The sequence below is a fragment of the Helianthus annuus genome, chromosome 16 (genome assembly GCF_002127325.2).
Source record: "Helianthus annuus cultivar XRQ/B chromosome 16, HanXRQr2.0-SUNRISE, whole genome shotgun sequence".
Classification (NCBI taxonomy): Eukaryota; Viridiplantae; Streptophyta; class Magnoliopsida; order Asterales; family Asteraceae; genus Helianthus; species Helianthus annuus.
In genome coordinates, this window is record NC_035448.2 from 123,917,193 (window position 1) to 123,989,281 (window position 72,089).

General features: G+C 37.7%; 1 protein-coding gene and 1 long non-coding RNA gene across 3 annotated transcripts in view; one reads left to right on the forward strand and one right to left on the reverse strand.

The window, feature by feature from the left end:
- Positions 1 to 968, reverse strand: part of LOC110929544 — a 7,305-nt gene extending 6,337 nt beyond the window's left edge. Inside the window, exon 1 of one of the 2 annotated variants that reach the window (XR_002587237.2) lies at positions 824 to 968. This is a non-coding gene — a long non-coding RNA (uncharacterized LOC110929544). The remainder of the gene's footprint in view (positions 1 to 823) is intronic. The other variant, XR_002587234.2, reaches the window with a different exon arrangement.
- A 21,728-nt stretch (positions 969 to 22,696) lies between these two features.
- Positions 22,697 to 30,694, forward strand: LOC110931974. Its single transcript, XM_022175342.2, has 2 exons — positions 22,697 to 23,491; positions 30,569 to 30,694. Exons 1-2 carry the CDS (start codon positions 22,697 to 22,699, stop codon positions 30,692 to 30,694), a joined length of 921 nt encoding a protein of 306 aa, XP_022031034.2.
- Positions 30,695 to 72,089: the final 41,395 nt, after the last annotated feature.

Genomic DNA, 72,089 nt, shown 5'->3' on the forward strand with positions numbered 1-72,089 from the left:
GGGTTCCTTCTCTTTCAACTTATTGACTTATTTGAGGCAAAAAGAACTTTTCAAAGTGTTTGGAATTCCTTTGTGTGTGAGTAAATAAGTCAATAAGTCAGGAAATCCTGACTTATTATTTCTCAAATAAGTTGAAAAGTCATTTTCAAAAGGAAAGCCAAACATGCGCTCATTCGAATACTATATTTTGTATTTTGTTAATTGCATTGTTTATCGAATGCTATATTTTTGTCAACCGTTCATGGTTGTATGAAAAACTAGTTTAAATTATTTATTTCGTTAAGGCCCGAGGGCACGGTTTTTTCGAGCTCGAACAGGGTAAAGGAATTCTCAGGGCCGACCCTGGTAACTGTTACTCGTCAACTCAGGGCATGGATCAAAACCGAATTATGGAAACATATATTTTATACATACGCTATTAGTCACTTGTTTACCACTTAAATAAAGTTATTAGTAAACAGCAGCACTTAACCTTCAAGTTAGAAGTATACTTGTTAACTAAGAGTCTAAAAGGTCAAAAACTAGAAATAAACATAATAAGTCATAAGCAATAAGGATAGCATAGCATACATTTACAGATAAGAAAACCAGAAAATGCCCATACCACAGATCATCAATTAGGGTTCCAAAATTCTAACAACACAATGCAGATACACAAACAAAACCAGAAGATCAATTAGCATACAGTTAATGTCCCAAATTTGGCCAGTTAGGGTTTCAACTAAAACAGCTTGAAACGAGAGATTTAACACGCTGAAATCGATATACATACACATACAAAACTTGATTTAATCTTTAAGAGTGCGCGATTGAAGAGATATACCTTAATTTTCCAATCGATTGGAGTACCAAGAACCAGCCAACGGAGAAACCCTAGCTAACCCACAATCCAAAACCCAAAACATTCAAGTCGGGTAATGTAATGGGTGGGGTATTCGGATTTCGGACCTTACATTTCCTACATATACATTTCTAATTCAGGGAATAGTGCCAGGCAAGCACTACATATACATTTCTAAAACTTAGAGGAATAGTGTATAACTCTTAATTTTATTTCCCGTTTAAAATTATGCTTTCGTCCTTTATTTAAAATTGCGTTTTTGCCCCCAACTTAAAATAAAATTATCATTTCCCCTAGCTCAAAATTACGCTCTTGCCCTCGGTTCAAAAACTCACTTTTAATTTTGTTCCCAGTTTTAAATTACGGTTTCGCCCTTCGTTTAAAATTACATTTTTGCACCCAGTTCAAAATAAAATGTTGTTTTTTCTTCTAGCTCAAAATTACAATTCTGCCCTCAGCTCAAAATTACGTTTTTGCCCACAGTTCAAAATAAAATTATGTTTTTCCCCCTAGATCAAAATTATGATTTTGCTCTGAGTTTAAAATTATGATTTCGCCTCCAGTTCAAAATATAATTTATGATTTTGCCCTCTGTACAGATATACATGTTATGAGAGAGAAATATTCGGCTTATTGTCCCGCAACGTGGGCGGGACAAAAACTAGCTAGTTTACACATGTATACTTTTTTAGTAAAAAAAGTTTACCTGATTTCTGTAAAAAGGATAAAGTTTATGAGGAGCATCAGAATAGAAATATTACGACGACACGACGTTATTTAATTTTAGAGTAAAGTCCTTTTTGAATCCCTGTAGTTTGTGCATTTTAACTATTTGAATCCAAAAATTAAACATGTCTTGATTTGAGTCCCTGTGGTTTGTATTTTTAACCTTTTGAATCCAAAATGCATACCTCATCCAAATCATGGACTAAAAGGGTTGGATTCAAAGGGTTAAAAATACAAACCACAGGGACTCAAATTAAGATAAGTTTGGTTTTTGGATTCAAATAGTTAAAATGCACAAATCACAGGGACTCAAAAAGGACTTTACTCTTAATTTTATAAATTAAGAGTAATAAGATAATTAACTTTAAAAATCAATTTGACTGTAAAATAGAATGATTGTATTGTTATTTAAGTTATGGTGTTTTAACACTATCTGGGAATGATTGTATTGTTATTCCAAATGTTAAAACACCACGGCGTGAATAGCAATACAATCATTCTAGATGTTAAAGCACCATGTGTGAGTGCATTGGTAACGCCCCAAAATCCAAATCTTTATATTCGCTAGAATGTTTTCCATGTTATAGCAGGAAATAAAAATAACTAGGCTATTTAACCTAGTTATTTACTTAATTAAACAAGTAAGGATAGATTTTTAACCTTACAACACAATTTCCATACTAGAGGGACCAAAGTTGTACAAATTGAAAGAGTTTATATAAAAATAAAACAAAACCCCAAACACACACACTGGTGTGGGTGTTGGTGTCGACAGAAACAAGAGAGGGAGAAGGGAAACCCTCTAACATAACAAAATCAGTAAGATTAAAAGGGAATTGAAGCTTGTTTGTATGCATGGATCGAGATTTATGATCATCTAAGTGTTCTTATCACCAAGTAAGTTAAAGTTTATGTTTTGGTGAATGTTGATGAAGTGGGTTATGTGCAATCCGTATATGTTTTATGAAATTGAACATGAATGTTAGATAATATCAATAGTAGAAGTTGTATTGTACTTAGTTTTGAACATATTGATGATTTGTGGTAAACCCACTTGTGATTGTAGAATGGTGAAGATTTTAAATTGTGATTTTGTTGATGCATAAGATGTTACATGGTAGTTTTGATAGTTAGACATGATGTAGAAGTAACGACAATGTGATTTGTTTGAATGTAATGGTTCATGAGATGAAATTGGGAAGAACATGCTTAAATCACTTGTACATTATGCTTAGAAAGTAGTATGCACACCAAGTGTTTGATGAAATGCTTAGGTGAAAATGATAAGTGAAATTGTATGCAAATAGCAAATATAATGGGTGAAAATGTTAATAAGAAATTTGATGATACATGTATATGTATATGTAACTAGGTGATTTTATGGTTATATGTATTCCACTATATGGGTATGAAATGTTTATAGTGCCATTAGTATGATCGGCTACATCAATGCGGACGGTATGTTCCCAAGTCGTAAGTTTTTTATAGTTGACCATTGACCTTATGAAGATGTCAACGAGTAGGAGAATAATATGATTAGAAATCTTAATATGATTGTAAGACTAGGAGGATTGAGTGATGCATGATGGGTCATTATATGTTATACTTGATGGTATGCTAAATTGTGTAAATTGGAATGATGCATTGTTAAATATATGCCTTGAGCTTGTTAGAATTGACTATAAATAGTCAAATACGAGATGTGAGTTAAATATGATTTGATGATATGTAATATCTTGTATGCTAACAAGAATGTGATTGCGATGACATGAGAGTATAGGGATCATGTCAAGATGGATGGAGGCATGAAAGGCTAACGGGTCAAAAGGAGGCAAGGTAATAGATGCAAATATGGACGCTAAGGTAAGTTATTTCCGAAATTACTTCTTATTTTATAAACTATGTTCGATATGTTACACGTAGGAAATCATGTAAGAAATTATGAGTAAGGGTAAGTACCAAAGTAAGTTCTTACACTTACAAATACTAGTAGTTTACAATGTTTAAGTTTGTAAATTTGTATTATGTTAAATGAAAGTACATGGAAGTTCAATTTGTACAAGGTTTGAATTCTTTGTTGATGCCTGCCGTAGCCTACGGCTGGCATACCGACAGGGCGAAACAAATGTCTAGGTTGTGACAATTCATCTGGGTTATGTCTCGGTCACGACTAATAACCCAGATAACCAGGTGACTCGTCTGGGTTATGCCTGATAACCTAGATGACCAGGTAACTTGTCTGGGTAATGCCTCAAAAATTAACTGATAACCCAGACATAGATTTAACAAGTCTGGGTTACAGAACTTGACCATACTAAATGGATTATTATTATCTCGTTCGAGGAAAGTAAATTTTATTATTATACGCATGAATGAGTATGATAATCGAATGTAAATAAGTCAATCAAGAGTGTGTTGTATGTATGAGACTTATTCATATGGATGTTTGTGACCGGATATGTTAGTATAATCATATGGGAATGTAAGTAGTATGTAAGAGCTTGTATGTATGTATGTATGTATGTATGTATGTATGTATGTATGTATGTATGTATGTATGTATGTATGTATGTATGTATGTATGTATGTATGTATGTATGTATGTATGTATGTATGTATGTATGTATGTATGTATGTATGTATGTATGTATGTATGTATGTATGTATGTATGTATGTATGTATGTATGTATGTATGTATGTATGTATGTATGTATGTATGTATGTATGTATGTATGTATGTATGTATGTATGTATGTATGTATGTATGTATGTTATGTATGTATGTATGTATGTGTGTATGTGTGTATGTGTGTATGTTGTAGTGTATGTGTGTAATGTGTGTATGTGTGTATGTGTGTATGTGTGTATGTGTGTATGTGTGTATGTGTGTGTGTGTGTGTGTGTGTGTGGTATGTGTATGTGTGTATGTATGTATGTATGTATGTATGTATGTATGTATGTATGTATGTATGTATGTATGTATGTATGTATGTATGTATGTATGTATGTATGTATGTATGTATGTATGTATGTATGTATGTATGTATGTATGTATGTATGTATGTATGTATGTATGTATGTATGTATGTATGTATGTATGTATGTATGTATGTATGTATGTATGTATGTATGTATGTATGTATGTATGTATGCATGTATGTATGTATTATGTATGCATGCATGCATGCATGCATGCATGTATGTATGTATGTATGTATGTATGTATGTATGTATGTATGTATGTATGTATGTATGTATGTATGTATGTATGTATGTATGTATGTATGTATGTATGTATGTATGTATATTTGTATATGTGTGTGAATATACGTATGAATGTACATATGCACGAAGTAGGATTTATTGTTCATGAAAGAATAGGGCCTGTATATATGTATACATGTATAACAACCATCCTAAATAAATTTTCGACACCCCTAATATGTTCAAACTAACCTTATATGTCTTAAAACATACCCCGTATAAGAAAACCGAGCCCAAATACCGTTTCGTAATTAAAAATAAAATAAAAACAAGATTTTGGGGTCGCTCGCGGGGCGCGAAGACCCTCTTGTGTTCCTACGCGGGCCGCGGCAGCTCGGAGTTAGGGCAAGCCCCCAGGCCGCCACGTGGCAGCCTCTTGTCACACCTAGTGGCCGAATCAGCCAAGCTAGGGCCTACCCCAGCTGGCCTCGCGGGGCGCAAAGGCCCCCTCTTTCTCTTACGAGGGGCGCGACGAAGACAATAATCAGCCCTATAAATTGAGGGCATCGGCAGTTCATTCCGATCGCTCACAATAACTTTCTCTCTCAAATTTCTACATAGCTAAAGTAATTTTCGGGCATATTACCCACTAAATAACGAAGTTCTGCCTCGTTGTAAGTATCATAACCCCGGTTACAGATACGCTGCCCGATTGATCTAGGGTTCCGTAACGGCTGTCGAGGTTCTGCTCGACGTAGTCGTTGGAATGCCGTCTCGGGGAGGGTATTACTAATGTAAATATTGGGTTATTATACTAACGCGTGTGCATTTGTGTAATTATTAGATAATCACCAGGAAATCCTAAAGGAAAACCCTATGACAGCAATGTGAGTAATCTCCTTTTTGTAAACCTTTTTGCAAACTGTTTTTACAAAACGTTTATTTATTTTAAAGTATAATTAGCAGTGATTGAGTCTTTGTAATTCTTCAATTACTGCCGGTATGTTGGGGTTTTGTATACAAAATGTAGAACACATTACCATTGGACAACGAGATAGCCAATGTGTAATATGACCCACCAGTCAGGATTGACAGTACTAAATGAGTAATTGTGTAGATATAAACATTGTAATCGCTCTCAATACTGTTAAATGATAAAAGTCTTCTTGATTAAACTGGGATTCACTCACCAGTATTTCCCACTGACAAAATGTTTTTAAACATGTTTCAGGTAACAAAACGTGAAAGCCAAATTGAAGCCAGCTGGATAACACTGAAGGCTTGGAAAAGTGGCTATAAAAGTTACCTAAATAAAGAGATGTTTTTATTAAATAAAATAGGGTTTATCCCTATGAAAACGTGTGTACTAGAAACTTGGGATTCTCCCATGTGTTTAATATTATAAAAGTGTGGTATTTTACTCTGATAAAATATTTCCTAACTACGGTCCTGATGTAATTTCCACTGCTAAACTGATAATCATTGATACCACTGAAACTGGTCACGGCCGCCCGTTCCTGGGTAATTAGGGGACGGGGGTTGCGACAGAAGGTGGTATCAGAGCTAAGCCACTGATTCAACCACAGAAGTGTTCTGCTGACACCAACATATTATTCAAATTGTTAGGAAATTTTCTACGGAACTACGTTCATATCTATATTTATTATTATGTGTTATTTGACTATTTGTTAGTTACAGTATGAGCGACCAAGGACCTTCAGACGCTTACTGTCAGTTATCCAACTCACCTAGGGACGAAGGCACCTCTTCACAGCCTACCCTCTCAGGGTATGCAGCTGACAGTGAAGATGGGATATTCGTGTTCAAAGCCCAGTCTGAAGAGCCATTCCCTCCTAAGAAGAGAGGATGGTTCAGCAGAGGAGCACATGAACGTAGGAAAAGAATGAAAAAGTTACAACAGCAACGTGTTTTAGCAGCCGCTAAGAGAGAAACAGCTGCTCATGCCCAGGATATGCTCAATAGGAGTCTAGCAAATTTCCATATTTTAGCAACTACAGCTGCAGACCCTAATCTAGAGCAACTCATAGCACCCCAACCATTACCCTTGTTTCCCACACAACCAATGGAGATTGAAGCCAACCCAGAAACCAAATCCAAATGCATGATTTTGACCCAGCAGAGATACCTAGAGTGCCAGCACCCAATCCCTTAGACCCAAACTACGACCCGTGGTTTGACGACCATAGGGATTACCAGCAACGTTACCCAATACCTGAAGAACTTATGCCAAACCTAGCAGCTTACCCAGATCTAGACCCTCTAGACCCCTACTATGATAATGATCAATTCATCAGGGAAATTCTAGAAAATCCTTACCCGTACCAAGAACCCATGCCCCACTTCCCAAACCCAGTACCAGCCCCTGCACCCCCAATGAGTGAAGAAAATGTGCAAGAACTCCGAACCTTTGGTGAGGAGATTTTAGAAGGTAGTGAAAGGATGAGGCAGATAGGGGAATGACTCGTCTGGAAATATGACGAGCGTAATATGGACTTTTGGATGAACCCCTATCATTAGTAATTATAGTAATAATATAATAAATATATATATATATAATATGTGTGTATGTTTGAAAAAAAAATCTAGACAATAGATACGGATGCCTAATAGTATTGTAATTTCAATTCCAGTTGTATTCTAATATATATGGATGCATACTATATAAGAAAGAGTAAGTCGCAATGTTCGACGATTTTGATCAATATGTGTGTTATGTGATTGTTTGCATTGAATATTATTTTGTGATATTAATAATTGGCAAATGTTTAAAATTCAGATGGACAACGAAGTGAACCAGGAAAACCAGAATAACAACGATAACCCGAACAACAATAATAATGGAAACCAAGTGGATAATAGTGCCATCAAACACATAGTGGCACAAGGGATTATAGACGCAATGCCGTATATTATTAAAACAGTTAAGGAAGCTGATAATAAAAGTAACAATGGCAGTAAGCGACCTACTGAATCAGAACACAACGTAAACAATGGACCAATACTTCAAGTGCCCATTCCTAAAAGAAGAAGAACCATGTCTTATGGTTGTTCTTATAAAGAATTCTGGTCATGTAAACCAATAGAATTCTCGGGAATGAAGGACCCATTGCAACTCTACGCTGGATAGAAAAGACTGAGGCAGTCTTAAAAATAAGCAAGTGCGTGGAAGAGGATAAGATAATGTTTGCTTCCAATCTGTTTAAGAACTCAGCCTTAGAATGGTGGAACACTATCCTCCAGTCTAGGGGAAGTGACAGGGTTTACAATATGGAATGGGAAGAATTTAAGAATACGGTGGAAAGGAAATTCTGCCCTCCCAATGAAAAAGAACAAATAGCAAATAAGTTCTTAAACCTTAGAATGACTGGAGTAGATAGTAAGGATTACACTACTACTTTCTTCGAATATGCTAGAATAGTTCCAACCCTTGCATCACCAGAACCAGTATTAATCTCCCGTTACATCTGGGGATTAATCGGGGAGATTAGGCATGTAGTCATGGCAGCTAGACCCCAAACCATAGAGGAAGCTGTAGAACTAGCAAACACCTTGACTGATGAATTAGTTCGTACACGAGAAGAAGACCAGAGGAGAAACCTAGCGCAAAGGCTTACCCAGGAATTCCGTTCTGGAAATTCCAACCGTGGGAAAAATGTAGGTTCTACTTATGCACCTTATTGCAAGTATTGCAAAAGGAAGCATTCTGGAAGATGCTCCATATATTGTAACTTCTGCAAAATATCTGGACACAAGGAAGAAGACTGCAGGAAGAAACCTAACAATAGGATATGCTACAACTGTGGAGAACAAAGTCATATCAAGCCAAACTGTCCTAAACTAGCTCCAGCCACAAACAACAAGACTACTAAAAATACTAGAGCATTTGTTCTAACTGCAGAAGAAGCCAAAATGATTCCGGACGTGATTGCCGGTACGTTTTTAGTTAATGATGTTTTTGCTAAAGTATTATTTAACTTTGGTGCAAACCAAAGTTTTATTAATACTTCATTTTGCAAACTTTTCAACCAACCATTAACTAAACTCCCACAAGAATGTCTAGTAGAGACAACAAATGGGGAAACCATTAAGATTACCGAAATCTTGCGGGGAGCAAGAATTGAATTTTTAAATCAAAAGTTTAATGCAAACCTTTACCCAATGAATCTGGCAGGATTTGATGTTGTATTAGGAATGGATTGGTTAATAGCCAATAAAGCCAGTATTCTATGTGATCAAAAGTCAATCCAAATAAATTCACCAAAGGGTGAAAAGATCACGATTAAAGGAGACAAATCGTCTAGATCCACGAAATTCATTTCTGTAATGAAAACATCTAGTTATATAAGAAAAGGATCATTAGTGTATTTGATATCTATAATCACTAACACTAAAGGGAAAGAACTGAAAGATATTCCAGTAGTATCCCAGTTTCCAGATGTGTTTCCAGACGAATTACCAGGATTACCACCAGACAGAGAAGTTGAATTCAAAATCCATTTGCAACCAGGAACAGCACCAATTGCCAAAGCACCCTATCGTTTGGCACTGGCAGAAATGCAAGAATTAAAGAAACAATTAGGCGAATTGTTGGAGAAAGGATTCATACAGCCAAGCTCATCTCCATGGGGAGCACCGATTTTATTCGTTAAGAAGAAAGACGGGTCAATGCGAATGTGCATTGATTACCGTGAATTGAACAAAGTCACGATTAAGAATTGGTACCCATTACCAAGAATCGATGATTTGTTTGACCAATTGCAAGGAGCTCAATTTTTCTCTAAAATCGATTTACGCTCAGGATATCATCATTTAAAGGTACAGGAAGAGGACATTCCTAAGACCGCTTTCAGAACAAGGTATGGCCATTATGAATTTACTTTCATGCCATTTAGTTTAACCAATGCCCCAGCTGCATTTATGGACATGATGAACCGGATATGTAAGCCATATTTGGATAAATTCATAATTGCCTTTATAGATGATGTTCTCATTTACTCTAAGAGCAAAGAGGAACACGCAGCGCATCTGCATGCACTTCTAAGCCTATTAAGAAAAGAAAAGCTTTATGCAAAATTTTCAAAGTGTGAATTTTGGTTAGAACAGGTACAATTTCTTGGACATTTAGTCCATCATGAAGGAATTCATGTAGATCCTACAAAGATTAAGGCAATTACCAAATGGAAAACCCCTGCATCACCAACCGAGGTTAGAAGTTTCTTGGGATTGGCCAGTTATTATAGAAGGTTTATTCGAGATTTTTCTAGAATAGCCATTCCCTTAACGAAGCTAACCTGTAAATCTGTTAAGCTTGAATGGGGACCAAAACAAGAAGAAGCCTTTAGAATTCTTAAGCAAAGGTTAAGCAACGCACCCATACTAGTGTTACCAGAAGGAACTAAGTTAGGTTATGGATGTGTGTTGATGCAACGCCAAAAGGTTATAGCCTACTGATGTGTACAAAATGCAACATATAAATTACATCAATTGTGGCATAAAACTAACCCTTTTTAGTACTAATGTTGGAAAAAGTGTGTTTTTGTCTTCCTTTTGTATTTTCAGGATTAAATAAGCTCAAATGAACAAAAGAAGCAAAAAGGCAGCTAAATCTAACATAAATACAAGAAAAGGAACAAACGTGGCATGCCCGACCACCCGACAGCATCTTCCCAAGCAAAAACAAGAGAACAGAAGGTTGAACACGCCCCGTGCTTAATGAGCACGGGGGCGTGCCCAAGTGTCAGCAGAAAAGACAAAGTTGTAGAAGCTTCTATCACCCACCACGGGAGCGTGCACAGCGGACACGGGGCCGTGGTCAACTCTAAGATTCGCAGAATCTGAGGAAATCTTGATAGTATAGATACGCTTCTACACACGGGGTCGTGCCCAGCGAACACGGGGATGTGGTCAACTAATGCAGACAAACTGCAATTAATGAAGAAAGAGAAGAGGGATGGACACGGGGCCGTGCCCAATGGACACGGGGCCGTGCCCGAGCTTCTGTTCAGGCTAAAAATAGGGGTGCTTAGATCATTTGCAAACCATCCCTTGGCACACCACCTCTCTCACACTTCACCCACACTCCACCACCACAACACCATCATCCACCACCATCATCCATCATAGAGTGTGTGAGTCGTCTCGGGATCCAAGATTGATCGTAAGAGTTCTTGAAAATCAAAGGCCATGTTTGCCTAAGTCTCTTACATCACTTGGTGAAGACAAGCATTTAGTGTAATACTTTTTATTTTTAATCTTTTCGCACTTTTTATTGGTTATGTATTAATGACTTTAATAACTAGTTTCTTATGTTGAAGGTGAATCTTCCTTATCATTTGTCCGTGGTGTCTTGGCATTATTTTACTGTTTATATAAAATAAAAGATTTTCACCATTCATATCTCCATGGTCTATATGGAGATATGTTGGATACCTGGTCGGGGGTTAAGGGAATGGTTTGGTAAGAGTCTTGCCTTGTTCAGTGTATAGATCCTGCAAGGACTTGGGTCAAATTTAGTAGGACCTCCTTCAATACCCAATGGTATTGGATGACGGGGGTCCAAACTCTTTGATCCCCTCATATGTAAGCTACTATTAAAACTTTAACCCGGCTACTTAGGACTGTATCCCTGCTAACTCAGACTACTTAGCCGAGGGTAACGTCACCTTCAAAAGAGGGGCCTACCACATTACGCATTAATAACCTATTTAATTATCTTTCAATAATCCGACCCTTTAGGATTGTATCCTTGCTGACTCAAACTACTGGGTTGAGGGTAACGTCACCATCAAAAGAGGGGCCTACTACAATAACTAAGATAATCTCTTAAAAAGTGCAAAAGTGCGGAAATAATCAAAGGTTACATTAAAGGCGAGTCGGATCCAAGTGATTCATCTTGTCTATCTGTTTTTATTTTATTTTATTTTTATTTTCAGCATTTTAGTTTTTATTTTCTAGTTTAAAACCTTTTTTCCAAATTTTTGATTTGATTAGACGTTGAGGATAAACCGGTATTAAAGCTCTTGTGTCCTTGGACGACCTCGGTATCTTACCAACACTATACTACGCTCACGATGGGTGCACTTGCCCATATGTGTGTTTGGTGTTAGTAAATATCATGTTTTATAAATTTAAAAGTTGACTAAAGTGGTTAAAAAGGGCTAAAAATATACATAAAAATATAGTACACCACACACGCATCACCTACGCCTCTAGACAACTTAAGAACCATGAAGAAAATTGTTCAACCCATGATTTAGAATTAGGAGCTATAATTTTTGCCCTGAAAATTTGGAGATATTACCTTTATGGAAGTAAGTTTACCATTTTCACCGATCACAAGAGTTTAAGGTATGTCTTCGGGCAAAAGGAGTTGAATATGAGACAAAGGCACTGGATGGAAATTCTTAGTGATTATGATTGTATTATCCAATATCATGCAGGAAAGGCAAATGTAGTAGCTGACGCTTTAAGTCGAAAGTATCATGAAAAGCCAAAAAAAGTGCGTTCTCTTAAACTAAACCTACAAGTAGATTTAAATGACCAGATTAGAGTAGCACAAGAATCAGTAATCAAGGATGATACTGAAAAGTTAAAAGGAATGATCAAGGAATTAGAACAAGGAACAGATGGAATTTGGAGATTCCATAAGAAAAGAATGTGGATACCCAAATTAGGAAACCTACGCCACCGTATATTAGAAGAAGCTCATAAGTCTAAGTATACGATGCATCCTAGAAGTGATAAGATGTATCAAGACTTAAGAAAGAATTTTTGGTGGATAGGAATGAAAAAGGACATAGCAGCTTATGTTTCTAAATGTTTAACCTGTTCACAAGTTAAAGTTGAACATCAGAAACCCTCAGGTTTGTTGCAGCAATTAGAAATGCCAGTTTGGAAATGGGAATTGATAACAATGGATTTTGTTACTAAATTACCCTAAACAAGAAAAGGTAATGATACAATCTGGGTAATTGTAGACAGGCTAACTAAGTCAGCTCATTTCCTACCAATGAAGGAAACTTTCAGTATGGAACAACTAGCTAAGTTGTATGTAAATGAAATAGTTTCATTATATGGAATTCCTTTATCAATTGTTTCTGATAGAGATAGCCGTTTTACCTCTCATTTTTGGACAAGTTTCCAAAAAGCAATGGGAACCAAGTTGAATCTAAGCACAGCTTATCATCCTCAAACGGATGGACAAAGCGAAAGGACAATTCAGACAATGGAAGATATGCTTAGAGCTTGTGTAATTGATTTCGGAGGTAACTGGGATGATCATCTGCTATTAATAGAATTTTCTTATAATAACGGCTATCACACAAGTATCAATGTTGCACCATTCGAAGCACTTTATGGACGAAAGTGCCAAACCCCAGTATGTTGGGCAGAAATTGGAGAAAAGCAGTTATCCGGACCTAAAATAATACAAGAAACAACAAACAAGATTATTCAAGTCAAGGAACGATTAAAAGCAGCACGTGATCGACAAAAGAGCTATGCGGATAACAGGCGAAAGCCGTTAGAATTTCAGGTAGGAGACAAGGTTTTATTGAAAGTCTAAGTGGTAAGATTCATCAAAAGGGGAAAGCTAAGCCCCAGGTATGTTGGACCTTTTGAGATTATTAGAAGAATAGGACTTGTAGCTTATCAGCTACAACTGCCAGAGGAAATGGCAGGAATACATGACGTATTTCATGTATCTAATCTCAAGAAATGTCTAGCTGATGAATCACTGGTAGTACCTCTTAAGGATATAGAGGTAAATGAAAAACTCAAGTTTGTGGAAAGACCGATACAGATCGAAGACAAGAAGGTCAAGAATCTCAAACACAAGAGATTAGTTCTGGTTAAAGTAAGATGGGATTCTAAAAGAGGGCCAGAGTACACTTGGGAGCTTGAATCGGAAATGCAAAGGAAATACCCGCACCTATTCCAGTAGACCTCGAGGACAAGTTCTAAAACAAGGTGGGGAGGATATAACAACCCTCTAAATAAATTTTCGACACCCCTAATATGTTTAAACTAACCGTATATGTCTTAAAACATACCCTGTATATGAAAACCGAGCCCAAATACCATTTCGTAAATAAAAATAAAATAAAAATAAGATTTTGGGATCGCTCGCGGGGCGCGAAGACCCTCTTGTGTTCCTACGCGGACCACGACAGCTTGGAGTCAGGGTGAGCCCCCAGGCCGCCACGTGGCAGCCTCGTGTCACACCTAGTGGCCGAATCAGCCAAGCTAGGGCCTACCCTAGCTGGCCTCGCGGGGCGCGAAGGCCCCCTCCTTCTCGTACACGGGGCGCGACGAAGACAATAATCAGCCCTATAAATTGAGGGCATCGGCAGTTCATTCCGATCGCTCACAACAACTTTCTCTCTCAAATTTCTACATAGCTAAAGTAATTTTCGGGCATATTACCCCCTAAATAACGAAGTTCTGCCTCGTTGTAAGTATCATAATCCCGGTTACGTATTCGATACGCTGCCCGATTAATCTAGGTTTTCGTAACGGCTGTCGAGGTTCTGCCCGACATAGTCGTTGGAATGCCGTCTCGGGGAGGGTATTACTAATGTAAATATTGGGTTATTATACTAACGCGTGTGCATTTGTGTAATTAATAGATAATCACCAGGAAATCCTAAAGGAAAACCATAAGACAACAATGTGAGTAATCTCCTTTTTGTAAAGCTTTTTGAAAATTGTTTTTACAAAACCTTTATTTATTTTAAAGTATAATTAGCAGTGATTGAGTCTTTGTAATTCTTCAATTACTGCTGGTATGTTGGGTTTTTGTATACAACATGTGCAACACGTTACCATTGGACAACGAGATAGCCAATGTGTAATATGACCCACCAGTCAGGATTGACATTACTGAATGAGTAATTGTGTAGATATAAACATTGTAATCATTCTCAATAATGTTAAATGATAAAACTCTTCTTGATTAAACTGGGATTCACTCACCAGTATTTCCTACTGACAAAATGTTTTTAAACACGTTTCAGGTAACAAAATGTGAAAGCCAAATAGAAGCCAGCTGGACAGCACTGAAGGCTTGGAAAAGTGGCTATAAAAGTTACCTAAATAAAGAGATGTTTTTATTAAATAAAATAGGGTTTATCCCTATGAAAATGTGTGTACTAGAAACTTGGGATTCTCCCATGTGTTTAATATTATAAAAGTGTGATATTTTACTCTGATAAAATATTTCCTAACTACGGTCCTGATGTAATTTCCGCTGCCAAACTGATAATCACCGATACCATTGAAACTGGCCGCGGCCGCCCGTTCTTGGGTAATTAGGGGACATGGGTTGTGACAACATGGCTTCAATATGTTTGAGTATTTACGTTACTAATAGTGTGCTTTGAGAGTGAAACAAAAATGCAGGTATACTAACATGTCCTTATGAAGATTTGTTGATTGGGATGTAAGATTGTACTCGGAAAGATAATAAAAAAGATTAACATGAATAGAGGAATGCGGAATGGTTATTTAACTGCGTATGTCTAGATTACGAACGATGTCACCAAATAATAATGATGCCCATGTATGTGGTGATTGAAGGTCGCACGAAATTAACATCACTATGGAGACTAAGAGGTTGAAGATCGAGCCAAAGAGCAAGGATTGTACGGAAAGAGTGGTCTTATAGCTCGTATTTATGTATTACTTTTAACGCGTTAATCAAGGATGAATATTGTAAATCCTTTTAAGAAGTGTCTAACAAATTATAAATGAACCTTCAAAGTATGTTATATAGACATTATAAGAAAGAATTTTTGATTCAGTATTTCCGTTGTGTCTCTTATGGTCAAAACGTTTTAGGGTGTTACAGCATCATGTCTATTGCCTCCGTCAATATATCGAGTCATAGTTGAATGTATAGGAATACGTGTCGAAAGTGTTGGTTTTGTAAAGTCTAGACACATTCGCACGAGAGAGTCAACCGTCCTAAGGTCCTTCGAACGAGATGATGATTAGTATGAATAACAGATGTGTAGTTCTCATATGGAACTTTTGGCATTTGAGGCGAAGCTCTTCCAAAATTGTTTCTCGGTGTTGTAACTCAAATTAATCAATAGAAACAGTTGTTTAACAGTTGTGTTTGTTATAACTTTATATGGATTCTGCACATGATAAAGTGAATATCTGATCGGCCGAAGCATTTCTAGGAGCAAAACAGTCCTCACAAGTGGTATAAAAGCTTGGAGGCCGATTCAGCGACAGGGATCACAATAATCCAGCAGATTTGCATCGATTTCACATCTTTTTCACATCTTTCTTCTACACTTTCATCTTATTCTTCAAATTGACAATGAATTCATGGACAAAATTAGCTAAAATTTGACTATGTTGTGCGAATTCACGTAATAACAAACCCTTGAGCAAATTGGATCATAATTCAATCAAAATCAGTGAAAAATTATGAAAAATGTCAAAAAAAAGTAACTTGATCTTCGAGAGGTTGAACCAGTCGCTCGAAAGAACACACCTTTCACACGAATAGTTCATCCTTTCGCACGAAAGGACTGAATTTTATCTGTTTTTGGAAAGTTGAAGCCTTCGCACGAAAGGTAATCCCTTTCGCACGAGTAGCATACCATTCGCACGAAAGGTTATTATTTCTCATTCACTTTCAAGTTCATTTGACTAAGTGTTTGACTTTTTCAGGTGTTTTTCACATACTTCAAGAGTTTGATCATGGATTCAGATTTCTACAATGCTTTCGCAACAACGCCTAGTTGGGTGGTTCAGAGTTTAAAGTTAGAAAATGAACTTAGAACGCAACAGAAACCACCAAGAATGATGAGAATAGACGAGCTTAAGAGTTGGGAAGAACGGTTTTGTAATTGGATTCAAGCATATTATACAGATTGTTGGTATTCAATCATACGTGAGTATGCTGAACCAGTAACAAATGATGGACAAAAGAAAATACTGTTGCAATTTGATGAAACTGAAAGAGAAAAATTCATAAATGAATGGAAAATAATAAACTTTTTACATGAATCAGTAAAAGACAATATTCTTACCCTCTTAGAGCATAATGGAACGACATTTTCAATCTAGAAAGCATTGAAATCAAAATATCAGAGCAATGAATAAATGATGAAAAATGAAAGAGCATTAATGAAAAAAGAATTTGAAAGGTTTACAAGCTTGAAGGGTGAATCATTGAAACAGTTAATTGAAAAATACTGTTATTTGGTGAAAGAATTGAAAAAGATAAAGAAGAACTAGTTGATAGGTTGGCTGATGCGGTACCTCGGGATGGAGATTGGTCAACATATCTGATGGTTTTGAAAAGTGGGGGAGAATATTGTGATTACACTCTTGAGATGTTTATTGAAAAGCTGGAAGGACACGGATTAGAGTTGAGAAAAACAAGAATGCAGAATTCAAACACACATCAAGATGTGGGTCTGTATTACAAGGATAGTAGTTCATTAAACATTTAGAGCCCGAAGATACAGACCGCATACATTGCAGATAGTTCAACGGGGTTTTCTGGCTTTTCATCAAACAACACGAACAATAGTAGTGGAGTATCGACATTCTCAAGTTTTGATTCAAATTTCTCAACCCCGAGTTCAAAATCATCACAAGGTTTCAATTCATATTCAAATCAAAGAAATTCAAAGGATCATGAACTTCAATGCAATATAGCAGTTAACTTGCAGAATGCTCAGGGTCTAAGTGAATCCACAGTAAAACATCAAATGGTGTTTCTAGCATCAGTTATTGAGTCACATGACAGTCTAATTGTTGGAAAAATTGGAAATGTTAATATGACAAAAGAGGACTATGATCAGATAGACCAGGAGGAATTAGAGATGATGGATATCATGTGGAATATGACAAGTATTTTTAGACGAGCACAGAGGTTTTTTGAAATCACGGGAAGAATTTATAAAGTGAGTCCTGATTCAAAATTGGGGTTTGACAAATCAAAGATTACATGCTTTAAATGTCAGCAACGAGGGCATTTCAAGAGAGAGTGTCAAAGTCTGGAAGTTCAGGGAAATGAGAATCCTTTTTATAGTGATTACTATCAAAAGGCATTCAACCACAAAACATCGTTTCAGCCAAATATGACACAGTTGCAAATAAAAATGAGTCATCAAAAAGAAATAAAGCTTTGATGGTGACTCAAAATGATGAAGGTTTCAACTGGGATAACTACATCATGACGAATAATGGTTGTGCGTTGCTTGCTGAAATTATTAATGAGCCTGAACAAATGAGTGAAGAAACATCTCAATCATTTGAAGAATTGATGCAAGAAAGTTTAATATATATGTTGTCTCCTGAAATGTATGATATGTTTGCAGGTTGTATTGGAAACAACTCAGGATCTAATGAAAGACAAAGAAGAAGAAAAGATAGAAAATGCTGAAGAAATCATCAAAGTAGAGAGAATGATGAATGAAGAGAATGTGGGCAACATAGAAGATAAAGCTATGATGGCTCAGATTGAAGAGGAAAAGAAAAGCATTGCGTTAGAGAAGAGGGATGAGCCAGTTTGAACAGACGAAAAGTGAAAAGATTGTGAAAGAAAAAAAGTAAAAACTTGAGAATGAAAAAGATGATGAGAAAAATGCGTTTGAGTGCAAGAAAAATCTCAACCATTTTTTTTCTACAATTTTTTTTATTAAAAATAGCTATTTTTTATATATAAAAATACTTTTTTTCAAAAAAAAGGGTTCAAGTGAAAACTCCTTTTATCACGAAAAGTCGAAAACTAACTAAAAAAACCTAAAAAATATACCAGTTTTTTTTTTTTTTTTTTACAATTTATAATAAAAATCACTATTTTTTATATATAAAAAAACATCTTTTTCAAAAAAAAAAAAAATTGTAGTGCACATGTGCAATAATACACATGTGTAGTATACATATATTGCACATGTGCAGTACAAGTTTTTTTTAAAGTTTTTTTATATACAAAAACTAGCGAAAATTTATAAAAAAATTGGTACGGTTTTTAGGATTTTTTTAGTTAGTTTTCGGGTTTTCACTTTAACTAGATGTTTTCAATTGAACCCTCCTATATATATATATATATATATATATATATGTGTTAGGTTTCGAGTTTATCCATCAGATTAAGTTTAATAGTTCTAGTAAAGGAAGAGGAACCGATGGAGAGACGGAGGCCGGAGAATGAAGGAAGAGGAAACGTCAAGACTAACTAGGAGGACATCACTAAGTATTTTGTTACAAAACTTCCTGAAAACTGCAACTCGTTCGATCTTTCGAACATGTTTAGGAATTACGGTAATGTAACAGGGGCTTACGTGGCTAGGAAAAGAGACAAGGAAGGAAACATCCTCGGGTTTGTGAGCATGAAGGGGGTGGCAGACAAGAAGGAATTGGAGAGATCCCTAAACACAATACGTATGGAGAACTATAAGATTAAGGTTAACATTGCAAAGTTCACTCGGGAGAACCAAGGTAAGACATCGGAGCATAACAACCCCAAACAGATACAACAACCACAACCGGCATACCCAATACGTCATCCGGCGAATCCGAACCCCTTGCTTCAACCAAGGAACGGGAAGACTTACGCCGACATGGCGAGGACAGAAAAGACCATGGAGATCGCTCCGGATGTGGATGAATTTAATTTGTGGCATGGGCGGGCACTGATTGGAACAACGATTGATTTCACTATTCTCAGGACCTTCAATATTCTTCTCAAAAGGCTGGTATCACCAACACCAGTATCCAGTACTTGGGAGGATGCAACCTAATGCTAGTTTTCGAATCAACGGACGAGGCAACAAAGTTTTTTTAGTAATAAGACGCAATGGGGAGAATGGTTCTGTAGGCTGGACATTTGGGAAGGGCAATCCTTGCCTTATGAACGAATTGCCTGGCTCAAGATCTATGGATTCCCGTTACATCTTATGCAGAATAAGATCTTCAATGACATCGGTACTCAATACGGCAAACTCCTTCACCCCTCTCAATTGGATGGTAATGATGCAAATCTTTCGTACGAATGTATTGGTGTGCTTGTGGACAAGGGAGAGAGGATATCTGACACCATCACCCTAAAATGGAGAGGGAAGGCCTTTAAAATCTGGATTGTGGAAGAATTAGAAGAATGGATACCTGATTGTCTGAAAAACCTTCCCGATTCGGATAAGAACGATATGGAATTCAGTCCGGTAACCAGTGGAGAAGTATTGGGGGACTTTCAAAACTCCGACGAAAACATGGATTCCGACCGATTATCGGCCGAATCAGAAAGTACAGACAACGAAGGGTCAGACGAGGATGGATCGGAAGACGAAGCGGATGACGTTCTCGTGGATGACACGCCAATCCGTATTCACATGGATGTAGGTTTCGAAAAGGCAACTCCAGGCATTATTGTGCATAGGGAAGGTCCCATGGAGAAAGTATCGAATATACTACATACAACTTTTGAGGATTCAAACCCCAAGGTGGGTTTTAATGTAGGTGGAACGACATCAACTGGCTCACATGGGGAGAGGATTTTAGGCCCTAAAAGATTTAAATTAAGAAGGTCAAGGCCCAGGTCAAATTACAATATAGGAAGCCCAAATGTGGGATCTGATGAGCCCAGAGCAAAAAAAAAGGCCCAGGTCTTCTACACCCAATAAAATCGATGGCCAACCAATAGCCACGTTTCAATATCCTTTTCCACCTGTTAGCATCTACAACTTACAGGAGACTGGGGCAGAAGCAGAACAAGAGCAGGTAAGGATTTTGGAAGAAGGGGTAATTGAAGAAGGGGCATAACCAGTGAACCATGATTGACAAGTAGATACCATACACCCAGAGGCTGTGGAGATCGATGACACGATTATTGTCGGCCAAGGCATGGGGATCAATCTCGCCAATCATGCAAAGCTAGTGGAATTGGAAATCAAGGATGAAGGAGTGGACGAGGTTCTACAATGAATTTGCTCAGTATAAATATCAAAGGGGCCGGAAGCTCGGGGAAGGCCGATTGGATCAGGAGGTTAAAAGTAGACCATGGTATTACAATCATATGTATGCAGGAAACAATGTATGCAGAAGGTAACAGAATTTGTTTTGGTAATTTCAGGGGCAAACACAAAACACAATTTTGCAGTTGAATGGGTTAACGCTTCTGGTCGGTCGGGGGGATTGGCCACCCTTTGGGATCCCACTATCTTACACATCACAGATTCAGTCAAGGATCAGAATTTCCTGCTGGTATCAGGGTTGGTTATGGGGGTCGGTGGCATGTTCAATATATTAAACGTCTACGCACCACAGACGTCAAGCGGGAAGCGAGATTTATGGGAGAAAATCGAAAATCTAAAGTGAATCAGGGGAGGGTATTGGGTAATTCTGGGGGATTCAACTCTGTTAGAGTGCCAGAAGATAGAAGAAATTCTAGATTCGATGCGGTTGCAGCAGCTCACTTCAACAGTTTCATTCATAATGCCAATCTTTATGAATACATTTTGGGAGATCGGATGTTTACCTTTAGATCCATGGATGGTGACAAGCTCAGTCGAATAGATAGAATTTTTGTTTGCTCTGACTTTTGGAACAAATGGCCAAAAGCATCTTATCGTGCCTTGGCGAGAGATCTCTCGGATCATAGCCCATTAATTATTCTCTCTGCTCACAACAATTTCGGTAAGATTCCTTTCAAATTCTTTAATTCATGGTTAGAATATCCTGAGTTGTGCAACGTTATTCGTAAAACTGCGAATGAGTTCCACTACGAAGGACATGCCGATGTTAGGTTAGCTAAGAAACTAAGGGCAATTAAGGAAGAGGTAAAGAAATGGATCAAAGACAAGAATGACAAAGAACTAGAGGCCTTGAAAAAGGCAAAGGAAAATGTGAAGACTTAGATGCGACAGTCGAAATAAGAGATCTGACATACGTTGAGCGCAAGCTAAATTTGGATTCGAAAAAAATAATTGCTAAAATAAATGATAAAAAAATGATCGATTTAAGACAAAAGGCGAGGGTTCGGTGGGCCTCGTTGGGTGATGATAATTCGGCTTACTTTCATGGATGCATCAATAGCCGTATCGGGCGTAGCAGGATTAATGGGCTGACTATTAACAATGAGTGGTGTATTAATCCAGCATCTATAAAAACTGAAGCTATGGTTTTTTTCGCAAATCGGTTCAAGGAACCAACTGAAAACAGACCTCAATTCCACTGCTCACATCTTAAAACCTTATCGAGCGCGGATATTGAATTTCTGGTTGAGCCTTTTAACATTGTGGAAGTGAAGGAAGCTGTTTGGGCTTGTGGGGATGACCGGGCCCCAGGGCCTAGACGGTTTCAATTTCAGATTTATCAAATTCTTTTGGGACGTATTGGGCGAAGATTTCTTTAACGTGTTACAACATTTTCATGAAACCGGAGTTATTAGTTATGGATGTTCATCATCTTTCATTACACTAATTCCTAAGTCCAATAATACCTCAAATCTTAATGAGTTTCGGCCAATAAATCTCATCGGATGCATCAGTAAAGTTATATCCAAAGTATTGGCCAACAGACTTAAAGTGGTCATTCACTCGATTATATCCGAAGAGCAATCAGCATTTCTTTCCAACCGTAACATACTCGATGGGCCGATGATCATCAACGAAGTTCTTTCTTGGGTTAAACAGGCAAGGTCCAAGGCTATGCTATTGAAGGTTGATTTTAATAAAGCCTTTGACTCCATATCGTGGTCATTTATTGACTCGGTACTGGAACAAATGCTCTTTCCGACCAAATGGAGAGCTTGGATTAAAGGTGTTCTAAGGTCTTCCCATTCATCAGTGCTTGTAAATGGATCTCCTACAAAAAATTTTTGCTATGAACGTGGCGTTCGTCAGGGAGACCCTCTATCCCCTTTTATTTTTATTCTTGCAATGGAGGCCTTCTCCTCATTTGTGACGAGCGCTTCTGAGATGGGGCTAATCCGTGGGATTCCTATTCCTAATGGAGGTCCGTCGGTAAGCCACCTAATTTTTGCTGATGATGTGCTTATTGCAGGTGAATGGTTGCAATCGAATGCAAGAAATATAAGAAGGATAATGCACTATTTCGCTCTTGTTTCCGGTCTCCGTCTAAACTATCGGAAATCGAGCTTATATGGAGTTGGTGTGGCGATGGAAGAAACTGAAGGTATGGCAGCTGAGATTAGATGCCAAGCTGGCGTCTTTCCTTTTGTGTATCTTGGAATCAAAGTTGGAGCAAACATGAATAAATTTTCAAACTGGTCCCCGGTTATCGACGCATTTGAAGCGCGCCTCTCACAATGGAAAGCTAACACTCTTTCAGTGGGTGGGAGATTAACGCTTATCAAAAGTGTATTGGATAACTTACCAACGTATTACTTTTCACTATTCAAAGCACCGAAATCGGTAATAGATAGACTGGACCAGCTGAGACGCAACTTCTTTTGGAGAGGCACAAGTGAAAAATCCAAAATGGCATGGGTGAAATGGCAAACTGTGATATTGCCTTGGGAACACGGTGGACTTGGATTGGGTTCTCTAATGGACTTTAATAGAAGTCTTCTGTCCAAATGGTGTTGGAGATTCAAATCAGAACCTAACAGGCTATGGAGGAGAGTGGTACAAGGTCTCCATCACTCGAGCAGAAAGTGGGAGTTTTTACCTCTTAAAGCTGGAAGACTGGGTGTATGGTGTAATATAAACAAGGTAGAAAGAGATTTGAGGAACCAAAATATTTCCTTGGGGAAACTCATAATCGGTACACGGGGGGGGGGGGGGTGGGGCCTCAATAAGGTTTTGGACGGATCGCTGGGCGGGAGATTCGTGTTTCAAAGACTTATTTCCGGCACTATTCAGATTAGAGCAAGTTAAACTTTGCTTAGTCTGCGACCGGGTGTTGTTTGATGATACTGTGTCAGTTTTTAATTGGAATTGGAGCAGAGATCCTGAAGGCATGATGGAGATCAAATAGCTAGAAGAATGTTTAAATACTATCAACATGATTCAAAGGAAGGAAGGTGAAGATAAATGGACGTGGACTATCAGCAAAGATGGCAGTTTTTCAGTCAAATCACTCAAAAAAATCCTCGTCGAATCAGGTGTTCCGCTAGAAGAACCGTGGCTATCCTGGAATAATTGGCTTCCAATGAATATCAATGTATTCGGATGGCGTATGGCTAGAAATCGACTCCCAACAAAGGTAGAACTTCTAAAAACGGGTATCCAGGTCAACTCTGCTGCTTGCCCATTTTGTGGCGACTCGGATGAATCTTTGGACCACATTTTACTCTCGTGTTATGTTGCGGCAGTTGTTTGGCAGTCGATCTCGACCTGGTGCAACATCCCCCTCCCCCCCATTTATGCATTCACACTGCAGGACCTTTTCGTCATACATCGAGGCGGCGATACCTCCCTGCTGAAGCAACGGTTGATTAGAACAGTGATACTTCTTGCGTGCTGGTTGATATGGAGAACGAGAAATGAAGTAATTTTCAAGTCTAAAAACCTAGACGTGGGAAATATTATCACAGAAGTGAAAACATTAGGATACCTATGGGTCAAACATCGGTCAAAGATTGAATCGCTTGATTGGGATCAATGGTGTAGTTTCAAGTTCTAATCTATATATGTAATTTGGTTTGAGCCAGCTCTTGACCGTTTGGTTGTATGTATAGTAGGTTTTAATAAAATTAGCCTTTCAAAAAAAATTGACATCTCTATTTTTTACAAACCATGGCATCTTTAGCTACAATCCCAGTTTATTTATAGTTGACATATAATTATAAAGTTTCTAGATGCATGTGTTAGAACAAATGTAATGTTTAAAAATTGATTGTGTGGTTGAATTTCTAACTGCATTTGCAACTGATGACGCCTTTATGACATAAAAAGATCGGACTACAAGTGGTTCGATCCAGACCGTTGATTCCTTTGACCTGCAAGAAAATTTTACTATTCTGACTCATTGTCAAGATATTTAAGGTTACATTTACCCTAAGAGATATTTTATCTTTTTATATTTATTACACGTTTCTCAAAACTATACAAAGTTTTTGTTGATTTATAACTGGTAGGGTGCAAACGAACACAAACAAGACGTTTGTGTTCGTTTGTTAAGAGATATATGTGTTTACGAACCGTTCATGAACACTTATCGAACGAGATTTTATGTTCGTGTTCGTTTGTTAAGGAAATGAACTTGTTCGTGTTCGTTTGTGTTTGTTTGTTAATTTTAGGTAACAAACAAAAACAAACGTTGACAAACACAAATGAGCATAAACTAATGTTCATGGACACAAATGGAAACAAACGAACACAAACAATCGTTTCATGAACAAAATATATAATACACTAACACTTATTAGATATTTAATTTGTCGGAATTTTAAAGTATTTAAATAGATATAAAAACTAAAAACACTAATGAACTATAGAACACAAACAGACACGTTACCGAACGTTCACGAACATAAACGAACGAACACGACCTCTGTTCATGTTTGTTCATTTAAATAAACGAACGAAATTTCTTGTTCATGTTTGTTTGTTTAATAAACGAACAAACACAAACGAACTTCCCGTCGAACGCTTCACGAACTATTCGCCGAACGTTTGGTTCGTTTGCAGCCCTAATAACTGGTAATTTCCATATTATAAATTATCAACTTTTTCTTGCATTTTGGTGTTTTATCTCAAGCTTGGGGAGTTTTTCAAAAAAAAAAAAAAAAAAAAACTGTGATTTTTCACTTTTAAACCAAATATTTTCATATTTTGTATTTTAACTCCAGTTTTTACTTCTAACCCAAAGTTTTTCATCTTTTATAATTTAACACAACACTTTATTATTTACAAATTTGGTCTCCCATACTTTTTATCTTCGCAAGTTTTACGTTTCGTTCTAAATTTTGCGAGTTAACACGTCGTAGCGTGCATGTGAGGTTCAACGTTTTTTGCTCTATTTTTTTATATTTGACAGACCCGTGGCAACGTGTCCCTTTATTCCCTTTTGATAAGTTCGCCGCAACGGGCGAGTCCTAGATCGACTAGGTAGTTATTTTCTACGTTTTTGTTAATTTTTTCCCATTAATACACTCTAACGGGTGTGCGTGGTTCAACGATTTTAAATCTGCTTTTCGTTCAGTATAATTTTTCCCATTTTATCTATTTTATTTTTACGATGTTGAGAGTCGATGCTGTGCCGTTCTGGCATTGGTGCTACTTGGCACAGTTTTACGAACGTTTTTAAACTATTAAATTTTTTACTAATATTTTGTTTCAATTTACCCCTATACTTCCTTTACTTAAAAACTATTTTTTACGTGCATATTTTATGTACGGGTAGGTATAAATATGATTTGTTCTACATTCTGACGTAAACTTTTTTTATAGACGAGTCAGGTCAAATATAATACGTTTTCGTTTAAATAAACCATTTTTACATGCATATTTTTATATACGTTTTGGTATAAATTCAAGTTGTTCTACGTTTCGACGTAAACGTTTTTGGTAAATGGTTTAGGTCAAATATAATATTTTTCGTGTTTATTTTATGTATGTTTCGTAAAGTTTGTTTCGAACCGAGTGGAGTCAAATTATGGTTTCTTTTTCTCCCATTTTTTCGAAAGCTCTAATTAATCCCTTTCGATTACATGTGCAAAATTTTCCTTCATACCCGTTACGTTTTCTATGTATGAGTTGAGTTACATATAATACGTTATGATTGTTTGATATGAATTTGATTTACTTTACCTTTGATCCAATCACAATACTTATACAAGTTACACCTAGTTCAACTGGATACGTCGAAATGTGTGTTTTCATATGGTTAATGCATCATATAACGTTTGGACCAATCCATACAATGTTTACGATGTACCTGCGCCGCAACGCGGGCGGGTCTTAATTCTAGTTATAAATATATACCAAGTTATTACATATATAACATGTGTAAATACATTTATATATTATAAGAATTTAGATATGATAAAACAATTGGACGCCCACATAAGGGCATATAAATAGATAATTTGTCAATTAAAAATGTAGAATTGTTTTGTTACAACTTATTTACTCAATTACGGGAGTAAGGTAAAATTTATTTCTTTCACTCTAGTATCTTACTAGTTTCTCTTTTGTAATATAATCAGCGCCGTTAAAAAACAGGTAATTATTTATAACAATATTATATGTATATATTTTTAGGCAAATCTTTCTCTTTTGTACTTGGTTATAAATATAAATTATAAATACACTCTTTATCAAATTTACATTTTTTATTATTATTTGACTTATTTTTATGTTTATGTTCATTATTGATTCTTACTTTTCTTCATGCAAAAATCAATCCAACCCCACCAATATTTCACCATCATTTTGATCCACAAGTTTATATATACAAAATTAAATAAAATCAACCGATATGACTTGACCATTATATATATAAATATATGCAGGTTGAATCGTGTTATTAAAGGTTTTATTGTATACATCAAAAGCAACATTTGAATTTTCAAACTTGTGTGTGTTGAATTGTGGAAAACTTACGTCGTTTGATGCCATTTATGAGTGCATGAAACTTGACCTCCAAAAAAAGAAAAACGAAGAGATTGCTATCATTTTATGTACGTTTACTTAATGTGCACTCTTTAAGTAGTTGAGACGCTAGTGGTTCATACTTTCGTAGATGTTTGTTGCTAAAAAAATTATGCAATAATTGTTTACCATACATGGTTGGCATTGATATCGAAACTAATGAAATCATTGTATCAATGAGAAAATTAGAACATTTTTTTCGATTGTATGTAATTTTATTATGTTCTAGGCGATGATGTAAAGGTGGTTGGCTTATTAGCTTACGAACCATTGTACTGTTCGAAAGTTTGATGATGAATAAAATGTTGTTGTTTGCCGTTAGAAAAAAAAACATTTCAACTTGGGTTAAAATAAAAAGATATTATATTGATTTTAGTTTTTCTATCGTTGATAATTTGAAGGGTCAGATTATAAAAATGCGAACATACGATATACCCCTGTTAATAGAAAATTCGATCATCCAAACAATCAAGAGCTAACGGACACTTGTTGTGGATGGTGGAGAGAAATAGAATAAAATTAGATAGTGTGTGAGTTTCGTTTTAAAAAACTTATTCCATATGCAATAAACCATGTTGTATAAAGCCACCTTATTCCCATACCCTTTGCCTAACCTTGAGCCAAGTGTGTGTCTAAACTTATTTGACCTCCTGTTTCTAAGATCAATGATGTCCACTTCCAACCATCAAAGGCTTAGCATTTGTTTTGGGGGTCTCTCTCCCAACAACCATCCTTTGTTTTGTCATTTATGTCATAAAATTTTGTATTGTTAAATTTCTAAACTGCCCTTCTTCAATGTTGAATATGTCTATAAATGCACACCTCTCATCCCATCCCGAGACCAAACAAGGAATCAAACATGTCTAAGGCCATTAGAATCACCACCCTTTGCATGCTAGCAATCCTTCTTCTTTCCATGATATCATTCACCGTTGCCCGCCCAATCCCGACGTTCAAAGATGTTACCCCCGTCGAAACTCATCACACCGTAAGTAAACTTATCTTTCTTCAAAATAAATATGATTTGATTTGGGAATTCATGTCTTATAACGTCCAAAACTAATGTTCTACTTAACCCGTAAAACATGCGTAAAACCATCAAAATTTGATATGGGGAAACTGTTGGAAATCAGGCCCCACAAACACACAAGAAACTCACGAACAAGAAGATTGTTTTACTGCTTATAACTTTCTTATTAAATTAGAATTGAGAGTACATCAAATAAACTAATACTATCCCCTATTTATAATAATAAACAACTAGAATATGCTAATTAAATCCCATAAGATCAGCCACCACTAACTTCATATTCACACGTTCAACCCCTTCTTTTGCGGTCAACCAAGACCAATTCTTCAACAACCTTCTGACCCATTCATGCAAAACCCGGTTTCGACCCGTAACCCATCAAGATTATCCAACATTCACCCCCATAATCTTGATGTCGGTTCTTGTTACTTGCTCGCATTCGCTCTTGCTCTTCTCGTTAACCCGCATTTGTTCTTGTTATTCTCATTAACCGCCATTCGTTCTTCATCTTCTTGTACTTGCTAAATGAACCACACGAGTTCGGTTGCTTGCTCACTCGCCTTTTGCAGCCCCATTCCACTGCAATTCGGTACTGTTTCATTACTGATTCAGCCGCGAAACTAGGCCCAGTAACTACCCGAACATGCTGCTACTTGCAATTTGCTTCTATTATTGGTCAATAATTATCACACCTGGATGCTTGCTTGCTTTCAAACTTTTTTCCTTCAATCCACCATAGCAGCCTCCGTTTATTTTGACTTGATAATCCTCACAAGTTAAAAGTTGCACCGACCCATTATAGAACCACCATCTTCAGCTTTGATTTTTTTATTCATACTTGTCACAAATAAATCTGAATCTCTATCTCTCTTCTTACCTACTTACTTCTCCTTTAAAAAATTCAATCATCAACACCCATCTTTCAATCGACCTTCTTCTTTATGTTTCTTCGCTCACTTTTTCTTATCCTTTTTTGTTCACACAGAACACAATATATCACACAGATTCACCTTCTCTTTTCCTTGCATGACACCACAACTAATATATTTTCTCTTGAGTACAAACTACGACCTTGGTCTCAACCAATCACAATCACACAGATTTTCTCTACTTGAATCAATAATCGCTGAACCACACAGGTTCTTATCTACTCTGACGCCTTCTATCACACAGATTCTTTTCGATCACACAGATCCATCGGTTCTTTCTCTAAACCACACTATAGGGTTTTCTTCTCTTGATCACAAAGATCTCCTTCTCACGCCTGCGACACACAGAGCAGGTATGTTTGATCACACAGATCGTTTTCTTCCTTTTGTTCACGTAGAACCATTCTTCTCTTCTTGTTCACCCCTGACCTCTTCTTACGGCTCACACAGAACCCTTCTTCGATCACTAAGATCGTCTTCGTCTCCGCGCGGTTCACTAAGAACTTCTCCTCGTCTTCTCCTGGCTCACTAAGAACCATATTTTGTTCACTAAGAACCTCTCCTTTTCTTCTTTCTGTCGACGGTAATCACCGCCACAAAACCTGCTGCTCTCTTGCTTTTTTTTTTTCGAACTTCCACAACCGCTTGTGGACTTCACTCATCTACGCTAACACCACTGTTCTCTAGTTCTGTCTTGTTCTCTCTATCTTCTCACCCCCCGCAGTTTAGAGGGACTGCTCCCCTCTCCCCGGAAGGACGACTCTCAAAACGGCTCCACCGTCTTCACCCGAAAGACACTCTCAAACCCGCACTCTCAAAACGCCCCTCGTTTCGACCTCGCTCTGATACCAAATGTTGGAAATCAGGCCCCACAAACACACAAGAAACTCACGAACAAGAAGATTGTTTTACTGCTTATAACTTTCTTATTAAATTAGAATTGAGAGTACATCAAATAAACTAATACTATCCCCTATTTATAATAATAAACAACTAGAATATGCTAATTAAATCCCATAAGATCAGCCACCACTAACTTCATATTCACACGTTCAACCCCTTCTTTTGCGGTCAACCAAGACCAATTCTTCAACAACCTTCTGACCCATTCATGCAAAACCCGGTTTCGACCCGTAACCCATCAAGATTATCCAACAGAAACAATTAAAAATAAATATGATTTAATGTGTTAAATGACTAATTCGAATTTGTATGAATTATTATGTATTTAAGGAGGAAGAGATGGCAAAGGCGAACGCGATTGAGAATTGCAGCGGACCGGGAGAAGAAGAGTGTTTGATGAGAAGAACCCTTGCTGCTCATCTTGATTATATCTATACCAAGAAGCATCAACCATGAAACTTTAATCTATAAATTTCCCTTAGTTTATAAAAAAGCAGTCTTTTAAATAAGAAATAAGATTTAGGTTTATTAGGTTATAAAAAAGCAGTCTTTTAAATAAGAAATAAGATTTAGGTTTATGTAATGTTGTTTAGTTTGTATGAAATGATGGTTTCCATAATTTACATGATTAGCTTCTTTAATTATGATCCCTAAATATAATTCAGTTTGCTTTCAAATGAAGTTATTATAATTTTAGTGACCGACTCCATAATCTGTGTGATTAATGTTGGTCCCGATACAATCAATTTTCATAACTGGAATATTTATCAATTCTTTAAAATCTAAGTTTTAATATTGTGAATAATTCTGTCTGTTTGTTAGAGGACATGTTTGCGAATGATTAAGGAAGAAGAAAGATGCCATAATCATAAAAGGAATCATGGTAACGAAACATAGGGCTTCTTTCAAGATCCCTCAGTGAAAGTGGTAACAACTTTGTTTCCCACAGTGATAGGAGAAGCTTAAGATTCATTTAACTATGTAATTGTCTATTTCAAGAGGTCCATTTTACTTGTTGCATTGAGTCTTAAATATCAAGGATGACATGTTTACCTTATTGTCTACCGCCGACGTAATTAGTGAGGGGTATCTGGACTTCGGTGATATTCGTGGTGAATCTTTGTCTTCCAGAATCGAATGAACCATTTGACCTCATTATTGATTGTGTTGTGTACATATAATCAACAAACAAAATCGCATTTGATTATGAAAACGAGAAACAAGAAACAAGAATGGTAGAAAGAGTTTTCTGATTGATACTTAGAATGTTGGACATATTAGGATCAGAAAGTTACATATAATGTTCGACATACAACCCTATATATGGATTAAGAAACGTCGTGTCCCTTCACTACGCAATTGTTCCAATCCAAAACTGCCATTTTAACACTTGAACTTCTAAACTTATGACATACATGTATACTATAATGGGCTAATCTTAACGGCCCATCTAATAATAGAACAAATACATATTTGACCCGTTAAGCACTTAAGGGGGACATGCCTCTTAAGGGGATAATTAAAAGGAATAACATTTGTCGTTCAAAAAGAAGTACTTAAATAGTTTGACCCATAATAAACAATAAATTGCAGCACAACAGACTAAAGGATCGTGATTGAAAGATTAGACATTCAATACCCCCCCCCCCCGTAAACTTCAACAAACTTGAATGAATTGGTGACATTCGAGTCTTTATCACTTGCAACTTCAATGAGCTCCTTCTCTTCTTCGCATTCAGTGATCTAATTGTTCTGGTTCTTTGTTCCACTTGGTTAGCATTCGGTTGGTACCTATGTAGCAGCATAGATTCGTAAAACCAGTCCATATCCAGGAGCAAATTCACGAACAACATCTACAAGTCGTTTCTTGTATGGTAAAGGATTTGTCTTGGGTGCTTCATCTTCACTTTGTGACGAATAGTCTTCGTTTGTTCGTTTTGGGTTCATTTTGTCCTGAAAATCAAGACTAAACCAAATTAAGTTTATTTCAAATATATTTCTAACAAAACCAATTAAAAGTGGGTTCAATTTGATAGTAAAAACACGTGCCAAATACCCTAGATGTAGTTAAGGAGATACACAAATGCGATTCTTGCCAAAGAAACGTGCCAAATACCCTCCACCAAAAAAACGACTCTTGGCGAGTGTCTTTGCCAAGAGTCGCATTTGCGTATCTTCTTAACTACATCTAGGGTATTTCGCGCATGTTTTTAGTATCAAGATAAACCCGGCCAATTTTTATTTGTTTTGTTAGAAAAATATTTAAAATAGACTTAATTTAGTTTATTTTTTATTTTCAAGATAAAACGAATAGATGAAGCAATTCTGGTGAAAATAAGAAGATCTGCTGATAAATGATTAAAGCATGCCCCATGTCCCCAGGACACGCCCCGTGCCTCATGTCAAAGAACAACAGCATCATCTTAAGATCGTCTTTGAAATCCAGCCAAAAAAGAATCAAACACGCCCCTGTGCCTCAACCACTAAAGACAAAAAGAATATATTGGAAGATTTCGAATATCCTATGGTCCCACATAGTTGACCACCTGTGACTGGCTCCTAGTGAAGATCCAGTCAAAATCAACAGGCATGAAGCGTGCCTACCCGTGCCTCGACCTCCAGCAGCTATAAATAGAAGGCCTTGGCTTCCATTTTCAATTGCTCAATTCTTTCCTTTTCTCCACAAGACACTCTTCCTCTACCCACTTTCCCCAATCACTCTAATCATTACGTAAAATATAAGAACAATCATTAAGTGTAATCAGTCTTTTGATGATTAATAAAGCCAATTCAAGTTTGATGAAAACTTTTTTTATGGCCATTCTTGGCAAAGGTTCTTGTGGGTGTTTAAAACAAACCCCTTGATGGGGAGTTAATTAAAACAAGCCATGGATTAACAAGAGGTGTGTGTGTTAGTTAATGACTTTAACTAAGATATACTTATTGAAAGTGAGTGAAACATTTGTGTCGCCACTAGGGCGGGGGGATGTAATATATTTTCTTCATCCTTAAAAACTAACCAACAATCTTGTGTTGCCGCTAGCAGGGAATATTTATGTTTTCTATGTTTATGTAGAGTCAAACATATTGACGCCTCACCAATGGGTCCATAGTGATGGGTCGTATAAACCCCTGATGTGGGCGGTCAAGGCGTAGGCTAGGGGTTGTGTGTGTGGTGATATGGTAGTGGAAAGTGAGCTACACTGATTTGTGCCATTTTTAGGGTGTGGGAGATGAAGAGATTTTCCCTTTTAGGGTTTCTAAGCACAAGTGAAGATGAAAGTAACTGATGATATGAAGAAAGTCTCCAAGTGGTAGTTATTTATAAGTGAAAGCGATGCTTTGCCATTAGTGGCACCTACCAACTCAGATTTTTCATCCAGTTTTTCTTTATAGTTAAGATCCGGTGTCAATGGTATAAAAGAATATTGTGAGATAAAATTTTCTTTATTTATGATGTAGGTAGCCAAGTTCTGAGAAATTTTCATCATGAACTGCCCAGGTGTCACCTCTTTCTCACTAAGTATTGATGAGTAAGCAATGAATGTAAGAGAGAGAGCTAACATGCATTAAATTTTTTGCCCATAAATTTTTCTTTGTGACGTAAACAACCTAAGCTGAAGAGATAATATTTTGATTTTTTTTGTTTAAATGAATTAAAAAAATGAAATTTGAATAAGTGAAAAAAAATTTACAGGATTGAGTTAATGATGAATACATATGGAGTGTGTTCATGCAAATGAGAGGGGAAAAAAATGATATTTTGAGTTTTATCAGTTTTTATGTTGACTTTGTCAAAATCTGATAATTTATCAGAATTTTTGGTAAGTTTATGAATTTTCTGATAAATTATCAGAATTTTTACTAGAATTTTTATCAGATTGTTGCATATCAAAATTTTCATCCTTTTGTGACAAAATGTTTTCTTTTGCTTCTTCAAAACTCATGTTTACCATGCCCAATTTGCTGATTAAAAAATTATGTCTCTTTTCATCTAAAGGTTAGTGAAAATGTTAGCAAAATGACTTTCTGTTGGAACAAAATACATTTCAATGTTACCTTTCTCCACATGATCTTTTATGAAGTGATATCTGACATCAATGTGCTTTGTTCTTGAGTGATGCACTGGATTTGATGTTATATTGAATCACATAAAATTGGAATTTTCGTCAGATTCAACCCATAATCTTTGAGCTGAGTTTGCATCCAAAATACTTGTGAGCAACAACTTGCTACTACCACATATTAAGATTCAGCTGTTGAAGTGGATACACAGTTTTGTTTCTTACTTGCCAATAGACTAATTTTTCTCCTAGCATTTGACAGACACTAGATGTATTTTTTCTGTAAAGTTTGCATCCTGCATGATCTGCATCTGTGTATGCTATTAGTTCCAAATTTGTGCTTTTAGGATACCACAATCCGAGATCTGATGTTCCTTTTAGATATTTAAGAACCCTTTTGACTGCTTTTAAGTGGGACTCTTTAGGATTGCATTGATATCTTGCTAGAAAACAAGTGGAAAACATTACATCTGGTCTACTGGCTGTTAAGTATAACAATGATCCTATCATTCCCCTATAAGTTTTAATATCAACAGATTTTCCTTCAACATCAAAATCAAGTTTGTTTCCAGTGGCCATAGGAGTTTTTGAAGATGAGCAGTTTTCAAGGGAGTATTTTCTTAGTTCTGACATATTTTGATTGACTAAAGAATATGCCTTAACTTTGTTGTTTTATTTGTAGTCCTAGTTCTGACATATTTTGATTGACTAAAGAATATGCCTTAACTTTGTTGTTTTACTTGTAGTCCTAGAAAAAAGCTTAACTCACTCATCATACTCATTTCAAAATGGCTGGTCATTAATTCTCAAACTTTTTGCAAAATTTCTCATTGGTTGATCCAAATATAATGTCATCAACATAAATTTAAACCAACAAAGTATCCCCTTTGTGATTCTTAAGAAATAGTGTTGTGTCAATTGTACCTTTTGTGAAGCCTGAATTGATTAAGAAGTTTGAGAAAGTTTCATACCATGCTCTTGGAGCTTACTTCAACCCATACACGGCTTTTTTTAGTTTGTAAACATGTTTTGGAAATTTAGGATCAACAAAGCCTCCTGTTGTTGCACATATACTTCTTCTTCAATCTTACCATTTAGGAATGCCGATTTTACATCCATCTGATAAACTTTGAAATCTTTGGATACAGCATAAGCAAGGGAGATTCTCACTACTTCTAACCTGGCAACTGGTGAAGATGTCTCATCATAATTTATGCGTTCTTGTTGACAGTATCCCTTTACCACAAGTCTTGCCTTGTTCCTTGTTATGATGCCTTGATCATCAGATTTGTTTCTTAATACCCATTTTGATCCAATGACAAATTTGTCAGTTAGTCTAGGTACAAGATTCCATACTTGACTCTTTTCAAATTGGTCAAGCTCTTCTTGCATTGCTTAGACCCAATCTAAGTCATTGAGTGCTTCTTTGACAGATTTTGGTTCTATCATGCATAGAAAACCAACATATAGACATTCATGTGGTTTGGCTGATCTTGTCTTAACACCTTCTTCTGGGTTCCCAATTATGTCCAATTGGGAATGTCCCTTGATCCATCTTATATTATTGTGTGAACTTGTGTTTTCTGATGGCAATGAAGCTTCCCCCTGATCTGTGGCCCCTGTCTAATGGAGAGGGTCAGAATTCTGGTGTACATTTGGATTTTCTGGTGAGTTTCCAGAATTCTGATCATCTTGTACAATTTCTTTCCAGATTATCTGCAGGGTTAGTACATGACAGATTTTTAGTTGATGCATTTTGCATGTACTCATGTCCTAAAAGTTCTTCTGCTAATTGATTAAGAAGATGTTCAAAATTTTCTTGTTGATATGATGAGTTTAATTCTTGTAAAATTTCATCAGAAATTTTTATTTTTGATGAATCATCATATGATACATATAAACTCTCTCTTATTGTCCTTGAATTAAGAATGAAAACTCTATAAGCTTTTGAGGACAATGAATAACCAAGAAAAAATCATTTTTCAGCTTTTCTGTCAATTTATTTTCAGACTATCAAAATCATTGAACGCAAAACATCTACAACCAAAGGTGTGTACAAATTTGATGTTAGGAACCCTTTCATTGAAGATGTTATCAGGAGTTTTCTGGTGTCGTTTGTTTATGATAGATCTGTTTTGTGTAAAACATGCATTGGCAATTGCTTTTGCCCAAAAGTAAGTGGACAATTTGGCATAAGCAAGCATGGTTCTTACTGCTTCAACCAAGGTCCTATTTCTTCTTTCTACAACTCCATTCTGTTGTGGAGTTCTTGGAGCAGAAAAGTCATGAGAAATTCCTTTACTTATTAGGAAAGTCTCAAGTTTTGAGTTTTTGAATTTTGTTCCATTATCAGACCTGATCCTTCTGAGAAGTAATTTTAACAGATTTTCTGTTTTTCTGATGAAGTTTATGATCAGATCTGGGGTTTCACTTTTCTTTCTCAGAAGTTCAACCCAAGTGTACCTGGAGTAGTCATCTACAATGACCAAAATGTATTTTTTCCAGAAAAACTTGCTATTTTGATAGGTCCACAAATGTCCGTATGCAAAAGTTTTAAAGTTTGAGAAATTGAAGATTCAGAAATTGTTTTATGTGATCCTCTCTTTGATTTTCCCAACTCACATGCTTCACATATTTTATCCTTTTTGGATGAAATAAATGGCAAGCCTTTCAACAGATTTTTACTGGCTAATTGGTTTAGAGTTTTGAAATTTAAGTGGGCTAGTCTTTTGTGCCATAGCCAACTATTACCTTTATTTTCTCTTGAAAATAAACACAATTGAGGATGCTCAATTTCTTCTTTAAAATCAAAGTAATAGATGGATTTTCTTATCCTTTTTTCACTTAAATATACTTTGTTGTCGTTTAAACCAATTAGCAGGCATTTTCTGGTAAGAAAGCTACCTAGAAACCTTTGTCGCAAAATTACCCACAACTTAGTAGATTGTATTTCAAACCTTCTACATAGGCAACATTCTCAATGGTTAAAGATCCATACTGAATGCTACCATAACCCAAAGTTCTCCCCTTTACCCCATTTCCATAATTTACCAATTTACCTGGTTCTTCTTTAAAATTACCGAGTAAGCTCCTGTCCCCAGTCATGTGTTGGGAGCTTCCTGAGTCACAGTACCAGATCTACTGCATATGATGGTCCTGAAATGGTAAGGTTAGAGATTTTTTGGTACCCAAACCTATTTGGGTACTTTTTCTGGTAAAAATACACTTGAGATTTCTTCTCCAGATGAATAATTTTCATCAGAATTTCTGTTAAATGCTGAGCCATTAACATATTGACTTTCTTTTGAGAAATGTTGTTGAATTGGCTTCAGTATTTGAACATACGTACAACTTGTTTTGTCTCCTTTTTTGACAAATTTGATTTTGATGGAAAATTGATGTTTCTTTGGAATTTGTGATGAATTCTTTTTGAATTATCAAAGAAACCTTGTTTAATTTCATGTTTTTTTCCTTTTAAACTGCTCTTGGATGGTAAAGAAAAGCTCTCAGAACCTTTTGATTTGCAAGATTCAGCATCAGATTCTGATGTTATTTTATCAGAATTGTTGTCAGATGCTTTTACAAAGGTGGTGGGATTTCTAATGTTTGTTTTTACATATCCCAATCCTTCACCTTTGTTCTTTGGTGTTGTTTCAATAAAGTGTATAAAATCTTTGGCCTGTTGAAAATCCTTTACATTGATTTCATTGTCGTGATTTTTTTGTATAAATCTTTTCTTTCTCTTTCATAAAATGCAATTTTTTCTTCTTTTGTCAAGTTTTCTTCAATTAGTAATTGATTTTCAATTTTGACTTTTTTGTGTTTTTGATATTTGTTTATCTTGTAAAATCTCAAAATCTTTCATAAGATTGTTTAGTTGATGTTCTAAATCAAGGTTATCTGAGCTTACCTTATGTTCTGAGGAGTTGGAGCTTTCATCAGAGATCTTTGCCATTAAACAGAAGTTTGCCATTTCTTCTTCTTCTTCTTCATCAGAAGAATCATCAGTTAGCCAGGTATTGGTTCCTACAATTAGGCTAACCTTCTGTGTTCTTTTGGCTTCTTCAAGCTTTTTCTCATAATAAGCTATATCTTTAAGCTTCTTGTTTTTGCATTTTGATGCATAGTGTCCCTTTTGTTTGCACTTGTAGCAAACTATATCAACTTTTCCTTTATCCTTGGATCTTCCATCCATCCTCCCTTTATCACTTTTTTGGTACTTGCCACTTCCCCCTCTTAATCCTTTCCAAATGTTTTTGTAATCAAAGAAATTGCCTTAGTAAATGCTGAAAAATTTGATGAGGTATCAGAATTTTCTAAACCTTGGCATTGAGAGGTTTGTGGATTTGAATTGATTGCTCTTTGTAAGTTTGAAATGAGAGCAATAGGTCATCCTTTTTGGTTTGAGTTTTCATATATTTCTTCTTCTATTGGAACAAGAATGCTATAGAGATCATGTACATTCATATTCCCTAGCTCTAGGGTGGATGCTAATGTCATTGTTAGACTTATCCATTCCCTTGGTAAGGCATCCAGAAACTTTACATTTATCTCATCATTGGATTTCTCAATACCAAATTTTTTAAGATCATTTAAAAGTTTTATGAACCTATTGTATGTTTCAGAAATACACTCATTTTGAAGACTTTTGAATATTTCATAGGAAGAGACACAGTTTGGTTGTTTGTATCTTTTCATTCTTTCTCCTCATTCACAAAGATTTTCTAATTGATCCCATATTTCCTTAGTAGATGCACATGCATCTACTTGAGAAAGTATGTCATTAGGAAGTGCCATAATCAAAAGTGATTTGGCCCTTTCATCAGCTTCCACCTTATCCTTGTCATCTTTGCTCCAATGTATTTCTTGTTTTGGAGCCAAAGAGACAGGTATTTCTGGTGTATGCTCAGTTGCTGGAACAACTGGGATTTCAATAGTGGGTGTATGTGGGTCTCTCTCAATGGATTGAAACAGAGCTCGATCATGTCCATTTAGGAAATTGATCATTCTGATTCTCCATTGGGGGTACTCCTCTCTGAGCAGGGTCGGAGGTTTTGACAAACACCCGATATTTGAAAGAATTGCTCCATGTTTGAAAGTTTGTCATATTTAGTTGAAAAGATTGTTATAAAAATGAGCAAATGATCTTTTGAAAAATAGTTTATTCAATCTGCTCTGATACCAATTGTTGATCCCATATAATGATGCTCTTTGACTAAATTTGGCAATAGATTTCAACAAGTATCGAACAAGTATCGAAATAATGTGCGGAAATGGAAATCAAACTTTCAAGAAACACAACTTACAGAATTTTCAAGGGTATATCAGTTTGGAAAACAAAGTTTACAAGGTAATTGTGAGGTTATTGACTATTACAAACGAATACTTAAAGAATTTTGTAATGAAGGGTAATGGAGTTTTTGATGTATGTATTTAATGCTTGGTTGTCTCTATTTATAAAAAGTCTTTGTCATGAATAAACTTTTGTTTAGTTATTCATGCACTTTCTCTGCATAAAGTAGCTTTTTGGCATATTCATTGAATCCATCAAGGTCAACTTGCTACTTCACAAATGTGGTAGAGACTTATCTTTTAGACAAGTTGGCTCATCAGAATTTCTGATGATTAGATGTTACCAGATTCTGATGATAAATACCATATTTATCATCAGATTCATCAGATTGGTCTTTTCTGATCGTCTTTCTTTGCTTGCGATCAGATTCTGATATCTAATGAAAATGGGTCTTTCTTTTTCTTGTCTTGTTATCTTGTATCTTTCTATTGTTGATCTTCTTGACTTATAGTTCAAATATATTTTGATGTGCACAAAATGCAACATATAAATTACATCAATTGTGACTTAAAACTAACCCTTTTTTAGTACTAATGTTGGAAAAAGTGTGCTTTTGTCTTCCTTTTGTATTTTCAGGATTAAATGAGCTCAAAATAACAAAAGAAGCAAAAAGACAGCAAAATCTAACATAAATACAAGAAAGGGAACAAAAGTGATATGCCCGACCCCCCGACAGCATCTTCCCAAGTAAAACAAAGAAGACAGAAGACTGAACACGCCCTGTGCCCAGTGAGCACGGGGCCATGCCCAAGTGCCAGCATAAAAGACAAACTCATAGAAGCTTCTGTTGCCCACCATGGGGTCGTGCCCAGCGGACACGGGGGCGTGGTCAACTTCCTGCAGGCACATTTATTGTAATTGCGAATTACAATTAATGAAGAGAGAGAGTCAGATGGACACGGGGTCGTGCCCGATTTTCTGTTCAGCATATAAATAGGAGTGTTTGGAGCTCTTGCAACTCATCCCTTGGCACACCACCTCTCTCACACTTCACCCACCACCCACCACCACCATAACACCATCATCCACCACCATCATCCATTGTCGATCATAGAGTGTGTGAGTCGTCTCGGGATCCAAGATTGATCGTAAGAGTTCTTGACAATCAAAGGCCATGTTTGCCTAAGTCTCTTACATCACTTGGTGAAGACAAGTGTTTAGTGTAATACTTTTTATTTTTAATCTTTTGCACTTTTTAATTGGTTTTGTATTAATGACTTTAATTACTAGTTTCTTATGTTGAAGGTGATTATTCCTTATCGTTTGTCCGTGCTGTCTTGGCATTATTTTACTGTCTATATAAAATAAAAGATTTTCACCATTCATATCTCCACGGTCTATATGGAGGTATGTTGGCTACCTGGTCGGGGGTTAAGGGAACGGTTTGGTAAGAGTCTTGCCATTGTTCAGTGTATAGATCCTGCAAAGGATCTGGGTCAAATTTAGTAGGACCACCTTCAATACCCAAAGGTATTGGATGGCGGGGGTCCAAACTCTTTGATCCCCTCATAAGTTAAACTACTATTAAAACTTTAACCCAGCTACTTAGGACTGTATCCCTGCTGACTCAGACTACTTAGCTGAGGGTAACGTCGCCTTCAAAAGAGGGGCCTACCACATTATGCATTAATAACTTAATTCATTATCTTTCAATAATCCGACCCTTTAGGATTGTATCCTTGCTGACTCAAACTACTGGGTTGAGGGTAACGTCGCCTTCAAAAGAGGGGCCTACTACAATAACTAAGATAATCTCTTAAACAAGTGCAAAAGTGCGAAAATAATCAAAGGTTACACTACACACGAGTCGAATCCAAGTGATTCATCTTGTCTATCTGTTTTTACTTTTATTTTATTTTTCAGCATTTTAGTTAGTTTTATTTTCTTAGTTCAAAACCTTTTTCTAACATTTTGATTTGATTAGACGTTGAGGATAAACCGGTACTAAAAGCTCTTGTGTCCTTGGACGACCTCGATATCTTACCTACACTATACTACGCCCACAATGGGTGCACTTGCCCATATGTGTGTTTAGTGTTAGTAAATATCGTGTTTTATAAATTTAAAACTTGGCTAAAAAGTGTAAAAAGAGCTTAAAATATATACCTAAAATATAACACACTTCACGCACATCAATTTCTTACAAAACAAATAAAAAATCGGTTTAATTTGATAGTAAAAACACGTGCCAAATACCCTAGATTTAGTTAAGGAGATACGCAAATGCGACTCTTGCCAAAGAAATGTGCCAAATACCCTTCACCAAAAAATGACCCTTCGTGAGTGTCTTTGCCAAAAGTCACATTTGCGTATCTCCTTAACTACATCTAGGGTATTTCGCGCGTGTTTTTAATATCAAAATAAACCCACTTTTTATTTGCTTTGTTAGAAAAATATTTGAAATAGACTTAATTTGGTTTATTTTTTATTTTCAAGACAAAATGAACTCAAAACGAATAGATGAATCAATTCCGGTGAAAATAAGAAGCCCATGCCTCATATCAAAGAACAATAGCATCTTCTGAAGATCGTCTTTGAAATCCAGCTAAAAAAGAACCAGACACGCCCTGTGCCTCAACCACTAAAAACAAAAAGAATATATTGGAAGATTCCGAAGATCCAATGGGTCCCACATAGTTGACCACCCGTGGCTGGCTCCAAGTGAAGATCCGGCCAAAATAAACAGGCACGAAGTGTGCCTACCCATGCCTCGACCTCCAGCAGCTATAAACAGAAGGCATTGGCTTCCATTTTCAATTTCTCAATTCTTTCCTTTTCTCCACAAGACACTCTTCTTCTACCCACTTTCTCCAATCACTATAATCATTACATAAAAGATAAGAACAATCATTAAGTGCAATAAATCTTTTGATGATTAATAAAGCCAATTCAAGTTTGATGAAAACTTTTTTTATGGCCATTCTTGGCAAAGGTTCTTGTGGGTGTTTGAAACAAACCCCTTGATGAGAAGTTAACTAAAACAAGCCATGGATTAACAAGAGGGGTGTGTGTATGTGTGTGTGTGTGTTAATGACTTTAACTAAGATATACTTATTGAAAGTGAGTGAAACATTTGTGTTGCCGCTAGGGCGGGGGATGTAATCTATTTTCTTCATCCTTAAAAACTAACCAACAATCTTGTGTTGCTGCTAGCAGGGAGCATTCTTGTTTTCTATGTTTATGTAGAGTCAAACATGTTGACGCCTCACCAATGGGTCCATAGTGATGGGTCGTATAAACCCATGATGATATTTTATAACTTAATACTAATCCACAACGGTATATAGTTTCTCTGCGGATTTGACAATATTGTTGTGGTTTGAACCGACCTTGAGGGGCATTTCTTTGCTGATTTTAACCACTATGGTCGAGTGTGTGAGGGTCACTAATAAATAACTCGACAACTTTATGCATTAATAGAATACAACTTTTCATCTAATAGTGAGGCTCTTGTGATCCATGGTAAGTTTTTGTTAATGAAGCATCAAGAGGTAACGAATATCCCAAACACCCATTTCTTAACCGTGATTACAAATCTATTTTTTACCTCTTCATTTTTTTATGTGCCATTTATTAAACCCTTTACTTTTGGATTGACTAGACATCGATGAAAACTTGGTACTAAACCTCGATATCCTACTATCACTATATTACACCAACGATGGGTGCATTTAACCAATGTGAAGTGTAGTGATAGTATTTTATCGTTTTTATAAATACTAAAAATTGAACCAGTGTATAAAATGGCTAAAAATATACTACATTTAATATACACTCCACATCGCATCACTAGCGCACTAAAACTCATAAGGGCTTCCCTTCTAGGATGACCTCATGCTTTGAGATGACCTGTAGGACTAAGAAATCCACCATTTTAGTTCGGGAGTGTGTCCTACTGCTGAGTGTGATTAGGAAAGATAATTAACTGATTGGGTTCATGACTTCGTTGTAGAAACTAGTAATAGGTGTGTCCACTGACTCGAGGCGAGCCTTGTTGTCCACGTCCAGTTGGTTGAAGAGTTGTTCGTACATAATGTCTGAGGTGCTTCTACCATCCAAAAAAAACATATTTGGACCAGTAATGACCGATAAGATCCTTATGTATATCTTACTTACATTCATGACCATCTTAATCACCAACCATGTTGGAGATTTTGTGCATTGGTAAATTCTTGAGGCTAATGGATTTATTCTACAAATATAATACCTACTCCAAAAACCGAACCCTATTATTAACCAAACCATGGTTGAATATTATGTTAAGGTGGAAAATATCCGAAGTCTTGGATTCCTTATTTTGGACTTCTAATGAGTAACAGGACTCATGAAAATCTTAAACAAGTAATAGTGTCCGAAAAAGTGTCAAGACAGGATGTTTTTTTTATGTAGTTTCATACTTGTAACTTTCATTTACTTTCCAATTTCAAATTTGTTTACCTTTTATGGTAACTTTGGTGATTCCATCCTTCAAAACCGCTCACTCGCTTTTTGTGGAAATCTTTGCAAACCGTGAGTTCATACTAAACCCTTTTTACGCTTTAAGCACTATTTGGGTTGCAACATGTATTCGTATTAAACACATGATCGGTGCATTTTAGGTACATGTTATTTGTTATTAATTTTAATATAAATGCATCATATAAGTATAAAATATATTACTTTAAGCAGTTTTTATACTTTATTGGTTACGAAACAAAAGGAGTTAAAACAATACAGTTAAGTAAGAGATGAGATAACATGATGTTTTTATCATTAAGTTAAATCATAAATCATAAACCGTCTTTCGCTATGCTGTAAATACATCAATTTAATATATTTTATGCTTGTTCCTTTGTAGGTTTTTAAGTGACCATGATCTAATATATTGAATCTATAGCAATGGTGCGTTGATGATTAAACAAGTGGTAAAGTCATGAAAGTTGAAGTCATTGTTGACTTGGAATTAGCATTTTAAAGTCTTGATGGATTTAAAGAAAAGTCAGGTGGCTTCTATACATGAAATGTGACAAGGGTTTTAATTAATTAGTGCATGACAATGTGAAGTAGCATACAGTCATAAGCCACAACAAGAAATAAATTAAATTTATTGTCTTGCAAACAAAAAAACGTGGCCGCATACTTATTTTCAAATTCCAGTGCACTAAAATTATGGGCTGACAAATGGATATTTGGGCCTTGGGTTTGAACGTGAACTAAAAAAAGAGGACAATTCGCAAGGAGGGCGGACGTTACGGAAGTAAGAGGTTCGACGGCACAAAGAGGGGGCGACCTTCTTTGCTTTTACACGGAGATTGAAGGAAAAAAATATGACATTGTTTTTGCAAGACATGCTGAGTATGTGTGATTAATCTCTTCGGGTTTCACCCCAGTGTAGATTTTTGTAAGATTTTCTAGAGTTTATGCATTTGTATTTTGATTTGATTTTGTGACAAATTGTTTAGTATTTGAACCCTTTGAAAATTGTCGTACATTAGAATTGAATTTGTGAATTGTCGAATGATTATAAAATTTGACTTTGCGAAATGAATTTGTGCACTTATTCCTTATTGTATGTTAGGATTTACATGTCCGAGGTAATGAAGTGCATTACGATCCGTTGTCTATGACATCGATAGCAATTGGCACCTAAGCTTTGTGATAGAAATCCGTTAATCACTATATGCAATTGAATCTAGTTAAAACATGTAAGAACCCTAGGTCTTGCAATAATCGAACCGGGTGTAATCCGTATTCCTTATTATTGTTTTCAATTAAGTAGTTTAGTTTTGCCAGCTTAGTTAATAAATCATTGTTTTAGATAATATCAATTTGTTGGTTCACTCTGATATCCTTTCAAACCAAACAAACGAATAAAATTAGCAAACTTCATAATCACATTGTACATTTTTGTAAATAGTCTAACTAATCGAACAGGTCGTGCGATATTGACCACATGCTCTTCGTGGATACGATACCCGACTTACCCTAGCTACCTAGGTTTAATTGGGTTTTTGATTGATCGGGATGACACAGTCACGTCAAAATGGCGCCGTTGCCGGGGAGCTAGTGCGCTTAGTATTTCATTACTTGTTCGATTTTAGTGTTAGTTTTCTTTCTTGTATTTTTGTGATTTTACTTTGGGTGGTCGAGCCTGTTTGTGCAGGTACATGTTTTGCAGGCACCGTCTTTCGGTATGAATTGGGTAGATGATGATCCCTGTGAGTGTTGCGGAAGCGGAGAGAATCTATTAGAGGATTGCTCTGTTTTCTACGAGAAGGTTCAAGCATACAAGGATCGGGAAGACTACCTCAGCGGATTGTACGGATATGGGAGGGCGGATTATGAAGATTTCAATGGTCCATCCTCACATTATCCATACGTTAAACCACCACCACTACCACCAAATCGTCAAGAATACTACCACCCCGATATGGATTACCATTATGAGCAAGAGTGAGATTACAGCAATTGTGCACAAGAGATTCCACATTACTAAAGTTACCGGGAGGAGTACGTCGATTGTTACCATGAATACCATCCGTCCGCATACAAGGACCCACAAGATTCAATGTATTCTAAGCTTGATGCTCTCATAAACATGGTGAAAGGATATCACAAGGATATCAAAGATACGAAGAAAGCGAATGAAGTGAGAGATAAAGCCCATGAAGTATTGGTGGTGCTAGTGGGTCAATTAGCGGAGGAAATAGCCCAAATTAAGCGCGAGAGGGATGTTTTGGCTAATGGTACCATGGTTGATGGTGATATGGTGGAAGAGGTTATAGAACTTCCAGAGCAAATGTTGGAACCGAGCGGAAGATATAACACCGCAAGACGAGTCAGAGCCAAAAGAAGCCCAAGTTCATATCCATCCTGCTTCCATACTTATCACTCCAACCAACAAAGTTGGGGATGCGGGTTCGGGTCTAAGGATTCGAAGGGTGGCGTTACAAGACATTGGCCAAGTTGTTAAGAAACGACCCCAAAGTTCATGCCGCGTAAAAGAAAAAGAGAGTGGATTCGGCATGCCAACTACCGAGCGTATATTGGAAACTCGGTGGGCAAATGTTCACTTCGACCGCCATGAGAGGCAAATCAGGTATGATTGTTGTAGAGTTTGTATTATTATTCGTTTTATTTTATTTTTCTAGTTAAATGAACGTTGTGGGTGTGTTCCCTATATAACCCTCACGAGACCTACTCGTCCTCCCGAGTTGTCGAGAGGTTTAAAAGGGCTTGTTGCATATGCTAAATGCAACCGTGATTCCTACGAAAGTGAGTTAGGTCTATTGTTGTTGTAAATCATTTTTCCATAAAAATCAAATTGAAATAACGAATGACTAGGTAAATCTTTTATAAATATGGTAGAACGAGTAACTAACAAATTTTGATGGTTATGAGAAGCATGCTTCTACACAAGGGTTTAGATTTGTAGGTACATTATGTTCGCGAGACGACCATTTTTATCGATGAGTGAAGAGCACACGAGGAACAAGAAGAATCCAGGTGCATTCGTTTCTTTTTCTTTGATTATTAGTTAGTTAATAGGTGGAATGTAAATTGTATATTAGTGACCGGGGTGAAGTTTTGGGAGTTTGGTCATGTCACATCCCTTGTGCGTTTTAAAAGCTCCATTCTTACACATTGAGGACAATGTTGACCTCAAGTGTGGGGATGGGGAGAAAAAGTTTTTGGGTTTTGACCCTTTCATTTAAACACTACACATTGAGGACAATGTTGACCTCAAGTGTGGGGATGGGGGGGGGTTCAAAAATATTTTAAAAATGTCTTTGTTTGAAGCAATCTAAAAAGCACAAGTAACTAAGTCAATGAGGGATGAAACAACCCATTTGGTCTTTTGTCATGGTCAAGTTCGAGTTAGTAACATGACGGGTATTTAGCGGGTGGTTATTTGGGAATAATCCGCCTAAGAAACTAATACATTATGCATATCACATACCATACCCTTTATACGTGAGATTTTGAGCCACTTTTACACATCATAAATATTTATATATTTCTTTGTTTGAGTAGACCATTAGTCGCGTATTGTAGAACTTGCAATTTTTGATACGCTTGAGACCATAGACCGAATACATGCACAAGAATGATTAAGGCATTAGGTAAACCTTTTCCCTTTACACCATTTATCTATCCTTACCCAAATAAATCCCCTAGTCGCCAACTTTAAGCCTAAACCTTTCGTTTGACCAACCCATTTAGCATATGACCATTAAACCTTTATTTATAACTAGTGTGATGAAAATTCGATCTTAGTATTAGTTTGTTTGTAAAGTTGTGCTTTATAAAAAAAGAAAAAAAAGAGAGAGAAAAAGAAGTGAAAAAAAATCGAAAATGCAGAATATTGAATCTATAGCAATGATGCGTTGATGATTAAACAAGTGGTAAAGTCATGAAAGTTGAAGTCATTGTTGACTTGGAATTAGCATTTTAAAGTCTTGATGGATTTAAAGAAAATTCATGTGGCTTCTGTACATGAAATGTGACAAGGGTTTTAATTAATTAGTGCATGACAATGTGAAGTAGCATACACTCATAAGCCACAACAAGAAATAAGTTAAATTTATTGTCTTGCAAACAAAAGAACGTGGCCGCATACTTATTTTCAAATTCCAATGCACTAAAATTATGGGCTGACAAATGTATATTTGGGCCTTGGGTTTGAACGTGAATTAAAAAAAAGAGGACAGTTCGCAAGGAGGGGGGACGTTACGGAAGTAAGAGGTTCGACGGCACCAAGAGGGGGCAACCTTCTTTGCTTTTGCACGGAGATCGAAGGAAAAAAATATGACATTGTTTTTGCAAGACATGCTGAGTATACGTGACTAATCTCTTCGGGTTTTACCCCGGTGTAGATTTTTGTAAGATTTTCTAGGGTTTATGCATTTGTATTTTGATTTGATTTTGTGACAAAATTGTTTAGTATTTGAACCCTTTGATAATTTTCGTGCATTTGCATTGAATTTGTGAATTGTCGAATGATTATAAAATTTGATTTTGCGAAATGAATTTGTGCACTTATGCCTTATCGTAGGTTAGGATTTACATGTCCGAGTTAATGAAGTGCATTACAGACTGTTGTCTATGACGTCATTAGCAATTGGCACCTAAGCTTTGTGACAGAAATCCGTTAATCACTATATGCAATTGAATCTAGTTAAAACATGTAAGAACCCTAGGTCTTGCAATAATCGAACCGGGTGTGATCCGTATTCCTTATTATTGTTTTCAATTAAGTAGTTTAGTTTTGCAAGCTTAGTTAATAAATAATTGTTTTAGATAATATCAATTTGTCGGTTCACTCCGAGATCCTTTCAAACCAAACAAACGAATAAAATTAGCAAACTTCATAATCACATTGTACATTTTTGTAAATAGTCTAACTAATCGAACATGTCGTGCGACACTGACCACATGCTCTTCATGGATACGATACCCAACTTACCCTAGCTACCTAGGTTTAATTGGGTTTTTGACTGATCGGGACGACACGGTCACGTCAACACACTTTCACACACATACAATCAAACTTATGCAAACACTCAATCCTTTAACATGCTTGTTTATTATGCTAAAATGTTATGTATGCTAGAACATTCTTATGCTTAGCTAATATCATTAACCTTGCAAGCTTCCCTTAATATATATAGTGCTATAAGATTAGCACACTGTCCCGTTTTTTGGGTCATTGTTAAGTATTCTTTACGGTCTTATTACTTCGGTGATAAGGTTATGCTAGTGCCAAACTTTATATTGATATTTAGTCTTTGCATGCTAGTATGATACATAATTTAGCAAACTTTAAACATGTGGATTTGAGATGTACTCATACTTATGTTATGTTAACAAACTAGTATGCTCACCGACATAATTTGTGTTGACGGATATTTTATACATGTTGCAGGAAATATTTGATGATGTTACTACAAGAAATCTACTTATCGTGGATTTAGAAACTCACCAAATTTTACTTATACATTTTAATGTTTTAGTCTTGTACTTCCTTTTTGAAACAATGTATTGTTTATTTGGATGAAATGAAATGAAATTTTGAATTTTAATTTATTGTCACAAATATAGCGTTATGTTGTCTTTGAGTAATTTATTATGTCTTGCCTCGATGTTTCCGCCATCGGTTGGGGTGTGACATTCACCATCGAATAAGCCAGAGCCATATGCGGCGACTACAACTATTGTCGACGGTGAACAAGAGGTGAAAGGATGTATAGAACTTATGGTGACTGAAAAAGATAAAAATGTAGTTCTAGCTGAAAATACGGATTGCACAAATGATGAAACACCAATCTAATCGGGTAAACTAGACAATGCTCAACCGGGTAAAAGGGTTTCGATCATCAGAAGCTCTATATCTTGATTGACCTGCAAAGTAACAACACCATGAGTCTCGTTACAAGAAGAAATGCTTGGGGGTTCTTCTTGTAACCACCCTCCGTCGTGAGAATAAGTATGTGCTCTTAAGATGGTAATTTTGTAAGTTAGAGTGAGAGTAGAGAATATTGAATGAATTCACCTTGGTGGATTGTAGTATTTTTAGCCAGAGTGATGTGAGACGATTGGGTGAGACGTCCTTTCAGAATATCGATTTGGTCCCTCCCTTGCTAAGCGTTACTGGTAAGAGGGTGAGGGTGCGCATTTGTGGCCTGTGATTAGCCACCCATCGCTTTTAGGATGTCCTTGTAGTCTCTTCTGTGTTGACCGCTAGTGGAGATTTGGGAGGGTATGAATCTGTGACGTGTTATTGTTTAGATGTCACTATGACTTGCACTTCTTGTCTCTCTTGAGATAACCACTAGTGGAGATCTTTGTGGTCTAGTGGTTTGCGGGCCATCGCTTTCACATTTTCCTTCTTGTCTCCTACATGTTGGCATACTTTCAAGTGGCGGGTGTAACCCTGCGGATGACTTTTTTATGGCCAATTACCCGGATTGCGAGGTGTATACAGATTTATCCAGACCCTCAAGGGTCCCGAACCATCTCTCTTCATCATTTGTCTAAGACTATGGGGTGTGGTTCCCCTTCCCCCAAATCTACATAGGCGCCACATCACCTTCCATTCCACCTCACAATTTCCCCCCAAGAGTGGGGTGTGGTTCCCCTTCTTCCCCCTTCCATTTTTTATTTTTATTTTCTAATACCTAAATTCTTAAAAATATAAAAAGTTTTTCATTAATTAAAAATAAAATTACATAGCCTAGAACGTGCATCAGAACCACCAGCACTATAACTCCCCGACGCACTTGTTTTAAATTTATTCGCTTGTCACATTTTCTCAATATTTCATACGCCCTCATTTAATGCCACGGCCCAGGTTTCTTGGTGTATCTCTCAATAGCCAACGACAAAACGCTTGCATCATTTGTACCACTTGGACGACTGTTCCATTCATGTTGATATGTACTCGCAAACAATCCAATTTTTCTGTTATCTCTCTAAATTTTGAACTAAAGGAATGGACAAATCGACATGGTTCGCGTTGCATCTTGAAAAATTCTTTACAAACTTGGTTATAAAAGCATTCACGTTTTCGGTTGATGGCTACACATTAAAATTTAAAATATAATCATTGTTTAGAAATAAAATACAAATATTAATTTTAATACTTTATTTAAAACTAAAATTAAAAAAATTGTCTGGAGTCCAAGGAATGCTTTCCAACTTGTCCGGAGTCCAAGGAATGCTTTCCGCCTTCCCGCTTCCCCTTTCTTCATCTCCTAGTGCTTGTTTTCCCCTTCTTAGTCTTCGTGGTTTATCGTTACGTTTCAGATATGACATCGTCATCTGTGGCTAAAGATACGAAATCGTGCTCGGGTGTGGTTTGAGTCAACGGTTGGAATGGTGGCATTTGTACTCCTTGTGATTGCATTTGCATTTGCATTTGCATTTGCATAACATGTTGGTGTTGTTGGTATCGCATTTGGCAAGGGTTTTTAGATTGATTAAAACCGCCAAACGTATACGGATCCATCGTTGTCGTGCTGTATACGAGTGGGGGTTGGGTCGAGTGAGTAGTGGGTGTGTTGGGAAAGCATGAAGGCGGGTTCGGTTGGCTCGGATCCATGAGTTTTTTTTTATGTTTGAAAATGGATTTAAGATTGATTAAAGATATTGAAAATGGATTGTGATTTTAAAGTTGAAAATGGAGTCTAAATAGGATATTAAAAAATTAAGTTTTTTTTCTTTAATTTATGACCGTTTACAACGCTATGATATTTAAACGGTCAAAAAATGGGCAGATTCCTCGATGTCACCGATATCTCGACCGAGGGGGAGGGGGTGTTTCCCGACTAGGTTCCCTACGACGTAAGTTTCCCAATTATCTTTCCTAACCCACACCCACTAGTCTAATAATTTGATTCATGATATCCAACAAATTGATAATTTGAAGTAATTAACCATCCACCACTACTTTCTAGAAGACGTGGCACAGTGAGTGTGTTAATTATAATAGCAAAATACAAGTGATAATTTATTGATTATCTTTTGGATTACACTGTTTCTCCAATCACTATAATCATTACATAAAAGATAAGAACAATCATTAAGTGCAATAAATCTTTTGATGATTAATAAAGCCAAGCCATTCTTGGCAAAGGTTCTTGTGGGTGTTTGAAACAAACCCCTTGATGAGAAGTTAACTAAAACAAGCCATGGATTAACAAGAGGGGTATGTGTATGTGTGTGTGTGTTAATGACTTTAACTAAGATATTCTTATTGAAAGTGAGTGAAACATTTGTGTCGCTGCTAGGGCGGGGGATGTAATCTATTTTCTTCATCCTTAAAAACTAACCAACAATCTTGTGTTGCTGCTAGCAGGGAGCATTCATGTTTTCTATGTTTACGTAGAGTCAAACATGTTGACGCCTCACCAACGGGTCCATAGTGATGGGTCGTATAAAGCCCTGATGATATTTTATAACTTAATACTAGTCCACAACGGTATATAGTTTCTCTGCGGATTTGACAATATTGTTGTGGTTTGAACCGACCTTGAGGGGCATTTCTTTGCTGATTTTAACCACTATGGTCGAGTGTGTGAGGGTCACTAATAAATGACTTGACAACTTTATGCATTAATAGAATACAACTTTTCATCTAATAGTGAGGCTCTTGTGATCCATGGTAAGTTTTTGTTAATGAAGCATCAAGAGGTAACGAATATCCCAAACACCCATTTCTTAACATTGATTACAAATCTATTTTTTAACTCTTCATTTTATATGTGCCATTTATTAAACCCTTTACCTTTGGATTGACTAGACATCGATGAAAACTTGGTACTAAACCTCGATATCCTACTATCACTATATTACACCAACGATGGGTGCATTTAACCAATGTGAAGTGTAGTGATAGTATTTTATCGTTTTTATAAATACTAAAACTTGACCCAGTGTATAAAATGGCTAAAAATATACTACATTTAATATACACTCCACATCGCATCACTAGCGTACTAAAACTCATAAGGGCTTCCCTTCTAGGATGACCTCATGCTTTGAGATGACCTGTAGGACTAAGAAATCTACCATTTTAGTTCGGGAGTGTGTCCTATTGCTGAGTGTGATTAGGAAAGATAATTAACTGATTGGGTTCATGACTTCGTTGTAGAAACTAGTAATAAGTATGTCCACTGACTCGAGGCGAGCCTTGTTGTCCACGTCCAGTTGGTTGAAGAATTGTTCATACATAATGTCTGAGGTGCTTCTACCATCCAAAAAAAACATATTTGGACCAGTAATGGCCGATAAGATCCTTATGTATATCTTACTTACATTCATGACCATCTTAATCACCAACCATGTTGGAGATTTTGTGCATTGGTAAATTCTTGAGGCTAATGGATTTATTATACAAAGATAATACCTACTCCAAAAACCGAACCCTATTATTAACCAAACCATGGTTGAATATTATGTTAAGGTGGAAAATATCCGAAGTCTTGGATTCCTTATTTTGGACTTCTAATGAGTAACAGGACTCATGAAAATCTTAAACAAGTAATAGTGTCCGAAAAAGTGTCAACACATGATGTTTTTTATGTAATTTCATACTTGTAACATTCATTTACTTTCCAATTTCAAAATCCAAATACTTAGGCCATGGGGTGTACTCTAACATCTAGAGTGTTAACAATAACATGGCATGTTAACTAACATTATGACTTCGTTGTAGAAACTAGTAATAAGTATGTCCACTGACTCGAGGCGAGCCTTGTTGTCCACGTCCAGTTGGTTGAAGAATTGTTCATACATAATGTCTGAGGTGCTTCTACCATCCAAAAAAAACATATTTGGACCAGTAATGGCCGATAAGATCCTTATGTATATCTTACTTACATTCATGACCATCTTAATCACCAACCATGTTGGAGATTTTGTGCATTGGTAAATTCTTGAGGCTAATGGATTTATTATACAAATATAATACCTACTCCAAAAACCGAACCCTATTGTTAACCAAACCATGGTTGAATATTATGTTAAGGTGGAAAATATCCGAAGTCTTGGATTCCTTATTTTGGACTTCTAATGAGTAACAGGACTCATGAAAATCTTAAACAAGTAATAGTGTCCGAAAAAGTGTCAACACATGATGTTTTTTATGTAATTTCATACTTGTAACATTCATTTACTTTCCAATTTCAAAATCCAAATACTTAGGCCATGGGGTGTACTCTAACATCTAGAGTGTTAACAATGACATGGCATGTTAACTAACATTGCAAATGTGACAACCCTCATTAAACCAGGTATCCGTACAATTAACTAATATTTAATTAGTGCTTAATTAATGTGCTTACTTACAATTGTGGTTAAACTACTTTCTGTCTTCTGATACATACATATTCATGCATCATACTTGACTACTGTCACTTCATTTATTACACACAAAACTACAGTGACAAACTTGATGCACAAAAGCACAGTTAGCACAGTGAGCGGATAACCCAGTAAACATGGTGACATTGCCAGCACTAGACAGACATTGTCTCTGAGGCCAGTATGAGCCGGGAATAGATTACTACACTAGTAGGGAGTGTAGGGAGGTGAGGATTGTAAAACTGCGTCACTAGGTGATAGTTATAGTGACCGGATGTGCCTAAGACATACTTTAATTACCAAATTATGCACTTTATACAAAAATTCAGCATTTAACATAACTAGTAAAGTGCAAAACCTTGGTAAAATAATACTAGACACTTTCCAAAGTGTCGGGAATTTATTGTGTCACTAAAACACTATAAAAGACACTTTAAATGCTTACTTAACACTTTAACGGATCAATATCCAACCAAACAACCGGACCTTACCCGGAACATAAAAATATTGCCAAAGACATTGTTTTTTCCTTTCTGAGCTAGTTAGGGTCCCCGAACACCTTAACGCCCTTTATATAAATAACACACAAGTATCCTAACTTAATACCATTTGATTCCAACTAATCTCTAACTATATCATTACAAACCAACCCTTACCCCCCCCATGGGCGACAGTCACCATAGGGCGACCCACCCCTTGCCATTTCTTGATTATTTTAATCATCTTTGTCTAATATTTAGTTAACACATTACACAATGGACTTTAGTAAATGTTGGATTATAAGTATGCATGTAGGATCACCATTATCTCTCATCAACACAACACCAAACTTGCTCTCCTTCTCCTCCTTTGCTTGTGATCGGCCGAAACCATCAACCATCATCCACCCACCATCAAGTTTACTTCTAGCTATTTTACATACATAAAAAGGTGCAAGGTGACACACAAACAAGCCCGGTGCACTCGGAAGCTCAAGAACCTCTCTAGATTTCTTTTATCCACCTTGTTTACGTCTTGTTTCTTCCCTAGCCTCGAGCTAGTAGTAAGTGTCTCTAAACATCCTCTTGATCTTGTTTAAAGTGGTTAATAGTAGAGGTAATGGTTAAAAATAAAAAACACACAAGAACATGACATAAAGTCTTGATCATATGATGAATAAGTTGGATAAAGAGTAACTAGTTGTGTAAATCTTGTGAAATTTGTCTAGTTGTGATTACTTGGTGTTGTTTGTCACTAGAAGTGGGATGGATCATCATCTAACCATACTAGATCATGTTCAAGAACATGAACTAGTAGTATGTTAGTGTAAAAGTTGTAAAAGATGATGAAGCCTTCCACTCATGAAACATGAACTTGTGTAAATATAATTTTTCTTGTAAAATAAGGTTCTAAACTAGTAGATCTAAAGATCTACAAGTGGTTTTTCAGAAGAACCAAGTGAAAGATGCAAGTCTTGTTAAAAACCCGGATCTTATATAAACTAAAAGCGTTTTGGTGAATAAACAAGTGTGTAAACACTTGTGTAACAAGAAGATTTAACAAAGAAATATTTTTGAAAATCTTGACTAGAAGTTGTAAAACTTCAAGTTCTTTAAAAATAAAGTGTTTAAGAAACTAACGTTATTTTTAAAGATAACAAGATCTACTAAATAGGTTAGAAGGTTACTACATATTTTTACAAAACTTCCAAGTTCATGAGTTGTGATTTAGGCTTGTTTTGTCAAGTTTGATGTTTAAATATGGTATGTTGATGAATGTTAAATTGTTTGATTGAATTTTCAAAAAGAAAATGATACGCTTGTAAGCGTGGCCACCTCCAGTTACAGAGGAAACTCTGGCGAAATTTTTCTAGAAATATAACACTTAGAAATATTTTTGTGGCAAGTGTTTATAAATATATTTTTGACTTGTTTTTCCAGATAAACTTCGCCATGATTTTTATTACAAAATAACCAAGTGTCGGAAGTGGATTTTCGTAAATAAAACTTGTTAAATATATATTTAGAATATATATTTCATAACAAAACGCTTGTGTGATTATGTGCTTATTATGTGAACTAGAGATATATGTTATTTTTAGGGTAAAAATAATATAACTTGAAAATATCATGAAGTTACGATCTCAAAAACAATACCAACGCCCTCACAAATAAATATTTAAGTTACACCGGTATTGTTATTACAATGCGAACTCTAAAATGTAACTTATGTATTTACGGAAAATACTCTTAAAAATGTATTTTGATAAAAGTATTATTTTGGGAAATTGTATGGAATAAAATATAATATTTTGGGAAAATATATATATTTTTGGAAATTAAAACATTTTAGACAAAGTAATTAAAATATATTTTCAAGTGAGACTTAAAAATATATTTTCAGAATTATAAATACACATGTATTAAAACCCCCATCCTTGGGAAGGAATATACTTATTAAATAATTAAGAAGTGTAAACACGAAATAGTTGTCTAACTATTTCCCAAAAACGTTAAACCTTAAGCCAAGGCACGACCGTCCGTCTAATAGAAGTTAGTAGGTGTAGGTCGTCACGCAGCAGGTTGATCAGGATTGACTATTTCGAGACGCACTTCTGTGAGTTCATGTCCCCCTTTTCTTTTAACTGTTTTCAGTTTTTATACTTCGGGGGTGGAATACATGTTACAATAATTACGGATACTTTTTTTACATGGTATGGTTAGCTTAAGGAGGGTTACTACTTAGATCATGGTTTTACTTTCATATAGCTTTGTTGTGATTAAGCTATGGTATTAAGAAGTCACACCAAATAAACCCACGCTTCCGCAAAGCCAGGGTGTGACAGCTTGGTATCAGAGCTTTGATCATAGCGAACTAGGATTCCTTCTCGAGTCTAGACTATGATCACTAGGGCTCTCACAAAAACATTTTACATTGCATACATTACGTCCAGATCCTGGATACAAAACATTTTTACAAACAAAAAGTATGTGCACATTTTTCAAAAATTATGATTCAGTCGTCACGACTGGGGGAGTTCAGTCTTAGAGACTGAGGGAGTTCAGCCCTAAAGGCTGGGAGATTCAGTCATGTAGACTGAGGGGCCAATCTGTGCGATTGGGGAGGTCTGGTTTTAGAGGCCAGGGAGTCAGTCTGAGAGGCTGGGAGGGTTAGTCTGAGAGACTAGGAGGTTCAGTCTGAGAGGCTGGGAGGATAGTCTGAGAGATTAGGAGGTTCAGTCTGAGAGGCTGGGAGGATAGTCTGAGAGACTAGGAGGTTCAGTCTGAGAGGCTGGGAGGATAGTCTGAGAGACTAGGAGGATCAGTCTGAGAGGCTGGGAGGGTAGTCTAGTGAGGCTAGGAAGAATTACTTGATTGTTTATTGGTGACTAACATGTTTATTTGATTATGTGATTGATTGTTTGTGCATATGTGTGTTTGTGTTACAGACATCATGCCCTCTTCATCAGATACTAGAGTTTCAGACACATCAGATTCCATGGCTATAGTATCAGATGACATAGTTTCATCAGAGCAAGAGGTCCACACTTCCGATACTACCAGCACAGATGATGACGACTTCCAGCCCTTTGCGCTGCCTGACGTCGTAGCCGAACCTGCTGATGGCCACCTCACTGGGGATTTACCACTCGCGGTGATCCCTGCTCCTGTACCCCTTGCTGCTTATCCCGTTGTTGATATGCCCCTCAATGTCGTTTCTGACGACGATATCGTTCTGTTTGAGGAGGACCCACCTGAGGCTGACCATGAGGGTGAGGCCCCTGTTGCTGTTGATGTTATCCTACCTATTGCTGATGCTCCTGCAGAGGAGGCTCCTGTTGCTTCACCTGTTCCAGACTCCTTTGAGTCTGTGGCATCCGCATCTTTGCATACACAGGGAGTGCAGCACCACTCACACGACACCGACCCTGACATGGCGTCATCGGCTGCACCTGCACCCGCCCATAGCTTTGAGTTTGATCACGATGTTGATGATGATCTGGATCCTGTTTTTCCACCTGGTTTTGATCCTGACCAGGATATCGAGTTCGTTCACTTAGACCAGCCCCTGGAGGATCCTGTAGCCCCTATCGATCCCTTGTTTGATGGTCCAGCCGATTTTGATATGGAGTTTGTTGATCCGGAGCCTGTTGTGGCCCCTGAGCCAGTCGTTGCTCCTGACCCTGCATTAGAGCATGACCCTGTTCATGACGATGCACCTGCTGTTGCTCCTTTTGTTGATGATATACCTGTTGACGATCATCCTGTTGTTGCTCCACTGTTGGTGGATGATCACATTGCTGACGCTCCTGTTGATGCTCCACTTTTGATAGAGGATCTTGTTGTTGCACCACTTCCTGATCCCGTGCCGGTGCTGTTCGACCATGCACCTTTTGCTACCCATGTTGATCCACGATACGCTCACACCCGCAACGGGTGGATAGATGATGATGATGATGATTACCCACCAGTAGCCCCCGTTTCAGCCCCTGCTTCATCTCCCATTGATGTTCCTTTGCTTCCCACACACATCACAGATGCACACCGCACTGATCTTCCTGTTACGTTTCTTCAGGACATCCCTCCACCACGTCTTGTAGAGGGTTCATCTCGACAGACATTTGGTCATACACCTTTCGTGTCAGGAGGAGGCCAGTTTGTACCCCAGATTTCTCATCCTACTTTTGTTCCCACTGTTGCACCATCTACTGCACCATTCTTCACTCCATCTAGCGAGCCATTCCAATGGACTACGCCCCCTGTCATGCCACTGTCTGATCCGTATCACCCATACCATGTTGGGTACTCTACGGAGGATATCCTTACTTCTTTGATGATACAACAGGACGCATTGACGCGTCATATTCAGGTTTTGGAGTCAGCTCCACACCCACCTTGTCATTGTCAGACCCCACCTGCAGCATCACATCCTCCGCGTCCACTGTCCCCCGATTCTGCCGCTCGTTTTTTGGACTCCTGAGCAGCAGATAGCATACTTGTTGTGCGCTCATCGCGCAATGGAGGAGGACTGGTTACATATGCGTCGTTTACTCTTCTCTCGTTTTCCCCCACCTCCTCCGCCATCAGCATAGGCCTTTTGATTCGACGCCGATAGATTTTTGGTGAGACAACCGCGATTGTGTAGACTATACAGCTTTTTGAAGACCGCATTTTGATGTTGTGACTTTTGATGTTTTGTATATTGGTTGTTGTTGTCACTGACTAGATAGTTTGGACTAGGGCGATGTGGCCCTTAGTCACTGATGATGTACGATACAGTTATGAACTTGTAAACCTTACATTGTGGTCTTGATTTATGATAGCGCAATCGCAGTATTCTCATTATATATGATGTTGATTGATTGTTATATTCTATAACATGTGATGTTATGTGATTGATTTATTGGTAACATGAGATGTTATGTGTTTGATATTGTTGTTGCATACGTATAATTTACCTACTATGACCTGACCAACGTGAACCATCTTTTAGAAGATGCCCCCGAGACGTGGTCCACGCATGTCTACCAGAACTCCAAGGAATCATTGCTGCCGCCAAAGCGCAGTATGCAGCCTCACAAGGAGGAACCAGCGGAAGCAATTCGAACAACAACGACAATAACAATCCACCCCATGGTAATGTTAAGTCGTTTGAGACATACTACGATACATTTGGATATTTATAGCACGTCCGCTAATGTCATTTGTATATTCTAACATATGTGCAGGGTGCACTTACAAGCAGTTCCTCGACTGCAAGCCCGTGAACTTCGACGGCACCGGAGGTGCTGTTGCTTTTGTAAGATGGGCCGAGAAGACTGAGTCTGTTCTCAGAATGAGCAAATGTGCTCCTGAGCAACAAGTGACCTACATCTTAGGGCTATTTCTGATGGAGCCCTATCTTGGTGGAATTTGCAAGTGCAAACTCTTGGTGAAGCCGCTACTTATGCGATGACATGGAATGAGCTAAAGGAGCTCATGCGAAGAAAATACTGCTCACGTGCTGAAATTCAGAGGCTGGAGACTGAATTCTGGCACTTGAAAATGGAAGGTCCTAAGATGGCGGAGTATGTTCAGAGATTCCACGATTTGTCACACGTAGTGCCTGTTAGGGCTGGATTTTTACAATACATGATCCTCACATGTGATCCTAACCAGTGATCCTTGTTTCTTTGGCAGATAGTGATCCTCAGCAGACTCCCAGGATCAGGATCACGGACCATCATAGGATCCTCATGCTAACAGTTGTTTTCGTTGAATTTAATGTTGTTTTGCAGGAATGACTAGCAGGATCCGCTCTTAGCATCACAATTAAAGGACACGTCTTCACAACTATGGCATGTGCTTAATCGGAGACGGACGTTGTGAAGGATATGGAAACTTGGCATGATTTAAGGGCGATAATTTAGGCTAGATTTACTTTTATTTCTAAAGGGGTAATGAGCTGATTATTAGTCTTTTTACCTAAAATAGGTCACCTACACTTGTATATATAACACTCTTCCTCATTCGGAAGAACACACAACACCATTCTCACACGCTTAGACACTCGAAACTATAGTGATCCTTGTACTCAGCTCATCGCCATCCGAAGTTGTAACTATATTTTTCTTATATTGAAGTTGGTGATCGGTAGTTGCCATCACCCGAGGTTTTTTATGCCGGAGATCATACATTGATCAAGGGCTTTTTCCTCGTATAAATCATTGTGTCTTTGCATATTTCTCATAAAAGTGATCCTTTACTTTTATAATTAACCAAGCATCATACCCCGTTTACATAAAGTTTGGTTACATTATCCTTGTGTGATTTTTGACCAAAACAGTTTGGCGCCCACCGTGGGGCAATTGGTGCTTCATTCATAAGAAAACCTTTTGTTCGAAATCATTTCAAAGAATTACATGGCTTCATCATTGAAAAACATGTCCACGGCAATGTCTGCAGTCACCTCGTCTCAGAACACTCTGCCTCCTCCACTGGCAGGATCCCAGAAGAATGCTGAGAAGAGACAAACTCCTACTAACTCTAAACCTCCATCTCCTTCTGCTATGAATTCCTATATTCCCAGTACTAGTGATGTATTTACTTTGATTTTGCAGATGAAGGATCGTATGCAGCGGCAGGATGAAACTAATGATAGGATCCTCAGGGAAATTGGAGATCTCAAAAGACAAAAGAGAACGGCAGAGGATCATTCCCCACTGATGCCCAAATCCTTGAGCTTTGATACTCCAATGATCACTTCTCAGCCATCGGGAATTCCAGACGTGCAAATTGTGGGAGAATCAAGAGGATTGCACCTCGGATCGACAGCAATGACTCAGGCATCAAGCTCACACTTTCAGCCGGCAGGATCCTATCCCCAGCATATGGGATCCTTCATGAATTCAGGAGCCTATCCGGGAACACAGCAGTTTCAAGGATCCTACTTTGTTCCAGGATCATCCCATGGTCAAGGATCCTCCTTTGTTCCAGGATCATCCCAGGTTCAAGGATCCTCCTTCGTTCCAGGATCATCCCAGATACCAGGATCCTTCCAGATACCAGGATCCTTCCAGATGCCAGGATCCCTAAAAAGTTTGCAAACAGGAAGTCTAGATGTCCATCAAGGGGACTTCATTCCAATGCAGACCATTGCTTCCACTGGTCCCTCCGTTATCCCCGAATCCCAGCAATATGGATTCACTAACTTGAACTCAATGGGAGGTAACACTTTAAATAATCATCTTACTACTAACCATGGATTCATGCAGGATACAGGTGTCAATCATGCTATGGCCAGGGAATTGCAGAAGCTAAAAGATATGATCTCAAGTGTTCTAGTGGTAGTCAAACCTATCCCAGAGATTGCAGATGGAAGCCACAAGGTATCTCGCTTTGCACCACCAATTTGTGATGCAGAGGTACCCAAAAGGTTCCATATCCCTACTATGAAGCTGTATGATGGTACAACGGATCCAGAGGAGCACATAGCACAATACAGGGAGAGGATGGAGATCAATCCTATCCCAGAAAAGCTGAAGGAAGCATGCCTATGTAAAGGATTTGGATCCACTCTTACTGGATCAGCTCTTAAGTGGCTGCTAAGTCTTCCCCCTTACTCTATTACTTCATTTGCTAATTTAGTTAATTTATTCAATAACCAATTCTCTTGTAGTAGAAAATTTGAAAGATTAACCAGTGATTTATATAGAGTAACCCAAAGTCATAATGAATCATTAAGGGATTACATAACTAAATTTAGTAAAGAATCCTTGGACATTCCCAACTTGGATATGGCTACGGCTGTCGAAGCCTTCAAAATGGGACTGCTTAAGGATTCATTATTCTATGATGATCTTGTTATGACACCATGCAGGAACCTAGATGAAGTAAGAACTCGGGCACTCAGGTTCATCCGGCTAGAGGATGACAAGAGGATCCAGGAGAGACAAGTAGGATCCTCAAAACAGGAGAAGCAAGGATCCTCCTTCAAGAACAACAAATTCAAATCCTACCATAGAAATGAGAACCAGAATGTGCATGCTGTTGACCAAGAAGAGGATGATGAAGATTATCCTCCAATCTCAGAATATTGTTTTTCCGTTGATAATCAGGAACTAATCCTTGCAATGCAGAATCTAGGTGAAAAAGCTAGGTGGCCCAGGAAGAATGATAAACCATCCGGGACTAAAGACAAGTCAAAATGGTGTGCATACCATGAGGATTTCGGGCATCTAACCGAAGAATGCATAGCTTTAAGAAAAGAGATTGGATATCTGTTAAGCAAGGGGCACCTAAAAGAACTGTTGGGAAGAAAAAAGCAAAGGACTCAGGATCCTGAAAGGATCCCTGAAAAGGCTCCAGCACCTCCGACAAATGCACAAGTGATCAACTTTATTTCCGGAGGATCAGACATCTGTGGTACATCCTTCTCGGCGGCCAAAAGGCATGCAAAGGAGTCAAAATGGATAATGGAGAAAGACCTATTAGAACATCAAGTGTCTCAGAGGGGAAGATGATAACGTTTGATGAGGATGATCGCATTAACATTCAGGATCCTCATCATGATAGTTTAGTTATTACTCTCTTCATCTCTAACCATTTTGTCCGCAGGATCCTTATCGATGGAGGAAGCTCAGTGAACATTATCCAGCTTGATGTTCTGAAGAAAATGGGTATCCCAGAATCAGACATCACACCAAGATCCTCCGTGCTTGTAGGATTCAGTGGAGAAACGAAGAAAACTCTGGGGGACATCAAACTCCCAATCTACGTGGAAGGATTACATAATTATCAAAAATTTTGCATTATTGACTGTTTATCTTGTTGCAATGTTATCCTTGGCAGGCCCTGGATACATGATATGAAAGCAGTCCCATCCACCTACCATCAATGTGTGAAGCTCCCTAGCCCATGGGGAATAATCAAGATCGACAGTGATCAGCAGGAGGCTAAGGATTGTTATACCTCATCCATGAAGCCAACCTCGAAGCCAAGGGAGCAATAGCAATTACAGTATCCTCCGAGGAATGTCTTGGAGGCAAGAGAACAAGATGTGGACGAAATCCTCTTGGATCCTAGTAATCCTGAATCAAAAATCTATATCGGATCAGGGATCCTTGGCAAGATGAAAGAAGACTTAATATCCTTCCTCAAAAGAAGAAAATCTACCTTTGCTTAGAAACATGAAGATATGACAGGTATATCTAAGGATATTATTACTCACAAACTTGGCATTGACAGGTCTATCAAACCAATCCATCAAAAAAGGAGGAAGTTTGCACCGGAAAGGAATGCCATTATCCAAGAAGAAGTAGAGAGACTACTTCGAGCAGGTATGATCAGAGAGGTAAAGTATCCAAAATGGTTAGCCAATGTGGTCGTTGTCCAAAAGAAAAACGGAAAGTGGAGGGTATGTGTCGATTTCACTGATTTAAATAAGGCATGTCCCAAGGATCCTTTCCCATTACCCCACATTGACTCCATGGTGGATGCAACAGCAGGGCATGAACTGTTAACCTTTATGGATGCATCATCTGGATTCCAACAAATTCAGATGGAACCATCTGACCAAGAGGATACAGCCTTTATGACCCCAACAGGTTTGTATTGTTATATTGCCATGCCTTTTGGATTAAGAAATGCAGGTGCAACATATCAAAGGCTGGTGAATATGATGTTCAAAGATCAAATTGGACAAACTATGGAAGTATACATAGATGATATGGTAGTCAAATCAAAGAAAGCTGAGGATCACCTAAGGGATTTGGAGGAAGCATTTGATATCCTTGATAATTATAACATGAAGCTTAATCCTTCAAAGTGCCACTTTGGTGTTAAGGCAGGTAAATTCCTAGGATATATGGTAACTCAGAGGGGCATTGAGGCAAGTCCGGAGCAAATTAAAGCACTAGTAAACATCAAGTCCCCTGCCAATGCTAAGGATGTGCAAAGGCTAACAGGCAGGATAGCAGCTCTGAACAGGTTCATATCAAAATCCTCAGAAAAATGTAAAGAATTTTACGATATCCTAAGGAAGAACAAGAAGTTTGAATGGACTGAGAAACATGAGAATGCTTTACAAGCCCTTAAAGAATATATGTCCTCAGCACCAGCATTATCAAAGCCCGAAAAAGGAGATGTGTTATCCTTATATTTGGCGGTATCCTCAACCGCTGTAAGTGCTGTCCTTGTTAAGGATCACGAAGGTACACAATATCCTATCTACTATGTAAGTAAGAGTTTACTTGATGCCGAATCCAGGTACTCACACCTCGAAAAACTTATTCTTGCATTAATCATGGCATCAACTAAGCTAAGGCATTATTTTGAAACCCATACTATTGTTGTTAGAACTAACTTTCCAATTAAGAATGTCCTCAGGAAACCAGAGATGTCAGGAAGAATGGCTAAGTGGGCAGTAAAGCTTAGTGCCCATGATATAAGATATGAGCCAAGAACAGCCATTAAATCCCAAGCACTAGCTGACTTTGTGGCTGATTTCAGTAGTGATCTACAAAAAGAAGCAGAATTGGAGGTCCAACAGCTGGATGAGACCAAGGATCCTTGGATACTACACACTGATGGATCCTCAAATGTCAAGGGCACAGGGCTCGGGATACTACTAAAATCGCCACAGGGGGACATAATACCCCACTCCATAGCCTGTGAGTTCCAAGCAACTAACAATGAGGCTGAATATGAAGCCTTAATTGCTGGCTTGCAAATTGCTAAGGATATGGGGGTAAAATATCTTAAAGTATATGTAGACTCATTATTGATCACCAATCACTTTAATGGATCCTATGCTGTTAAAGGTGAAAAACTAACCAAATATTTAGAGATAGTCAAAGAATTGGCACTCTCTTTTGTTTCTTTCAGCTTAACACAGGTACCAAGGGAGGATAACACGGAAGCTGATGCATTGGCCAACTTAGGATCATCCTTAAAAATTCCAGAAGACATAAGTATCCCTATCATCCATATCCTGGCTCCTGCTATTGAAAATCAGGTGGCCATGGAAATAGAAGAGGATACTGCAGTAATCCCTAGTGAAGAAGCTCAATCTTATTTAGGATCATGGATCTCACCAATCATGAGATACTTGCAATACGGGGAGATTCCGATGGGAGAAAATCCTAAAGCTTTCAGGATTAAGGTATCTCAATTCACAATCTTAAATAATGTATTGTATAAACGATCTCTTGCAGGACCATATTTAAGATGTATCGAGGATCCTGAAATTGAAGAAGTATTGAGAGACTTCCATGAAGGAGATTGTGGAAACCACACTGGGGGCAGGGCATTGTTCTCAAGGATCCTTAGAACAGGATACTACTGGCCAACCATGAAAAGGGATGCTGTAGAATATGCTAGGAAATGTGATCCTTGTCAAAGACACAGCAATATCCTTCATCAACCAGCTGAACTGCTACACCCTATACCATCCTCTTGGCCATTCATGAGATGGGGGATGGATATAGTTGGCAAGCTCCCTAAAGCACCTGGTGGAAAAGTATTTATGCTTGCCATGACTGACTACTTCTCTAAATGGATAGAAGCTGAAGCTTTTGCTCAAGTCAGAGAAAAAGAAGTTATATCCTTTATCAAAAGAAACATTATAACTAGATTTGGCATTCCCTCTGAAATTGTATGTGATAATGGTTCCCAATTCATTGGAAGCAGAACTACTAACTTTTGTGACAGTTGGGGAATCAAGATGATAACATCAACACCAGTTCATCCACAGGCCAATGGCCAAGCAGAATCATCCAACAAGATCATCATCAACAATCTGAAGAAGAAGCTAGGATCCAAGAAGGGAAAATGGGCAGAGGAGTTACCTTATGTGCTATGGGCCGATAAAACAACTCCCAAGAATGCCACTGGTCAAACACCTTTTTCTTTAGTATTTGGGGCAGAAGCAGTGATCCCAACAGAGATGGTGATCCCAACTGCTAGAACAAGTGCTCGTGATCCTGAAGAAAATGCTGCAATCCTGGCCCAGGATTTGGATACTATTGAGGAAATTAGGGATCTGGCTAGGATAAGGATGGCAAGCTACCAACAAAGAATGGCTGGTGCTTACAACAAAAATGTTAGGATAAGGAAGTTCCAAGTCGGAGATATGGTGTTGAGGAAAACATTCCAAAACACTATTAATCCTGCTGACGGGAAGTTAGCACCAAAGTGGGAAGGCCCTTACTTAATTGAAGCTGAAGCAGGAAAGGGGGCATACAGATTGCTAACTATGGAAGGAAACTTGTTACCAAGAGCCTGGAATGCTGTTCACTTAAAGAGATACTTTATGTGAACATGATCCTTCAAGCATGTGATCCTTACACTGAAGTATCCTCGAAGGATCCCGGTGATGTCAGTGATCCTTACTCTGGTAATGTCCTTATCTTAAAACATTTACATTTCCTTACTTTTTACCAAAGGATAAGGATCCTGTATCCTTCATCCTCTTCTCACAAACCATTTGAGTTATGATAGTTCAGGTATCTACAGCATATCGTCAAAGATCTTCAAAAGCAACGCAGATCCTTGGGCTTGTCCCTAGTTATCCTTGGGATTATCCCCAGTTTCCGCCAGCAGCGCACGATGATCCTGATATAGTTCACGTCTTTGGGACCAGTACCCACTTCCGGGGCTGACAACCACATCGTACTGGCTATACCCAGGATCCTACGTATAATGGTAGACGTACCATACATCCGGTCATAAGGTTTCTAACGTTTTCACGTTAGCTAAGGTTTTGACATTTTCATGTCACTAAGTTTGGATAGTCGCCAGTAAGGGCCATACTCCAGTTTACATACGATCCTTTGGGCTTGTCCCCAGTTATCCTTTGGGCTTGTCCCCAGTTATCCTTTGGGCTTGTCCCCAGTGATCCTTTGGGATCATCCTCCGTTATCCTTTGGGCATGTCCCCAGCTACTAATTTATCTTTTACATTGGCTTAGTCCCAAGTTATGTTCCATTTTTCAGGTTCTCAAAGCTAAACGAATAAGGATCCTTAATCCTTGTTATCCGTTAAAATTTCACTTATGGTTATCTTGATCAAAGGTTAGGATCCTAACTTGGATCCTCAGGTATGATCCTTGACTATTTTGATTATACTAAACAACCCTTGCCCTTTGACAACTGAACCTATGATCCTTAAAATAAATTACCTTGAAAATTTTCGATTATAGGATATTTGATCCAGGATCATATCCTAAATTTCTTAAACATAATTTGCTCAACTTTTCTTACTCAAACAAACATGTGTCAAAACAATTGAAATTAAAAAGGATAATAACACAAGATAAGCGACAAAAGTTTAAGATTTTATTTATTAACAAAAGGATTAACCCTTCAAAAGTTGTCAAAATTGCCAACCCACATTTCTACCAGCAAAACGTGGCCCGTCCACATGGGTTGGCAAAGGGCGTCCATTGTCTATGCGGTCTTAGCAGGTGCAGGAAATTAAAGGCGGCAGGATCACAAAGGCTTCATCCCCCAAACAGAGGATCCCTCCACCATTCGCAATCCTACCTATTGTCTGAAGGATCCTGGATCCTTAATCCTAAAACTATTGTTTAAGTACAGACCATCATTGTTTGAAAACACCAACAACCACAAAAACTACTACCAAATTTTAAAAAAAATTGGGCTCCGGCTATGTCTAGAAGTTTCCATCATTGCCCAATCTTGCAGCTCAAACCTTCGCTGCACCATCACCACCAGCTCCACTTGCTTCCCCCTGATCCTTACCAGCATCTCCACCTTCAAGCATAGGGATATCCTCAGCATCATCATCATCCTCCAACTCTGCCAGCCTTACCTTCCAACCTTCCACGTCCCATGTGCCTTTGTCAAAAGAGGGATCCTGAGCCTCTGCAGCCATTTGCAGCTGGATCTTATACATGGTTATCGCAGCAGAGACCTTAGCATCCTGGGTGATATCATGCTTCTCGTAGTCAAACATGATCAATGCTTTGACAGCTTCATCCTTGGTAGCCCAGAGCTCCTTCTCAAGATCGGCTATCTTGAGATCCTTCAGCACACCCATCTGTTGGAGGTCGGCAATTTGGCGATCCTGATCTTCAACGTGGTTAACATAAGTCTCTATTTCAGTAAGTTTCTGCAAAAACAACAAGATATGACGTCAGACACAGGTGATCCTCAAAAACCATCAGGATAACCAACAGGGGCAGTGATCCTAACCTCGTTGACAGAATCAAGAAACTGCTGGCGAATCAGGGGAAATCCTTGAAGATCCTCAGAAACCTTTCTCTTCTTTCCCTTACCCCTAATAGGAGCTTTAGGGGCAGAAGCATAGGGACTAGCAGCAGGGGTCTTCTTTCTTGAAGACTTGACATTGGCAAGTTCATCAATCCCGAACTTGGAGGCAGACTTGGCAGACTTAGCAGGTTTCCCAGCGCCTACACAATCAAAACCAGATAAGTTCCCTTACTAACTAAACAGTCTTACATATAACTTACTTTTTAATAAGGATACTTACTTGACATAGTGGCAGATGCGGAGGATACTTCTTGTGAATCTTGGACGGTGACTTGAAAACTTCTGGTCTCAGGATCAAGCTTTTTGAAAGCTAAAACCCTCTCTCTTGCAGCAGGAGTTAACTTGAGATGAGCAACGGATATGGCTGCACAAAAGACAAAGAAAACATTAGTGATCCTCATCATGAGAGACAAGTCTGATAGTGATCCTTCCAGGACCCTCTATCCTACCATGAGTAGCCCACTCCTTGGGCAGATCTTCCCCGTTAGGGATGGTATCTCTCCTAACAAAGAAGAATCGTCGCTTCCAGTTGGTATCATTTTTTGTGACCTTAAAAACAGGGTGATCCTCTCCAGCTTTCCGTTTCAACAAGTACCGACAAGAACCAAACGTGGTAAGATCATATAGCTCGGCCAGCTCCGACATCCCTAAGTCAGTCCCCTCTTGCTCAATGATCCTCTCAAGGGTACACAGAACCCTCCAGATCATCGGCATGGCTTGGATATAGGACATGCCGGTCAGAGAAAAGAAGGATTGGGTGAAGGCTGGAAAAGGATATGAATATCCTATGGTAAACGGAGTTGCAGGAAAGGCTACCCAGGCATCGGAAACGAAATCACTCAGAGCGGTGGAAGAAAAAGACTTGAAGACAGTATCCGCCGGAAAACAGTGACGGATCCTATCAACATGAGCATCAGTGAAGCAGCACCTCTCCGTAGGAGAGTCTTTGACGATCCCTTGGCTTTTCAGAGGACTGCTCTTCTTGTGATCCTTGTGAGGGGAATTCCGGAGCAACATACTCTTGGCAGGGTAAAAGCAGAAAAACAGAGCAAGAGAGGAAAGAAAAGAAGAGAATACCTGATTGATCTTCGGTTGAGGTTATAAAGGGAGTATATCTTGAACTTAAATGCAGATTGATCCTAACCTTATCTCCTATTAATAATCATGATTTGCAGGGATGTCACCTTAATGACGTAAAGGTTGCAACGGCTAGTTCGAGATTAACGGCTAGTTATCCGACTTGTTTGTTGCAGATAAGATCAAAGCAAAATACAACTCGTTAATTTACAATAAACTCCTTATATTTTGGGGGCAATTGTTAGGGCTGGATTTTTACAATACATGATCCTCACATGTGATCCTAACCAGTGATCCTTGTTTCTTTGGCAGATAGTGATCCTCAGCAGACTCCCAGGATCAGGATCACGGACCATCATAGGATCCTCATGCTAACAGTTGTTTTCGTTGAATTTAATGTTGTTTTGCAGGAATGACTAGCAGGATCCGCTCTTAGCATCACAATTAAAGGACACGTCTTCACAACTATGGCATGTGCTTAATCGGAGACGGACGTTGTGAAGGATATGGAAACTTGGCATGATTTAAGGGCGATAATTTAGGCTAGATTTACTTTTATTTCTAAAGGGGTAATGAGCTGATTATTAGTCTTTTTACCTAAAATAGGTCACCTACACTTGTATATATAACACTCTTCCTCATTCGGAAGAACACACAACACCATTCTCACACGCTTAGACACTCGAAACTATAGTGATCCTTGTACTCAGCTCATCGCCATCCGAAGTTGTAACTATATTTTTCTTATATTGAAGTTGGTGATCGGTAGTTGCCATCACCCGAGGTTTTTTATGCCGGAGATCATACATTGATCAAGGGCTTTTTCCTCGTATAAATCATTGTGTCTTTGCATATTTCTCATAAAAGTGATCCTTTACTTTTATAATTAACCAAGCATCATACCCCGTTTACATAAAGTTTGGTTACATTATCCTTGTGTGATTTTTGACCAAAACAGTGCCATACATGGTTATACCAAAGTTTAAACGTATCGAGCGCTTTATCTGGGGATTAGCACCTTAGATCATGAGTATGGTTACTACTTCCAAGCCTGCGACAATCACAGAAGCCATCGATCTCAGTGTGGCTCTTACTGAGGAGGCCATTCGCTTGAACAATTTTTCGAATGTTGAGCAGAAGAAGAAGGAGACTCACGTAGAGTCGTCTGGTGAGAATAAAAGGAAATTCTCGAACTTCAAGCAAGGTACAAGCAATACTGGCAAGAAAGGAGAATCAAGCACACCGGCGAAGGCTGCAACCGGTGTTGAGAACAAAGGAAAAGGTTATATGGGTACACTGCCCAAGTGTAACACATGCCAGCGCCATCATTCTGGCCGATGTGGGCTAAAAACATGTGAAGCTTGTGGGAAAATTGTCCACTCGAAGGATACTTGTTGGGTTAGTACTGGCCGAGGAGGTCAAGGAGGTTTTGGTAATAGGAATAACAACCGTGGTGGTAATGGCAATCGTCCGCAAGGGAATAATGGCGGAAATGGGAACCGTGGAAACGTTGCGAATCAAGCAGGTAATGGGAATCGCAACCAAAACAATGCTCAAGCTGGGAACGAAGGTGGTAATGGTCAGAGACTGGGCTATTTTAATTGTGGAGATATTGGGCACTTCAAGAGGGAATGCCTAAAATTGAACCAAGCACGGGGAAGAGTCTTTAACATCAGAGCGAGGGAAGCGCGCCAGGATCCCGACGTTGTCACTGTTACGTTCCCTATAAATCAACGCTTTGCATCTGTTCTGTTTGATACTGGTGCC

What these genes read in the sequence shown, in the direction of transcription:
- LOC110931974 (XM_022175342.2), top strand. Translation starts at nt 22,697, where the DNA reads ATGGAGGCCTTCTCCTCATTTGTGACGAGCGCTTCTGAGATGGGGCTA. An exon ending in TATGGTGTAATATAAACAAG is followed by an intron (nt 23,492 to 30,568) that starts GTAGAAAGAGAT and finishes TATGTATTTAAG; the next exon opens with GAGGAAGAGATGGCAAAGGC.